General features: G+C 45.4%; 1 long non-coding RNA gene across 1 annotated transcript; it reads right to left on the bottom strand.

The window, feature by feature from the left end:
* Positions 1–17,280: 17,280 nt before the first annotated feature.
* On the bottom strand, positions 17,281–55,788 carry LOC309647234. The gene is made up of 5 exons (XR_014255876.1): positions 55,243–55,788; positions 41,835–41,922; positions 31,225–31,363; positions 29,965–30,090; positions 17,281–23,511 (listed from the first exon to the last, which is right to left on the bottom strand). It is a non-coding gene; the product is annotated as an uncharacterized lncRNA (long non-coding RNA).
* Between the last annotated feature and the right edge of the window lie 16,301 nt (positions 55,789–72,089).

Consider the following 72,089-nt stretch of genomic DNA (forward strand, 5'->3'; position numbering starts at 1 on the left):
CCATTTTCTCTGGAGAGTCTTAGTTACTACCTTTTGCCTACTGAGACTTCAGAATCCTGGAAATCTTGTCTAGTATCATGGGTATGAAAGGAGGGATGTTCCTTCACAGAGTCATCGCAGCATCTAAGCTGAGGCACTGGCGCAATGGTTTTGCACTAGAAACTCTCGTCTGAAGTGCCTGGTGCAGTACCTCCACATGTGGTACCCTACGAGCAAGTGAAACTAGACTAAGCACAAAGGATGAAAAAAGTCTGGTTTCTGGTTTGGATGCGCTCAGATGACTGGTGTCTCCTGGCTCGCTGACAACCCACAGGAGCCGTGTGGCTGACAGGATCTTGGTGCTCCGGCCAGGTGTCAGGCCTGTGCCTCTGAGGTGGGAGAGCTGAGTTCAGGACATTGGTCCACCAGAGACCTCCTGGCTCCACGTAATATCAAATGGTGTCAGCTCCACTTAACGACCAGCAAGCTACAGTGCTGGACACCCTATGCCAAACAACTAGCAAGACAGGAACACAACCCCACCCATTAGCAGTGAGGCTGCCTAAAATCATAATAAGGTCACAGACACCCCAAAACACACCACTGGATGTGGTACTGCCCACCAGAAAGACAAGATCCAGCCTCATCCTCCAGAACACAGGCACCAGTCCCCTCCACCAGGAAGCCTACACAACCCACTAAACCAACCTTAGCCACCGGGGGCAGACACCAAAAACAAGGGGAACTATGAACCTGCAGCCTGCAAAAAGGAGACCTCAAACACAGTAAGTTAAGGAAAATGAGAAGACATAGCAACACACAGCAGATGAAGGAGCAAGGTAAAAACCCACCAGACCAAACAAATGAAGAGGAAAGAGGCAGTCTACCTGAAAAAGAATTCACAGTAATGATAGTAATGATTTCCAAAATCTTGGAAATAGAATGGAGAAAATACAAGAAACGTTTAACAAGGACCTAAAAGAACTAAAGAGCAAACAAACAATGATGAACAACACAATAAATGAAAATAAAAATTCTCTAGAAGTAATCAATAGCAGAATAACTGAGGCAGAAGAAAGGATAAGTGACCTGGAAGATAAAATAGTGGAAATAACTACTGCAGAGCAGAATAAAGAAAAAAGAATGAAAAGAATTGAGGACAGTCTCAGAGACCTCTGGGACAACATTAAACACACTGACACTCGAATTATAGGGGTCCCAGAAGAAGACGAGAAAAAGAAAGGGACTGAGAAAATATTTGAAGAGATTATAGTTGAAAACTTCCCTAATATCGGAAAGGAAATAGTCAAGTCCAGGAAGCACAGAGAGTCCCATACAGGATAAATCCAAGGAGAAACATGCCAAGACACATATTAATCAAACTATCAAAAATTAAATACAAAGAAAAAATATTAAAAGCAGAAAGGGAAAAACAACAAATAACATACAAGGGAATCCCCATATGGTTAACAGCTGATCTTTCAGCAGAAACTCTGCAAGCCAGAAGGGAGTGGCAGGACATATTTAAAGTGATGAAAGGGAAAAACCTACAACCAAGATTACTCTACCCAGCAAGGATCTCATTCAGATTCGATGGAGAAATTAAAACCTTTACAGACAAGCAAAAGCTAAGAGAATTCAGCACCACCAAACCAGCTTTACAACAAATGCTCAAGGAACTTCTCTAGGCAGGAAACACAAGAGAAGGAAAAGATCTACAATAACAAACCCAAAACAATTAAGAAAATGGTAATAGGAAAATACATATCGATAACTACCTTAAATGTAAATAGATTAAATGCTTCAACCAAAAGACATAGACTGGCTGAATGGATACAAAAACAAGACTCGTATATATGCTGTCTACAATAGACCCACTTCAGACCTAGGGACACATACAGACTGAAAGTGAGGGGATGGAAAAAGATATTCCATGCAAATGGAAATCAAAAGAAAGCTGGAGTAGCAATCTTCATATCAGACAAAATGACTTTAAAACAAAGACTATTACAAGAGACAAAGAAGGACACTACATAATGATCAAGGGATCAATCCAAGAAGAAGATATAACAATTGTAAATATATATGCACCCAACACAGGAGCACCTCAATACATAAGGCAAATGCTAACAGCCATGAGAGGAGAAATCGACAGTAACACAACCATAGTATATGGGACTTTAACACCCCACTTTCACCAATGGACAGATCATCCAAAATGAAAATAAATAAGGAAACACAAGCTTTAAATGATACATTAAACAAGATGGACTTAATTGACATTTATAGGACATTCCATCCAAAAACAACAGAATACACTTTCTTCTCAAGTGCTGATGGAACATTCTCCAGGATAGATCATATCTTGGGTCACAAATCAAGCCTTGGTAAATTTAAGAAAATTGAAATCATATCAAGTATCTTTTCCGACCACAACGCTATGAGACTAGATATCAATTACAGGAAAAAATCTGTAAAAAATACAAACACATGGAGGCTAAACAATACACTACTTAATAACCAAGAGATGACTGAAGAAATCAAAGAGGAAATCAAAAAATACCTAGAAACAAATGACAGTGAAAACAGGACAACCCAAAACCTATGGGATGCAGCAAAAGCAGTTCTAAGAGGGAAGTTTATAGCAATACAATCTTACCTCAAGAAACAAGAAACAACTCAAATAAACAACCTAACCTTACACCTAAATCAATTAGAGAAAGAAGAACAAAAAAACCCCAAAGTTAGCAGCAGGGAAGAAATCATAAAGATCAGAACAGAAATAAATGAAAAAGAAATGAAGGAAACTATAGCAAAGATCAATAAAACTAAAAGCTGGTTCTTTGAGAAGATAAACAAAATTGATAAACTATTAGCCAGACTCATCAAGAAAAAAAGGGAGAAGACTCAAATCAATAGAATTAGAAATGAAAAAGGAGAAGTAACAACTGACACTGCAGAAATACAAAGGATATTGAGAGATTACTACAAGCAACTATATGCCAATAAAATGGACAACCTGGAAGAAATGGACAAATTCTTAGAAAAGCACAACTTTCTGAGCTTGAACCAGGAAGAAATAGAAAATATAAACAGACCAATCACAAGCACTGAAACTGAGACTGTGATTAAAAATCTTCCAACAAACAAAAGCCCAGGACCAGATGGCTTCACAGGCGAATGCTATCAAACATTTAGAGAAGAGCTAACACCTATCCTTCTCAAACTCTTCCAAAATATAGCAGAGGGAGGAACACTCCCAAACTCATTCTACGAGGCCACTATCACCCTGATACCAAAACCAGACAAAGATGTCACAAAGACAGAAACCTACAGGCCAATATCACTGATGAACATAGATGCAAAAATCCTCAACAAAATACTAGCAAACAGAACCCAACAGCACATTAAAAGGATCATACACCATGATCAAGTGGGGTTTATGCCAGGAATGCAAGGATTCTTCAATATACACAAATCAATCAATGTGATACACCATATTAACAGATTGAAAGATAAAAGCCATATGGTCATCTCAATAGATGCAGAAAAAGCTTTCGACAAAATTCAACACCCATTTATGATAACCACCCCCCCAGAAAGTAGGAATATAGGGAACTTACTTCAACATAATAAAGGCCATATATGACAAACCCACAGCCAACATCGTTCTCAATGGTGAAAAACTGAAACAATTTCCACTAAGATCAGGAACAAGACAAGGTTGTCCACTCTCACCACTATTATTCAACATAGTTTTGGAAGTTTTAGCCACAGCAATCAGAAGAAAAAGAAATAAAAGGAATCCAAATCAGAAAAGAAGAAGTAAAGCTGTCACTGTTTGCAGATGACATGATACTATACATAGAGAAACCTAAAGACTTTACCAGAAGACTACTAGAGCTAATCAATGAATTTGGTGAAGTAGCAGGATACAAAATTAATGCACAAAAATCTCTTGCATTCCTATACACTAATGATGAAAAATCTGAAAGAGAAATTAAGGAAACACTTCCTTTACCACTGCAACAAACAGAATAAAATACCTAGGAATAAACCTACCTAAGGACACAAAAGACCTGTATGCAGAAAACTATAAGACACTGATGAAAAAAATTAAAGATGATACAAACAGATGGAGAGATATATCATGTTCTTGGATTGGAAAAATCAACATTGTGAAAATGACTCTACTACCCAAAGCAGTCTACAGATTCAGTGCAATCCCTATCAAACTACCAATGGCATTTTTCACAGAACTAGAACAAAAAATTTCACAATTTTCACACAAAACAACCCGAATAGCCAAAGCAATCTTGAGAAAGAAAAACGGAGCTGGAAGTATCAGGCTCCCTGACTTCAGACTATACCACAAAGCTACAGTAATCAAGACAGTATGGTACTGGCACAAAAACAGAAATATAGATCAATGGAATACGATAGAAAGGCCAGAGATAAACCCACGTACATATGGTCACCTTATTTTTCATAAAGGAGGCAAGAATATACAATGGAGAAAAGACAGCCTTTTCAATAAGTGGTGCTGTGAATACTGAACAGCTACATGTAAAAGAATGAAATTAGAACACTCCCTAACACCATACACAAAAATAAACTCAAAATGGATTAGAGACGTAAATGTAAGACTGGACACTATAAAACTCTTAGAGGAAAACATAGGCAGAACACTATGACATAAATCACAGCAAGATCCTTTTTGACCCACCTCCTAGAGAAATGGAAATAAAACCAAAAATAAACAAATGGGACCTAATGAAACTTAAAAGCTTTTGCACAGCAAAGGAAACCATAAACAAGATGAAAAGACAACCCTCAGAATGGGAGAAAATATTTGCAAATGAAGCAACTGACAAAGGATTAATCTCCAAAATTTACAAGCAGCTCATGCAGTGCAATATCAAAAAAACAAACAACCCAATCCAAAAATGGGCAGAAGAGCTAAATAAACATTTCTCCAAAGAAGATATACAGATTGCCAACAAACACATGAAAGAATGCTCAACATCACTGATCATTAGAGAAATGCAAGTCAAAACTACAATGAGGTATCACCTCACAGCAGTCAGAATGGCCATCATCAAAAAATCTACAAACAATAAATGCTGGAGGACTTCCCTGGTGGTGCAGTGGTTAAGAATCCACCTGCCAATGCAGGGGACACGGGTTCAAGCCCTGGTCCGGGAAGATCCCACATGCCGTGGAGCAACTAAGCCTGTGTGTCACAACTACTGAGGCTGTACTCTAGAGCCCGCGAGCTACAATTATTGAGCCTATGTACCACAACTACTGAAGCCCACATGCCCAGAGCCTGTGTTCTGCAACCAGAGAAGCCACTGCAATGAGAAGCCCGCACACCGCAATGAAGAGTAGCCCCTGCTCGCCACAACTAGAGAAAGCCTGTGCACAGCAACGAAGGCCCAACACTGCCAAAAACAAACAAACAAACAAACAAATAAATGCTGGAGAGGGTGTGGAGAAAAGGGAACCCTCTTGTACTGCTGGTGGGAATGTAAATAGACACTATGAAGAACAGTATGCAGGCTCCTTAAAAAACTAAAAATAGAACTACCATATGACCCAGCAATCCCACTACTGGGCATATACCCTGAGAAAACCATAATTCAAAAAGAGTCATGTACCACAATGTTCATTGCAGCTCTATTTACAATAGCCAGGACATGGAAGCAACCTAAGTGTCCATAGACAGATGAATGGATAAAGAAGATGTGGCTCATATATACAATGGAATATTACTCGCCATAAAAAGAAACGGAATTGAGTTATTTGTAGTAAGGTGGATGGACCTAGAGTCTGTCATACAGAGTGAAGTAAGTCAGAAAGAGAAAAATACTGTATGCTAACACATATATATGGAATCTAAAAAATAAAAAAAAAAATGTTCTGAAGAACCTAGGGGCAGGACAGGAATAAAGACGTAGAGACATCAAGCAGACGTAGAGAATGGACTTGAGGACACGGGGAGGGGGAAGGGTAAACTGGGATGAAGTGAGACAGTGGCATGGACTTATATATACTACCAAATGTAAAATAGATAGCTAGTGGGAAGCAGCCACATAGCACAGGGAGGTCCGCTCAGTGATTTGTGACCACCTAGAGGGGTGGGATAGGGAGGGTGGGAGGCAGACACAAGAGGGAGGGGATATGGGGATATATGTATACGTATAGCTGATTCACTTTGTTATAAGCAGAAACTAACACACCATTGTAAAGCAATTATACTCCAATAAAGATGTAAAAAATAAAAATAAAAGGAGGGATGTTCCTTTTCAAAGGCCGAACATCTTCCAGCTTCTTTGTGGATTATAATCGAGATTATAACAGACACCTGAAGCAGGGTAAATAATAGAGAAAGCTATGGTTAATGGTCTCTCTGTCCGGCATGTGGCAACAGCAATTTTAATTGAAATCTTCTGAACGTTGAGAAGATCTTCTAGAAGAAGGGCAAGGGTCATAAATGTTCTCCCTTGGGGTTCTTCAACCCCCAATCCCACCAAGCCTGACTGCAGTGGTGTGCAGTCTTCTCAGAAAATCCTTCATTTCACCCCTGAAGACAAGCACATAGGCCCTTTTGGTTTTAAGTGCTATGTTGCTACCTATAACAGATATAAAACAAATTTAGGGGTGACCTAACTGACCAAAACCAGACTGGACAATGTGATAAAGCTTGCAGAATCTGACATGGTCCTTTTACAGTTTAATGAAGCCTATGAGCTCCTTCTCAGAATAATGTTTTTAAGCTCATAAAATGCAATTTGTCAGATTACAAAGGAAACCATTATACTGATATAGTTATCAAAATATTTAAAAAATTGTAATTTAGCAATATAGTGCACGTTCATGAACACATTCAAAAACAAGATCTAGAGTGGGTCTAATAACTGAAGTAATATTGAAGTTGTGATGAACATAAACATGATTTTGAAATGTGTAATAGTTGCAACTCGGTATAGAAATATCTGTGATTTCTATTAGTGACAAAGTCGCAGGTCCTGCTGATGCTACTGTGGTTTGTTTTCTATACGTAGTTATGGTTAAGAAAATGCTAAGGCTGAAGACTCCTGAACTCTATTCACAAATGTCTTGGGGGCCTGGGGAACCCCAGATTAAGCACCCCTGCTTAACCTGCTTTTAAGAAGGAAAAATGGACCCTGGTACACTTCAATCAAGGGAGGGACGCACTAGTATCTCCACCCACCTCACACTCAGTGAAGATCTGACTGCCCCTCTTAACTAAGTTGCAGTGAAGCAGGAGGATTGAGTCTGAATAGCAGTAAGTGCAATTTGCATCCCAGAGGGCCACCAGACTGGGCAGCCTCACCACCAATCCATTTTTGTTTGGCTCTGAAATGAGCTCTTCCTGGGTGTCTTTCTTTTGGAATGAAGAAACATGGGGCATGGGGAGAAGGGGATGTAAGTAAAGCATGACCTTGAGAGGCAGTTGCAGAGTCTGAAAATCTGGCTGCACTGGCTCTTCTGGGTATTCTTGGAATAGTCACTTTAACCTGCCCAGCCTAGTTTTCTCACCTGTAACATGGGAGTTAAATAACTGATACCCAAGGAAATCAGGGTGTTGGGAAGAGTGTAAGTATGACAGTCTATGTAAAAAATGTTTGGCAAAGACTGAAGCAGTGCTTGTCAAACTCTAATGTGCATAGAATCCCTTGGCGACCTTGCTAAAGGCAGATTCTAATTCTGCAGGTCTGGGGTGGGCACCAAGATTCTGCATTTCTAACAAGCAGCATCCCAGGTGATACCTAAGCTGTTGGTCTGAGGACCACACTTTGAGTAGCAAGTACTCTACAAATGTTCCTTGTTATCACTTAGTGTCACTTTAATATTCCATCTAATTCTCTCACACAAGGAGGATGACAGCTGAAGATAGGGAGGGAGGCACAGCTCATCAAGTGAGGCCAGGCTTCTGCTCAGCAAGATACTCTGGTCCTGCAGCCCCACCTCCCCTCCCTGCCTTCCACTACCAGCCATGGTGAACAATGGCCATGACCAAGTCAAATCATGTTTCAGGCCAGATCAGCACAAACTAACCAATCATGGGAGTGGGAACAAACACCAAATAGGATATTTGTACAAAGAAAGAAGTATATGTAGAAAACGTTTTGCACTTGTAATGCTAAACATCTCCCAAACTTCCCAGAGAATACATGTTGCATCTTTTGGTTTTGCAAGTCAGATCATTCATCCCTGCACAATTCTTCTAAAGCACCCCCTTTCTCATGGTACTCACAGGTGAAGAGCTTTAGATAGCTCCCTATGACCTATTGTATCTACTCTAAGCTTGTCTTAGAATGCCTAAGAATGACCAATACCAGAAGGGTGATAACGGTGCAGCTGAGAATGTGGAAGATGGAACACTAGGGCACGTTGGAGGGAGTGTCAACTGGTACCATCACTCAGAAGAGCAATCTGGCAGCTGTTGAGATTAAGCATGCACATGCCCTATGACCTGTGGACAAATTCTGGAATATATACTCCAAGAAAATTCCCCCACAGGTCCATAAGGATGTTCATCATGGGATTTCTGGGGGTAGCTGGATGTTGGAGACAGCCTAGGTGCTTATCATTAGAGAAAGGGATTATTAGTAAATCTGGCAGACGTACACTTAAAAACTAAATAGCAGTTAAGAAATGTCAACCAGATGTACATAGCAACACTGATGGATCTTAGAAACCTACTGTTGAGGGGAAAACATAGGAAACAGAACAGGATTTATAGCACATTATCATTTCTGTAAAGACACATTCACATAAAAGTAATATGCCTTTTGAAGAAGGTATGCATGCACATCTAAAGATATATTAAATATGAGAGTAGGTACTATGGGGGCAAAAGGAATATAATTAGGGTTTGGAGGTAAAAAGCAAAATAAGAGAACCTTACATGGATTAATGATGAAGTGCTTAAAAAACTGAGTTTTTAATTCAAATTTCTTCACCTGGGGTGAAAAAAAGATAAAAGCAAAACAACCCCCTAAAACTTTCCCCTATAATGGCCTTCACAATCCAGCCCTACGTGACCTATCCCACATGTAACTCCCCATTTCGGGTGCCATCTTCCTCACTGTTGCCTCACCACAGATCATGGACATTCTCTCTTTGACGTCTTTTTGGCTGCAGTCAGCGTCTTCTCATCTTGGTTTCTTGCTACACTCACTTTCAGTAGGTCCCTAGCAGACAGAACCTGGGCTCCAAGGTAATGTGGACATCATTGTCCAAAGGTGCGTTAGAATATGTTAGATCAGGGGTTTGCTTCCCCAGCTTTGGTGACACTACTGATTTGATAGAGAATCTAAGGAAGTCACTTAATTGTGCATGTCTCTCCTGTAGGACATACAACACAGGATGGTCATCTTTAATTCAAGTATTTCTATTCTTCATTAGACTGTGAGCTCATAGAGTGTGGGAACCTTATTTGCCTGTGTCCACTGCCCAAAATTAATCACATAAGAAGCCCCTCTCTAATAATGTTTTAGAAATGGATTCCCCAGCCCCCTAAGCCAAACGGTGGAGCAACCTGGCCTCTAACTCTTTTATATCTAATTCAAAACTTTAACTGGTAGTAGTTTCAAAGTGCTTTGTATTATGGTCCTAGAATATGCCACAAAATTAATACATGATAACAAGGAGAGAGCTGCTCCAGTTCTTGTGTCCAAAGGTATAAAGTACCATCTCTATTTTCCTTCCCTTCAAGAAACGGTGTAACGTATGTTCCAGAAATGATTGGATAAAACTAAAAAGAGAGTTTGGACATAGTTAAAGTGAACTCTTGGGTTCCCACGGTTTGAAAAGGAAAGCAGAATCGTATGAAACACTGGGGTGAAAGCCTTCACAAGAAAGGAGTGGGTATTCATCACTGGAGCCTCGTATCCTTCAGAAAGATGGAAGCTACCTTCTGTGCAGCCAGATCTGGCATGCACATGACCAGAAGGGTCAGGTATTTGCCGGGTTAGTTGTTTATGGGAAAGCCAGCATTTCCGTTTCCCAAGTGGTGAGAACACGAAGCTCCCCGCTGAGGAAGTCGGCAGCATAACAGAGCATCACGGGAATCCTCCAGCCTAGCCGGGACTAGAGCGGCCAGTCCTGATTGGTGCATTCTCCAGGAGGCGGGGTCAGAACTTCTTGCGAGATCTGAGGGCCTGAAGTTGGTGGCCCCGAAGGTGGGGCGGGGAAGTTCTTTGTGGTTTTGATCACTGAGGACACAAGCCCAGCACAAGGGCACGGGCTTCTGGAACAGGTTTTTCTCCTTGTACTGATCACTTTTCTCAAAAGGAAAGAGTAATTTCTAAATTTAATTTTTCACCCCTGCCCTTCTAGGACAGGGTCCAACACTCATTGTTACACACCCAACTAAATGCAGTGAAAAGACCCTCTCACAGCTGAGGGACAAGCAAGCAGGTGGTGAAGTGGATTGGTCCAGGGCCTGGCTTCATGCTCCCATCACCACAGCAGTTGGCAGTTTTCAGTTCCAAGAGACATTTGCTGTCTGCTAGGGCTTGGGGTGGTTAGCTTCTGCTGCCTGCTGCTCCAGGAGAGAATTCAAAACCCGAGCATATGGAGAATATTTAAACTTAAATTTGGGTGTATGGCATTGGTTCCCTGGTACATTCGGCTTTGAAATTCACCATCTGTTCAGCATAAGAAGGCCGGGTGGACTAAGTGCCCGCTGTTCTGTGGTTTCGTACACCTTCCGAATCACCCCCGCACTGTCCCCAGCCCTCCCACCCTCTTCCGCCCATTGGAGGTCACACAGCCTCACCTTTTCAGGCAGTGGGCTTTAATAATTGTTGGGATATGGCAACACTAGGATTAACTGTGAGGAAAAAGTGGACAGATAGGAAGGACTGTAGTGGAAAGTGATATAGGTCCCTTTGTAGGAGCAAAAATTAGGAAAGATCAGAGATTCTCTTGCATGTTAGAATCACCTGGGGAGCTCTTCAAAATGCCCAGTTCAGCTGCACCCAGGACCAATTAAGTCAGCAACTCTGGAGGTGGGACCGAGACATCAGTAGGATCAGGGAGTATCAGTTTTTGAAGATCCTCAGGTGATTCCAGGAGACTTGGGTCTTGGTTCCAATCAAGCCACTAATCTCCAGTGTTGTCTAGGGAAAATCACTTATCCACTTTCTCTTCAGTTTTCTTACCTATTAAATGAGAGGATTGCTTCCAAGTGTATTTGACCAAAAGCAACACAAGTTTGATCCCCAGGGACCATTTTCTAAAATGGTTTTCTAGCTCTGAAATTCTAAGAGTGCATTCAAGTGGCAATCAAAAGTCACGGTGAGGTTTGAACTCTGAAGTGTCTTGAAGTATCTGATCTGAATGTTGCTGTCTACTTCAAACTCATCGCACAAACTCTTCCAGCAAAAGTCTGGTAAAAGAACCCGGGTAACTTTCTAGGGCCTCCTCTAGTAAAGGAAATGTCATTCTCCTTCTATTTCACAAGATTTTGAAGAAAGGACAGTGGATCTGTTTGTCTCGCATTGCTACTTAGCTAGAGAATTAGGCAACAGTTGAGAAAGGTCGCTGGTGCTTGCTCACGCTCCCTCTCTTTCTCTTCCCACATCTGAGGATAATTACTACCAGGCAAGAACATTTAATATGAATTCACTTAGAGAATCACAGTTTTGTAATCAGTGGGGAGAAAAGTTTGATTGGAACTTCATATTGAAAAATGAAACTAAATGATATTAAAATATGTTTTCTTAGGTTTAATAAGTCTAGGTTATCACTGCAAATGTGCACTAACTCTTTTTTTTACAAGCATCATTCTTTTTTTTAATTAATAAATTAATTAATTTGGTTGTGCCAGGTCTTAGTTGAGGCAGGCAGGCTCCTTAGTTGTGGCATGCATGTGGGATCTAGTTCCCTGACCAGGGATCGAACCCAGGCCCCCTGCATTGGGAGTGCGGAGTCTTAACCCCTGTGCTACCAGGGAAGTCCCAAACGTGCACTAATTCTTAGAGAATGAATTATATGTTATTTTTCTCAGCATACATTTTCTGACAAAATTATAAATGATAACATCTTTCACTTTACTCGGACTTTTAAAGCCCTATCACAGAAGAAGTAGGGGGCAGTAGTATTAGCTGAGAAGTGATGTTTTAGTAGGGACCAATTTTATAACTTTATAAGAATATTTTCACTGCTTAACTTCCTAACTTCAAGGAATTAGAGTAATTATAAATACACGTATAAATACTTATGCCATATGTCCCCATCTATATGCAAAAGAGGTAAATGTGCACTGTAAACTGTATGCTAGGTAACGCAAGTTACTGTATTCTGTATTTGAATATGGCATTACAGATAGTTACTATCTCCTGTGATTGGAGAAGTGGGTATATTAACCAAGTTTTAGTTTCTAAACCCCAAAACCTATCTCCTCCTACTCTACTATGGGCAATATACCACAGTCAATTTTTATAGATTCCTAGTTATTTCAGTAGCCATCTAATGACTGTGTCCTCAGAAAGAAATTGACCAGCGAACTTTTATGCATTGTAAATAATCTATTAATAATCTCGAACACTTACTGAGCTAAGGCTCTGTTCCAAGCACATCCCCATATTGTCTCAGTATTTACAGCAGCCCTGTGACCGACGTGAATAACACCATCTCCATTTTGTAAATAAGTTCACATGCATGCTCTATTTTGTTAACTACCCATTGAAATAATGTTTTCTGTAACAAGTCTTCCCATGTGGAAATCCTTTCTCCTTAGTCCTGTCTGAAAAGCATTTCCCTGGCCCTGGACAGGGAGTAACTCTGTGTATATAACTTTCTAGCCCCAACATTCATCACAGAATCCTAGACCTGAGTTGGATCTCCTTTGACATCAGCTCAAACCCTTCCCAGCATCCTGACAGGTGACCCCTCCACCCCCTGATTCAATGGTTCCAGTGTTCAGCTGCTCACCACCTCCTGGGGCACTTCATTTTTATTTTTATTTTAAAATAATTATAATTGTTCAAAAGTTTTTTCCTCATACCATGTGGATACTTCTTCCTATAGCTTCCACCCCACTAATCCCAGTTCTGCCATTGTGGAGTTCCACCCCAACCAAATCTAATTCCTTTTCTGTGTGGATGCCATTCATATATTTGAAGCCCCTTATCACCTGAACTGTGAGGAGAATCTTCCTGCTGTGTGTTTACACATCTTAATCACTTTTTCAGCAGGCTGTAAACCTTGAACCAGAGCTTTTCCTGGAATTGAGCATCAATTAGTAAAGTAAATCAGGACCAATTAAATAAAGGTTAAACACAGGCCAGTAAATCACTTATAAAAGTGTTTGCATAATCCTCCAAAACAAAGGGTATTTTTTCCCCCAGACAACTGTGTAAAGGAGGCCTAAACCCACTAACAAGAATGTGATAAAGAGTTTCAGACATTACATGAAATTTCTAAAAATCTTGTATTTGTATTTGTATGGAAATATGTATGGAAATATGTTAATATAAAGGTTTCAGACATTATATGAAATTTCTAAAAATCTTATATGTAAAAAAAAAAAAAAAGTGATAAAGAAAGGTCACAAGGGGGAATTCCCTGGCTGTCCAGCAGGTTCGAGGGCGCAGGTTCAATCCTTGGTTGGGGAACTAAGATCCCGCAAACCACAAGGGGGAAAAAAAAAGGTCACAAGGTTGTCAATCCACTTCCAGGGCCTGATCCAGGCATCCTTCCTACCACTGCTTACAGCTTGAGATCCTCCCGGGGCTATGCTTCTGAATTGGTTCATTTTGACAACTGACCTCTTTTTAAAGCAGAGGTTCTCTATGAGATGGCCCTTGCGTTTCAGTAGCCACCTTCTGGCCAACTCCTGCCTTTTAGGAGTGTAAGAAGCTGGATGCAGTTGAAGCAGCAGCCTCATTTCATCTCCCTGGGCAAAGATGAGGGAGGCAGGTGGACAGTGTTAGAAGGGAGGAGGTAATCTTCCAGTTACCTTGTTTTTTTGTTGTTGTTTTTTTTGCCACACCACGTGGCTTGCAGGATCCTAGTTCCCCCGACCAGGGATTGAATGCACACGCTCGGCAGTAAAACTGCGGAGTCCTAACCTCTGGACCACCAGGGAATTCCCATCAATTCCCTTGTTTTTTAAGTTGAAGGATGCTTCTGAGTTTGGGAGTTCCAGGGTTTTCTTTGCCCAGCTGATTCCTCATCATTATCTGGGGGAAGGAATCGGCCTGAAAGAGCAACGTGAAGCATGGCGCCCTCTTCTAGTGAAGGGAATCGAGGCCTGCTGAGGTTGCCCCTGTGGGCCCACAGCTTCAGACCTTCCCACAGTCACATGTCCCATCCCCCTGTGGGACACATCTAAACTTCCCAGGTACGCCAGCTGTGGGAGCAGGGCGGGAGTTTCAGTTCTGCAAGCTGAAAAGAGTTCTGGAGTCGGATGGTGATGATGGTTGCACAATGTTATGAATGTACTAATACCACTGACATGGTCAAGATGGTAAATTTTATGTCATGTGTATGTTACAACAATACAAACTTGGGGGTATGTGGGAGGGCTGTGGCCACTCCCGGAGGCTGAGCCCACCAAGTGCTCTCGAGAAGCTGGGGTCTGGTCTCCTGATCAGAGCGATGGTCCCCAGGCCGGGTGCTCATGAACTGCACTGCGGAGTTTCAGATACAGATTCCTGAGCCCCGCCATAAAGACCCTGATTTGGCACCTCTAGGGTAGGGCCTGGGAGTCAGTATTTTCCAAACACGCCTGAGATGGTTTTGATAATCAACCAAGTGTGGGATCTGCTGGGCTGGATAGTTAGGGAGCCTCTGTTATTAACCTCAGCGAATTCCAGGCACCTGCTTTTTTTGGACTTAGACTCAACTATAAAGGTGCACAACACACTGGGGCATGTCTCTGGGCCTTTCAGGCTGTTGCTTGCCATTCAGTCATTTGACGAATGTATATTAAGTGCCCACCCTGTGCCGGGAACGGGGGTATGTCAGAAGAGGCAGGGTCTCAGCTCTCACAGAGCACGTCGTCCAGCAGAGATCAATTAGACCCCCTCACCCCTGCCCCTGACCCTTCCCCTTCCAGCAGCCTTCACTCCCTTGCATTTTTTATTTCCCAGCCTGCTCATCTTACTAGATCAAGTTTTATAAATTCCTTCAGAGCTCGATCTGTGTCCAATTCATTTCTAGGCTGTCATTTTCTCCTGGACCCGCCTCTACCCCCAGTGCCCACACCTAGTGTTATGGTTTGCACTCAGTAAATGTCTGTTAAAGAGATTCATTCACTCACCCAGCAAATATTTACAGAGTGCCTACTATGCGCTAGGCATAACTGTAGGTTTCAGGGCTATGAGGAGGGTGAGCTGGCGAGATATCTAGGACGCAGAATTTAAGCAGGAGCTCCCTCTAGGAGCAGCAAGGGCAGGGCTGTCCCCTGAGAGTGAGCGCCTCCTTAAATTTTGTGCCCTAGGTGCCTCGCTTGTCTCACCCTAGTCCCAGCCCTGCTAGGTGCTGGGGATACAGCCATGAACAAAACAGACAGAGATCAACGCACCTAAGTAAATTCTCCTTTCTCCCAGGGTCTTTGTGGGGCTCTGCGTGTTGCCTGTCCTTAAGTCTCTTTCATTTGTGTGCCATCTGCCTTCCCACCTAGACTGTGAAGTCTTATTCTGGTCTGCCCCTTCCTCTTCCCACCCCACCTCCACAAGCATTCTGCCTAGACAATGTTTTCCAGAATCTTGTCCTTGACCATCTGCATGGGACTTCCTCGTGGCACCATTTAAAATGCAGTTTCCCAGTCTCACCTTTTGAGTCAGGTTCTTTGAGGGTGAAAACTCGGGATTCTGCATCAAGGTCCCTGGGTTGTCAAGGCAGGTTTAACGTGTGAGGATCCCCAGCCCACCGATTTGTTCAGTCAGTACTGCTGACTAATACTAGGAGGAGAAGACAGGGGAAAGGGGCATTTTGAAGGTGCTTCAGTTTCTTTGTGATTCTGTTCACAAAGTCAGAAGACACAGGTGTGGGAAAGGGAGGGTCTGGAGAGGTACATGCTGGCCTTGACTCTGACCCTATGGAGCTCTGCAGGGAGATCTCTCAGCTCAGCCTTGCACCTTAGCTGGGCCACTCCAGGCCCTGCCCCATCATCCCTGGAGACTTAACGGGTTGCCTGCCTTACCTCCCCAAGGAGCTAGAGGCTGGTATTTCCCGTAGCTTTGGGTCAAAAGTTTCCATGGAGCCAGTGGAAGCGGTGTGTATGTAGGTGGCTGGGGGGAGAGTCTGAGAGCCCCAGGGCAAATAATGAACGTGGGAGGGTCTGTAAATCTGGTCTTCCCTGACCTCTAAGGCAGGTACCCACCATTTTCTCTTGCTTCACATAGTGCCCTGCACAGATGCCCACACACTTTGGGCTGTCAGGTGCATACTGTTTAATGGTAATCATCTGAATGAAATAAATCCATTGTGTGAGTTACCAGTAAACCCAGTTTACAGGGTGGAGCATACGTCAGCTTTCCCAATCCATCAACACCTTGGCAGGATCAGAGTGAGATTCCTCTGCCGATCCACCACACCCAGCTCCCTCAAAGAGTTCAGGAGTAGATCTCATCTGCTTTTGAAAGGGTTCAGGCATGCAGATGGAGGACCTATCAAAGTCCAGCTGAGGAGGGACTTTGGGGTAGTGTCAACATCTGGATCACGGTCCCAGGGTCCCTAAATGGTAGGTTATTGAGGGCTTTCAACAGCAGGCCATTAGAGTTGAAATGATTAATAACCTATTTATTTGCTTGTAAGGTTGGTGACAGTGGTTTTCAAGCTTTATGTGCATCAGTATCACCTATAGAGCTTGCTAAAACAGGTGCCCAGATGCGACCTCGGAATCTTGAGAGTTGGAGCTTGGGAATTTGTCTTTCAACACCTCCCCAAGCAATTCTGCTACACACACATCTCAGAACCTCAGGTGTTTTGAACTAAGGACTCTGCAGTGTTTGTGTCTTCATTCTGCACACCCCTCCCCACCCTTTCCTTCAAGCGTGGTGGTTTGTACCCTGGCAACTTGGCTAAAATAAAACTACCTCTCCCAGCTCCCCTTCCCCGTAACCCTGAGTTAGAGTTGGACAAAGGAGGAGCTCGTAAAAGATCTGGAAGACGACCGTGAGGTGGCGGCCATTACTCTCGGAAGGCGGTCAGGGTTAAGTTCGGTGACGGGCAGACACAGAGGTGCCAGGTCCCACTTGTCCTCGCTCTCATCCACTCCACATCCAGCTCCTCCTGACAGCAGCCCCAGACCCTCCCTCAGATGCGTGGTGGCAGATCCCTGGAGGAGGGACCCACACAGGGCAGAGTCTCCCTGCAAAACCTCCCTGAAGGCTTTTTTTGCGGTTCCTCCGCAGTGGCGGGGTCTACTTAGCTTATCCGACTGGGTGCTTGGTGGCTCCTTCTCTGACCCTCCAGTCCCTTCCAGGTCTTCACCTCCCCAGCTCCTCCCACGGGGAAGTCAGGTCTCACTCCTATAACAAATCCCTTACCTCAGAACTCACAGGGGCTTCTGCTCCCCCTGGCTGAACCCTGATGGACCAGTCAAGAAACACTTCCCATGTCCAAAATAAAGCAACACCTGGGAATTGGCCTTCCATTTAGATCCAAGAAATGTCCATGGGCTATTAAGATGTGTCGACATCAGTTACAAGGTAACTCAGTTAGTCCTACCATCCATGATCACAGGGTAATTGAAAAAGATGATTCCCCAGATTCTCTGCTGGCAAATAACAGCACCTTGGGCAAGTTAGAAAAAGGTGCTTCCTTTGGGAAGCATTAGTAAAAATCACCCCTTCCTTCCTCCTGCTTTCCCTTTTAATCTGGGTGCCCTTGTGCAGGCCACAACCTGCATAACTGGATATATATAGCTGCCCTGGGTACCTATTCTGTCCATTAATGCCAAGGGGCCCTGATTCCAGCCTCTAATTGCTTTCCTAGTATCATCAAGCATAGACAGGTCACAAAAGTCTCACCAAAATGTTTCAGGGAAGAATAGAACTTCCTTGGTCCTTGTACACTGTCCCCAGTGCCACGGGCAGCCATCCTTCCCTGATCATTCATGTCAACAAGCTCTAGCAAGATTACCACAGCCCTCACTATACGGTAGTGTTACTATTTGTTTGATATCTGTCTCACCCACCAGACAGTGAACTCCCTGAGGACAGGGGCTCTGATCTGGTTGCCTTTGGATCCCCAGTGACCAGTATAGTACCTGGCACAGAAAAGCATGCAATAAATGTTTGTGGAATGAGTTAATGGATCAAGCAGAACTAAAGGAAAACCCCTGTTTTCCTCAACTCCTCAGACTTCTGATATCAGGCGGGTAGGATTTTCTATACCCGACAACTCTCCAATTATCAGTGCACACCAACTGGGTACCTTATAATTTAACTCAATTCTAACACTAACTGCCTGGAGCTAGCACAGACCTCACAGGTTATAGGCTCGGTCCCATAAGATTGACCCCCACTTCAGATGCCAGCCCCAAGTCCCAAGTTGTCCCCTGTATTGCTGGCCAACCAGCTATGAATCAGGGGCTCCCATGACCCTCTCCTCAGCTTCGAATATTTGTTAGAATGGCTCATAGAACCTACCTATATTTACTGGTTTACTGTAAAGGATGTAATAAAGGATACAGGTGAACAGCCAGATGAAGTGGTACATAGGTTGAGGTCTGGACGGTCCCAAGTGCAGGAGCTTTTGCCCCCATGGAGTTGGAGTGCAACACCCTCCCAGCACATGGATGTGTTCACCAACCCGGAAGATCTTTTATGGAAACTACATCATGTAGGCATGATCCATTATCACCTCATCTCCAGTCCCTCTCCCCTCCCCAGAGGAATGGTGGGGGAGGGACTGAAAACTCCAAGCTTCTAATCGTGACTTGGGCTTTCTAGTGAACAGCCCCCATCCTGAGCCATCCAGGAGCCCACCAAGAGCCACCTCATTAGAACAAACGATGCTCCTGTCACCCAAGAAATTCCTTGGGATTTAGGAGCTCTGTGTCAGGAACTGGGGGCAGAGACCAAGTATATAGTTCTTTTTAGGTCACTAGAGGTCACATCTGGTTCTGGAGCTGAGTCTTTCCTATCAGGCTATGTCCTTGTTTGAAAGGGTCAGGAGCCAGGGACCAGATCTTTGCCTCCCTTATAGAGTATGTGATTCACACACCGAGAGGCCAGATACTGGGCACCATGGACCCTTCTGGTCTGAGGTCTTCACTGGTACTTGGTCAATCTTGGCTGATCACAAGCTATATCCAGGTTAGTAAATATGTGACATAAGGGCCCCCAATCCATTCTCCAGTGCCCATGATCACTAATCTATTTTGGCCCTCAAGTCTTCTCAAGACAACACCCTGGATAGTTACTGCCAACTGATCAGGGTTGCTACACTAGATGGAAGCCATGTCTTGCCTTGGGCAGCCTCTGAGCGCTGTCTTACTGCCATCTGGGCCATCAGAGGCATCCATATTTTTGTTTGCAGGAAGGCCTTTGCCAAAGAACACCAGCAAGTAAAGTAGAAACTGAGTCCTAAATAAATGGCCCCAACTTTATCCAACATAAGTAACCATTAAACCAGCCACAAATAACCATTTTTTTCAATCAAATGTAAAAGGCAAAAAGATGGCTTTGTTTGTCTGATGTGGTGCAACTTTAAAATGGGGGTTAGAAACTAAAAATAGAGTTACTGTATGATCCAGCGACCCCACTCCTGAGCATATATCTGGAGAAAACTCTAATTTGAAAAGATACATGCATCCCAATGTTCACAGCAGCACTATTTACAATAGCTAAGACTTGGAAGCAACCTAAATGTCCATCAACAGAGGAATGGATAAAGAAGATGTGGTATATATATACACAATGGAATGTTACTCAGCCATTAAAAAGAATGAAATAATGCCATTTGCAGCAACATGGATGGACCTAGAGATTATCATACTAAGTGAAGTAATTCAGACAGAGAAAGGCAAATATCATGATACCACTTATGTGTGGAATCGTTAAAAATGATACAAATGAACATATTTACAGAACAGAAATAGACTCACAGACATAGAAAACTAACTTATGGTTGGTTACGAAAGGGGAAAGGGTGGGGAGGGAAAAATTAGTAGTATGGGATTAAAATATACACACTATGGGACTTCCCTGGTGGTCCCGTGGTAAAGAGTCTGCCTTACAATGCAGGGGACGCAGATTCGATCCCTGGTCAGGGAACTAAGATCCCACATGCCATGGGGCAACTAAGCTCGCACACCACAGCTAGAGAGAGAAGCCGGCGCACCGCAACGAAAGATCCTGCGTGCCTCAACAAAGATCCCGCGTGCCGCAACTAAGACCCGACACAGCCAAAAATAAATAAATTAAATAAATAGTAAAATAAATCTTATAAAAAATATATACACACTACTATATATAAAATAGATAAACAAAGACCTACTGTATAGCACAGGGCGCTATACTCAATATTTTGTAATAACCTATAATGGAAAGCAATCACTTTGCTGTATACCTGAAATTCACAACATTGTAAACCAACTATATTTCAATTAAAATTTAAGAAAAATTAAAAAACCAAATGGGTGTTTGATATGGACCCAAATGCCTGGGGACAAGTCTGCCCCCACTGGGGTCTGTTTCATTGCAGAGACTTCTCTCCCTGCCCCAACACACAGTCTGGTTCATCTTGAATCCAGCAGGGCCATTAGGGGTCTCTGAATCCTGCACATCTCCTGGCTCTGCAGTTGCCTCGCTTTAGTTGCAGAGCTTGGCATTTGGTAGGAGTGAATCTGCTGTCAGGCGTGGAGGGGAGGGGAGGGGAGGGGCAGGCTCTGTGGAGCAATGGAAGGAGGATGGGAGGGAGGCAACCATTTGGCTTCCTGCTCCAGTTCTGCCACTTAGTAACCATGTGACCTGGGACAAGTCAACAGTCTGAGCCTCTATTTCCTCATGTGTGAAGGACGTGGCGGGAAGAGTAATTATTAGTTGCTTATAGGTATCTCATTGGGATATTGAGAACATCAAATTAAATTGAATGGCTGATGTGAAAGTGCTTTAAGTAAGGTAGGAGAAGGTTCTGTTCTGTTCACTGCTTTATAGCACAGAGTCTGGCCCATAGCCTCGTGAGGTAGTCAGTAAAATGTTTGTTGAATAAATAAATGTAAACACAAAAATCTTTCCCCTCTGTGGGGTAGAGAGGGGAATGATGTCAGAAGCGCACGGTGAGCTTCAGAGATGGTTGTGATAGTCTATGTCTACGGCTGCATGGAGGTTACATGCTTCATTGGTACTCTGTGTGCTTGCATGTTAAATATTCTTCTGTATGTGTTCAACATCTCATTAAAGCACTTAAAAAATATAATGCAAAAAAGAAAAAAGTAGAGAGGAAAACATGCGGTAAAGTACCTTGCCAAGAGAAGATAGTATTGTAACTCCTGATATTGCTTCCACGCAAGCAGTGAAACTGTTCTGAGTGACCTCACTCAATTCATCAAGGTCCATGTTTGGGCCAAGCATTGCTGAAAGCAGAGGAATTTATAGAAAGAAAGTTATATCAGAAACCAAGACTTGATGGGATCTACTTTTTAATGAGAAAGTATGTAGGCTGATTTTTTTTGTTTGAAGTCACTGCCTTTCACTTATATGCGGGTCACACTTGAGCCTAGTCAAGGTAAAGTACGAGTAAGCTGTCGTGTCTTGGCTTGTGCAGTAGCCTCTGCCTTGCTTCACCTTGCTGGTTCATACTTGTCGTTCAAGACCTACCCCAGGTGTCATCTTTTCTGGGAAGTTCCTCTGAGCTGCCACAATGGCATCCTGCCACCTTAGCTCATCTGTGGCAGTGGTTCTCAATAGGGCTGATTTTGTTCCTCAGGGGACATTTGGCCCTGTTTAGAGATATGTTATTGTCAAGGCTGGATGGGGGTGGGGTGGAGGGTATACCACTGGCATATGGTGGGTAGAGGCTAAGGATGCTGCCGTGCATCCTACAACACACAGAACAGTCACCCCCACGACAAAGGGTTCCCTGATCCAAAGTGTCCATAATGCCGCTGCTGAGAAACCCTGCTTGATGGAGTGAAATTTTCCTTCTGTCTCACTGAGACCCGAGCTCATCCTGGGCAGGGCCCTTGCTGATTCAGCCTTTTATCCCCAACACCAGCGCACTGCTTAGAAACATACACACACACACACACACATTTACTTTCCTATTCATTTTGTTCCCCTACTCTGTGTAAGGTGCAGTACTAGCTGGAGATGCTCTCAAGGAGTTTTGTAATCAAGTGGAGGACAAGGTCATGTAAATACCGAATCATTCCCAAGACAGATCGAAAACAGGGTCGTAATAGAGGAACACGTAAAGTGCTTTGGGAGAACGGATTACTAGGTTGAACCAAATGAAGTTGCTGACATTCTACCTTTTTGACTAGAAAAACAGCAATGTTATACGGCTCACTCACAAGTGTGGTTTACCCTAAATACTTTGGACAGAGTTGGGGGCGATGAGCAGACTTCACAGGGAAGGAGAGACGCAGGAAGCACGTGTTTCACAGCCTGCCTCCTCTGCGGCATGAGAGAAGGACCCTATTTTTTTACTTCGTATTTGTGCCCACTTTTACTTCTTTGTATCACCCCCCCCCCCGCCACGTCACACTTCCTGGAAGAATGCCTTACAGTTAGAAGGCACTGGTAATTTTTTTGTTGACTAGAGTTCAGGTAAACTATTTGTACTTCAAGTTTGTTTTATCACTGTCCTTGCACTTTAGTCCCAGGGAACTGAAGAACAGTGTTATAGAGGCACAAAATAATGTAGTGCTTTCCTGGTGGCAATAGGTACAAGAAGACAGTCCCCCAGTACCATCCCAAGTCACAGCCTGTCAGAAGAGCCATAATGGAAACTGCCAGGAGCTAAAAGCCCAGAAGCATGGCTGGTGGCCATCTGTGCTATCATGTGACCCTGGTGTGTCAGGCAGCCCCACATGCACCTGACCCACGAGCCTTGGCCACTTAACCTCGTGCTCTGGAGCAGGTAGTGGAGGATAAACATTTCAAAGTTGGACTCAGAACTTGGCAGGGTCCAGCTGTCAACCACACGCAAGCCAGAGAACTCTGGAAAATTGAAATGTTTATAAGGTCAAACTTTGGTAAGTCTGATAAAGTCTGGTTGCAGGTATCCATCTAGTCTCTTGAAAGAATTGCCCGGAAGCTCATTGCTGAATGGTTGGATGTTACCAGTGGTGAACAGTCTCTGCTTGTGGATGGAATCTGGCAGCTCAGACAACACCCCACAGCTCCTGATGCGAGTCTGGGCAGGAGCTAGGAGGCTTGCAGCCAAGAAGATAAACCCAGGACAGCCCTGTAGGCTATCCAACCATCTGGCAGGTGGACTTACTCAGGGCCACTGGTGACCCCTGCCACGACCAGACACCAGTAGCAAGACAGCCTGGGATTCTGTGCTTGTCCTTTCCTTTCCATGGGGCTCCTAGAGAGAGAAGTGGCTCTTATACTTCTAGATGCAACAGTGACCCCGAGTTCATTTGTCCATGTGGATCTCAGTCGATGCTTGAATTCTGTCCTAACTAAACCTTGTTGTCAGAGCCGTGGATTAAATACTGATTCTGGCCTAAATAAAGCAACCTCTAGGGACTTCCCTGGTGGTGCAGTGGCTAAGAATCCTCCTGCCAATGCAGGGAACAGGGGTTCGAGCCCTGGTCCGGGAAGATCTCACATGCCGCGGAGCAACTAAGCCCGTGCACCACAGCTACTGAGCCTACGCTCTAGAGCCCGCGAGCCACAACTACTGCGCCCACGTGCCACAACTACTAAAGCCTGTGCGCCTAGAGCCTGTGCTCTGCAACAAGAGAAGCCACCGCAATGAAAAGCCCGCCTGCCGCAATGATGAGTAGCCCCCGCTCACCGCAACTAGAGAAAGCCTGCACGCAGCGATGAAGACCCAACGCAGCCAAAAATAAATAAATAAAATAAATTAAATAAATAAATAAATAAATAAAGCAACCTCTAGGTGTGGAGGATTGTTTTAAGTAAAAGAAGAATTCAGGGACAGGGGAGGGATAAATTGGGAGATTGGTATTGACATATACACATAAAATATATAACTATATATATATTATATATATCTATATAAAATAGATATATCTAATAAATAGATATACATAAAATAGATAACTAATAAGAACCTACTGTATAGCACAGGGAACTCTACTCAATACTCTGTAATGACCTATATGGGAAAAGAATCTAAAAAGGAGTGAATATGTGTATATGTGTAACTGATTCACTTTGCTGTACAGTAGAAACTAACACAACGTTGTAAATCAACTATACTCCAATAAAAATTAGTGTTAAACAAAGAGAAGAATTCAGACCATGGATATAGCATTTCTTTTTCTTTTTTAAAAAAATTTTATTTATTTATTTTTATTTTTGGCTGCGTTGGGTCTTCGCTGATGCGCGCAGGCTTTCTCCAGTTGTGGCGAGCGGGGGCTACTCTTTGTTGCGGTGCGCGGGCTTCTCATTGCCGTGTCTTCTCTTGTTGCGGAGACCAGGTTCTAGGTGCATGGGCTTCATTAGTTGCGGCACGCGGGCTCAGTAGTTGTGGCTCACAGGGTCTAAGCACAGGCTCAGTAGTTGTGGTGCACGGGCTTAGTTGCTCCACGGCATGTGGGATCTTCCTGGACCAGGGCTCGAACCCGTGTCCCCTGCACTGGCAGGCGGATTCTTAACCACTGCGCCACCAACGAAGCCCCGGATATAGCATTTCTTGAGCTGGTTTCACAAAGATATATTTTTTGTTTTAACACTGGTCCGTGGGGAAAAGGTTTGTGGAAATTTGAGAAGGGGATGTTGATGGACTCAGATGCTTTGGAGCTTATCTATGAGACTTGGTGAGGCAATAGGGCTTCCACCATTCTCCCTCAGGGAAAAGGTTACTCAACTTTTGAAGCCCCACAGATTTTGAGCCTTTGTTATTGAAATCGCACTGTCCTTAGATTTTAAAGGACAGTGAGATTTGGGACTGTACCTTCTCAAAGGTACCCACTCTCTAATTCCTCCTGTGGAGTTTGCTCTTGACAGAGCGTGACACCATTTGTTTGTGATGAGATTCAATTTATGTAAAATTGAATTAAACCACTAAAAAGAAAGACTTCATTTTGCTTCCTGATTTTGGAGGGAGAGAAATATTCTTCTTTGGTATAACCATTATAAATCTTAACATCACCGAAATGAAGCTTTATTTCTAGACACTGCATGTAAAAGCCACCAATGTTTCAGGGACAGAGGCCATATTTGATTTCTCTCTTTCCCTGCCCTTCTAGACAGGAAGATACATGTCTGTTGAATGACCGTGTGCTCCCAACATCACTTCTACATTTCATCTTTTTAAAGTACTGTTATAATAATATGGGTGAAACATATGGAGTCCAACCCACGGTTTGATAAGTGAAATTTAACATCCTTAATGTTTTATAAGGTTATCTAGTCTGAGCAATGTCTCACAGGTAAAAATAAACCTTTTTTTTTTTAAAAAAAGTCTTCCTAATTCATCTATACTAGAGGCTCCTGGGAATCCTATATGATCATGTCCACAGTTTGCTGCACTTAGTATTTAAAGCATTTTCTCAAAGGTTTCAGGGGTAACTGCAGGGTGTGCTGGAGGTGGCTCAGACCCCTCTCAAGGGCAACTGGGCATCTCTTCCCAACTCTGCACTAAGTGACCTCATGTTGGCAGCTTGAGATCAGCCCTGGAGGAGTATTTACACCAGGGAAATTGGAAAATCCAACAAATAAAAGCTTTTTTTCCCCCGAACACCTGCCACTCCACTGAATAATTGTTCAAATATAAAACTGTAGGCTATGTTCTCGCTGTCATGATATTTTTTAAAACTAGTTTTTTCATTGAAAAAAGAAATATATGCATGTGTGTGTTAAAGTACAGTAGAAATCTTTGTTAAAAAGAAACCTACAAGTATAATGGTTTAAATAAGATAGATATTTGTTTTTCTCTCAGGTAAAAGTCCAGAAGTAGGATGCCCAGCGCTGGTAAGGCAGCTCTCTTATCCTCAATATATTGATTCTGTCTCTGGGTCTAAGGTGGATGCTCCAGCTCCTACCATCATGTCTGCATCCCAGTGGTCCAGACAGGGGAAAAGGCAAGGGCAACCTTTATCCATTCCTTTTAAGGGCATAGCCCAGAATCTGTACATGTCCCTTGTGCCCTCAATCCACTGGCTAGAACTTAGTCCTTATTCCACTAGGCAATACCTAGTACCAGGGAGACTGGGTAATGTAATCTCTAGTTGGGTTCCCACATACCCAGCTAAAACTCAGGGTTTCTATAGTTAAGGGAAGAAGGGGAGAATGGATATTGGTGGCTAGCTAGCAATCGCAATCACTACAGTGTTAAAAATTAAAGTGACTTGAAAGGACAGACCATGAAAGTTGGTATCCCTCCCTCCCATTCTAGCTTCCAGACTTCCTCCCTAGAGGGAGTTTCAGAAGTTCTATGCAAATGATAGCACATGCATATATGTTCTCTCTTAGAAGGCCATCTTTCCCCAAAGATTAAAGAGTGGACTCAGGTGTCACAGTGGCCTGGGATTTAATCCTAATTCCACAGCTAACTCTCTGTGTGAACTTGGGCAATATACTTCACCTCTGTCCTACAGTTTCTCCATGTATAATATGGAAATAATAATAGTTCCTACCTGTCTGGGTTCTTGTGAGAACCAAACGTGATCATATAGTTGGTGCTTTGATCAGTTCTTGGCACATAGTCTGCACTAAGATACAGCTGTTGCTATAATTCTATTTGTGTCAATTAATAACATGGAATGTTTATTTATTTTAAAATAACAGCATTGATTTTGTTCCTCTCAATTTTATGGTCTCCTTGGCACTTTTGCTCAATAGAGAAGATTGGATGGGATCTGGAGTTAGAAGACCTGCATTTGAACCCCAGATCTATTGGGTCTGATTAGTATTTGAATTAATCATTTAAACTCTCCAAGCCTGATTTTCTAATTTTTAAAATAGGAAAAATAATATGTACCTCCCGGGGTTGCTATGAGGATCAAATAAGACCCTGTATGTGGAAGTGGTTCATGACTATTATATTAAACACTGCGTACATGTCACTGCTGTTCCATAACAGGTGTGAGAATCATCCAGTTGGGAAGGGTTCAGAGGTCATTTGGTCCGTTAGCTGTATGGTCAAGACGGTAGGATGGTCCTCTCAGAGCACCTGCTCAGCTCACCCGCAGAGGCAGGTTGCTAGTACCATTTGCAGAGATGCCTCAACAATACCTATTGAATTGGTTCTTTTCTGTGTCCCTCCACTGCCACCTCCCCAGGCCAGACCAAGTGAACACTATTTCTCACCAGGACCACTGCGATGGCCTCTCAAATGGTCTCCCTTCTCTAGATTCTGCCCCTGAATTAGTCCATTCTGCAGACAACTGTCAGGGTCATCCTTTAAAAAACAAATCCAAAGGTCTGATAGTGAGTGACTCCTCTGCTTGAGAACACTGAATGGACTTCCATTTTCATAATATGGTGGGAGAGGCTCTGGAATTACCCTCCGTGTACAAGACATACTCTAAAAATCTTAAAGACCCGGCAGGATACTGAATTGTCAGAAAAGCCCAAATCCAAGTACAACTGGAAACCCAGAGAGATAAATGGAGCATGGGAGCCACTTTTTTCTGAGGAGATGTTCCGTCACTGGTAAACTCTGTAACACACATTATTATCTAGGAATGATATTCAAAACGACATCAACAAAATCAAGCCTCGGCCAGATCTGGCCTGCAGACTGCAGGGAGGTTGGGGGGAAGATGTGATGTGGCTGGTGTTCCCTAAAGGCCCTAAGTTTGTGTGTTGATAGTGACTCTCAGAGACAGGTCCAAACCCCTGGCCCTATGCCTACTTCTTAAGGAGGCTTCTGCTGAACAGGTGAGAGAATTACAGAGTTATTTGCCTTCTAAGTGTCTTTGAACTCTCAGGCTTCCTTTTCCCTTCCACAGTTTCTGAGTCACTTCTCTGATTTTAGGTCAGGTGCCCAATACCTAACAGCTCATAATTCCTCTTCACTTTTCAGAAAGTGCAAATCTAGTAGAGCACATTTTTCGGCAGCCTGGGCTCACCAGGGGCTGGATGGTAGCAGAGATGCAGGATATCCAGCTAGGCAGCACTATGTTGACGGAAAGGCTCTGGGCTCTTAAAGTGGAAGTATCAGTGTTTCAGTCTCCCTGTATCTCAGCTTAATAGAGGTGTTCCTGGATGAAATGGAAGGACAAAAATCCAAGAAGGAAACAGGGAAGGTCTCGGATGCACATGGTACATTTTAGACCTTAAGAGCATGGACTTCAGGATAAGAACGGTCTGAGACTGAATCCTGGCTCTGCCACTTTATAACTGTGTGACCTTTGCCAAATTATTTAAGCTCCAATTCCTACATCTGTAAAGTAAGGATTATACCAGGTTGAACAATATGAAATTGCTTTCGTGTGAGTCAAGCAGTCAAATATTGTCAGTTTCAACCTAATGTGGTACCTACCTCCCAGGGTTGCTGAGGATAAAATGAGATCATTTGTGAAAAGGGCACAGCACAATTTTTAAGGAATATTCGACCGAAGGAAGTAGGTAAGCAAGCTAGGAATGATAAGTGCAAAGTCTCTGAAGGAGGAATGTGCTTGAGAGTATTCCTGGAAGAACAGAGCAACCAGTAGGGCTAGAGCCCATGAGGGAGAGGGAAGGGGTTGGAGGTGGTCCAGGGATGTGGCCTGGCATTGGCTCACACAGGGCCCTGGGAGCCGTCATGAGGGGTTTGTGTGTGTGTGTGTGTGTGTGTGTGTGTGTGTGTGTGTGTGTGTGTGTGTGTGTGTGTGTGTGTGAATCTTAATGATGGAATCAAGAGCTAATACTTATTGTGAATTCGGTTCTGGACATTTTTGTGGTACAAAGTAAGTGCTCAATAAACAGAAGTCAAAGAAGCTGAAGGTGTAGATGGCATGTAGGTGAATGAGACAAGGAAAAGAAGCAGCAGTAACTCCTAGGCTGGCAGCACAAATGGGGACTTTCTGGGGGAAAGAGCAGCATATTGTGCCCCCAGGAGCTGTAAATTAGGACCCTTGGGCCCATAGATACAGAGTTCTTTGCTCTGGACCCAGGATGAAGAGGTGCATCCTGGTGCTTGGCTCATCACACCCTGAGAACAGGCCAGGAAGTTGACCATAGGTGATGTAAAGGCAGTAAATTAGCAGAGTAATTTAGCATAGTTAAGTTAAGCAGGGCTCTGGACTCAGCTCTACCAGTTACTAGTTATGTGACACTGGCAAGTTACTTAACTACTCTGAGCCTTAGTTTCCTCTTCTGTAAAATGGGGGTGATGGTATTACCTACCCCACAGAGTTGCATGAAGATTAAATGAGATAATGCAAGCAAAGCACAGAGTAAGCCCTCAGTAAATTATTATTATTCCTGGGCCAAATGTATGGGATACTGGTAAAGCATTTCCAAAGATGTTTCAAGCCCATTAACCACTACGTATTGTTAGGGACTTGTGTGAGGACACTAATTCTATGTCAGAAGAAACCTGACAAGCACGTCTAAGGCTCAGGAAATCCTGGTTAGGAAACAGAAAGCCTTGAGGACATGCTTCAAATCAAGTGTTGGGATTAGGGGAGAGAAAAGCGATGTGAGAAGTGCGCGTATAGATATAGACTGTTTTGCAAAATAGGATTTAGTTTTTTGGACCATGAGTTAATAAAGAAGAACCAATATCTTCTGGCTTGAGACAGAACATAAGGGGCAGGGCGTGTGGTGTGTACAGAAACATCCTGTGTGCCATGCCCCGTGCACGCCCTCATTTAAACCCCGAAGTAGCCCTGCAGCTGAGCGTTAAGTGTCCACTTACCCCATAAGGAAACTCAGGCTCAAAGAGGCAGAGTTGAGACTTGAAATCAGTCTGACTGAAGCCAACATTCCCGCTTTTAAGATGCAACCACGGCAGACGGTACGTGAGGTTTTCAGGACATCATCACTGGGAAGAGAATCAGAATAATACTTATGGCCTAATATTTATATGAATAATAAAGAGATCTCAAATATAATCTCTATGAGTTAAGATTCTTTTAGTTATAAGAAAGAAAAATCAATTAGAGCCAGCTTATAAATAAATAAATAGATAAATAGATAGATAAAATAATATTATTTTTGGAGGGGGAGGATCCCAGGGAATGTTGACCAACCAAATCTCAGAAGGAACAGAAATTGGGGATCCAAGTAGCAGGAGTTTATTATGGACTTTCTAGAGAACTGCCCCCTGCAGAACTCAGCTACAGCAACCCCTAGGACCTGGGTCTCTTCATTCAAAATTCTGAAATTTCTAAGAAAGAGAACCTGACTTGCCCAGCTCAGGCCAGGTTCCTATGCCCCCAGCTGGGTCTAGGGGCAGGACCTAAAACACAAACATGGCTGCTGAGGGCCCACCCCATGCATCAGGGCTGCCTCAGAAGAAAGGGGTTCAAGGGTGGGGGGTTGAGCAGGCACCCACACCTCCCCCAGAGGGATCCAAGGTACTGTAGGTTTCAGCAAGATTCAAAAATGGGATCAGGCAATGGAAGAATAAATCTTAATTTTTTATCAAAAATAAGTTAGTTATTTTTGAGTTATAATAAATTTCATTATATGAACTCAGTAATTCAGATATAGAACAGGTCATCCAAGGTGATGTCATCTAAGATCAAACTGTGGATCTAGGTGGTAATTCAGGGAGTCCAGGTAGTAGTTGTGTGGTGTGGGGTTAACTGTTCTGGTGACTCTACCTGTAGTTGGTGGGAGGAAACCCATGTCTGGGGACACCACCTGAAATTTTACTTTCTAACTTTGAAAGGTATGATGGAAGTTACATTACAGGAAACTTAGAAAGAGGAGGAAAATATTGCCCATAATCCCACTACCTTAGTTCCATCATTCTCTTGTCACTTTAGTTGCCATCACAATGTTCATACAACTTTTTAATCTGCTTTTTTCATTGTCACGAGCATTTTTAAGTGCTCATAGTCTTCACAACCATGATCTTTAATAGCAACATAACAAGAAAGTACTTTGTATAAAATAAACAGACCTGGCGTGAAGGGAGGTAAAGTAGACATTTTTGCAAGAAAATACTGACCTATATGAAAAAATTCCTAAATCTGGTGCCAGCTGCCAACCAACCTGCTAAGGATCACCTATTCCTGAATTCTTTATGGCCATGATCTTCCTGTCTGTCCTACTGTGGGATTTCAGATCTGTTGCTTCCAGGCAGGAGTCTGCAAAGCAGAGAATGCAAAGTTAGTGGGGCAGGTACGAGATGTTTAGTCCATGCTGATGGTCTGGACATCTAGAGGGGTGGTCCTCAGCTGAGGGCAGTTTCCTCCACCCACCTACCCACCCAGCGGACATTTGGCAACGTTTGGAGACATTTTTGTTGCCACAACTGGGGACAGAGGAGAAATGTTGCTAGCATCTAGTAGGTAGAGGCCAGAGACGCTACTAAACATCCTACAATGCACAGGACAGTTCCCACAACAAAGAATTATCCCAGCCAAATATGAGTAGTTACCAAGGTTGAGAAACTCTGATCTAGATTGCACTGCAATTTCTTTTAAAATGTTAATGAACTCCATATTTACATTATCTGCCCTTGTTTGATTTGGGAAGATTCTGGGATTTTTGCTGAAGGTGATGGGAATGAATGGATTGAATGGGTTTGCAAGATACTTGAAATAAAGCATGTGGCAGGAGAATGCAGAGGCTAAGCGTAAAGACTCTGGAGTTTGGAAGAATCAAGTTGAAATCCTGGCTCACCAAGTAAGCCCTCTAGGGCCTGCAAATGGGGTGATAAAACTTGCCTCCTGGTGCTGAAATGGGGAGGAAATTAACATGTCTGAAGCACTTAGCAGGGCCTCACATGCAGTGAGTACACGAGAAATGGGGGGAGGGGCGGTGGTGGTGATTACTGTGCCCAAGCTCAGGTTCACAGTGTTTACCACTTCTCCAGCATCGACATTGCAGCTGCATTTCGTACATTCTTACTTTAGGAAAAATAGATTTTAAACACATTTTTATGATCTCGTCTGTGGAGACCCAGGCAATGTATACAAGATACATGATCTACATGAATTTTACAGGAAGAACTGCTTAGGTGAGGGTTGTCTAATTGAAATCTCTAATATATTTCCCCTGGTGTTTTGGTTATTTTCTTTCGAATAATTTATTAATTTTCTTGTTAATTTGGAAAATACTTGTTTTCTGACATTCTTTGTTAAGCTCTTTTGATCTACTGAGAATTTAAGAGTGGGCCAAGCTGAGATAAAGTTATTGGGTAGCTAAACAAAATTACTGTCCACAGAGGCAATTCAAGTCCCCCATGCGGTGTAAGAATCTCTCTCGTCCCCATCCTGAGCTAAGTGTCTGGTTATCAGAAAGCAGTCATAGGAGACCCCAGTGTGCACTGGGGATCTGTAACCACTCTATTATCTACAGCTTGTTTTTGTGTGTCTGAGAACATCGGAGGAGCATTAAACACCGTGAGGAGCATGAAAGGCATCCTGGGCTTCCTGGGGTGGTCACAGAGTGAGTCCCAGTACAGGGAGGAGTGAGGAGGAGGAGGAAGGAAGAGGGGGGAGGGGGAGGAGGAGGAAGGAAGAGGGGGGAGGGGGAGGAGGAGGAGGAGGGAAGAGGGTCTGCCCGGGACAGCCCAGGACAGGGGCCGGTGCTGGAGGCTGAAATGGGCCCAGTGAATAGGCAGGGGTGGAGCCTCAGGAGAAGAAAAAGGAGAAGGGATCCACAGTGTGAGAAATGCTCCAGGCGAAGAACGTCCCGGTTCTGATCAGCAGGGCGATTGTGGGGAAGCCACGTGTGGGCAGATGGTCCTGGGTGGGCCTGGACTGAGATGGCCTCTGATAAACAAATATGAGGCCTGAGAGAAAGAGGATCCGGAAAGAGCCACAAAGGCGGGGAATAAAACCAGAAAGAGTGTTTGATAGTAACCAAGAGAAATAGGAGTTTCATGAAGAACAGATCCAGTCACATTAAGACAGAGCCTAACCGTGTCCTTGGGATGCTGGAAACGGCGGTGATGTCTGTGGTGGGAGCCGTTCCCGCGCTGGTGTGGTTGGGAACCAGGTGGAGTGGGCTGAGGTCAGATGCAGGGAGTAGTCAAGAGAGCATGTCAACTGCTCTTTCAGACGTTTGGCTCTGAATGGGGTTCAAGGCCACTTGCGGGAAGCTGGATGCGGGATCAAGTGGGTTACGTTTCCTGTGTTGTTGAGTGTGGTGGTGCACTGGTGGAAAGAAGCCGGGACATGACCGGGAATAAAGGTTCAGGAAAGAGAGTGGAGAGAGATGGAACAGTTCTAGGTGCCCAGTTCTGGAGATGGGGAGGGAAGGAGTGAAGACAATGCAGCCTGTTCATCACACAGAGGCTGACGGCCCAGTGACCTCTGCTTCCCCCAGGAAGTAGCGAGAGTGGTCGTCTGCTAAGGGAGATGGGGCCGGGATAGGCTGGATTGTGGAGGGGAGTGGGGCAGGACACACAGGGGTGACGAAGCAGTGGGGAGGCCCACACATGTGCAGCAGCACCAGTTGCCCTATTTGGGGGTTCTCTCCAGCAGTGAGACTGCTGTGGATACCCCACTTGACTCGACGAGTCAGATTCCTCCTTCCCAGCATCACCAGGTCCTGGCCCTTCCTATCTACCTGCTGCCCCTTCAGGAACCGGCACCAGGCTGAGCAGGGTGTGTGTGTGTGTGTGTGTGTGTGTGTGTGTGTGTCTCTTATAAAAGCCCTGTCAACACTTCACTGCCTGAAATGAGTTCAGTCTCATGTGAAAGTTCTCATCATGTTGATTCAAACCCTGCTTCCCAGATAGCCTATGTCTTGGGGTCTCAGTAACTTCTACAAACTCTTCTAATTCTATGTTCCAAAGTCAGACCAATCTAGGCTTGAATCCTGTTTCTGCCCTCACTAACTATATCCTTGAGAAGAGTTTTACCTAACTGTTCTCTACCTCAATTTTTTCAACTGTACAATCAGAATAATAATACCATCTTAGGGGGTTGTTGAAGGATTGAATGAGAAGGCATGTAAAGCATTTGGCACAGTGTCTGGCATATGGTGTGAGCTGAATAAATGATCGCCATAATAACAAAATATTAGTGACAGTGCTTAATGTTAATCTTATCAATGTTAATAATAATTATAATCACGGTTCATCAAATATATAAGGCAGCTATGTTTCCACTAAACTCTTTTTCTCCAGCTTAAAGATCCTCAGTTCTTTTAACATTTTCTCCTGGGGCAAGGTTCAAACAGCAGCTCTGTCGGGGGTAGTGAGTCCCGTGTCCCTGGAGGAATTCAAGCAGAACGTGAAGCGTAACTCGGTGGTGATGTTGTAGAGGGCCTTGAACTTCTGACCGAGGCTTAAGCTGAAAAACCCTAGGGGTCCATTCCACCCTGTGTCCTTCCAACCTTCTGACTTAAAATACAAGGTCAGAAAGTGTACAATAAATGCTTCTCTGTGTCATAATCATTGTCGTGTTATGTATGTTTGTCATTGTTATCGTATATTAAAATTTATCACTTTTAACAGTTGTCATTGTTATCATCGTCAAGGCCAGGGTTTTAATAAAAATGTCCATCTTCTAAAGTCTAAAATTATTGGAGAGGGTCTGATTAATTCAGAAAACATCAACAGCATCGTGCTAGATTCCTAAGGCTGTGAAAATGTGTAAAGTGTTACTTTTCTTGATAAAAATAATAGCAACACTTACATGGTGCTTATTCTTTAAGTTCTGCCCGTTTCACATGTACTCATTACTTTGATCCTCATAAAACGTTATGAGGAAGGTATTGCTGTTATCCTCATTTGACAGAGGGGAAACTGACACTCAAGAGGTTAAGTGACATGGCCAAGGCCGCAGGCTGGTGAGTGTGGGCGCTGCACTAGAGCCAGGGTGACCTGGTTTCAGATCCTTTCTTGACCACTAAGCCATACAGCCTCTCTGCTGAGGATGGAAACCACAAACATTTCACCTTGAGTTTTTGCACCATTTCCCAGAAGAACTCCAGCCCCTTAAACTCATTTCTTAGTTGAAAAGGAGTCTTTGAAATCACTTTGGCCCGCATTTTACAGATGAGGGCCCTGAGACCCCGGCAAATCTGGGGACTTCGCCTGAGTCCAGGTCTTTATTCCCAGCACAGGAGCTTTTCTGCCCAACACGCTTTTTGTCCCCATCACTTCTCTTCAAGGGGGTGAGGCCCGGGCCCCAAGTGGTACTCAGGGCCCTTCTCTGGCCTTGATGGATGCTGGCAGAGAAGATCAAGGGCACAGTTGCCTCGTCACAGAGACTGGCGTTTCCGGGCCACAGTCAACAGGCCTTGCCTGCGCCTTTAAAGAAGAATCAACCCAGTCCCTGTTAGTCCAATAGAAGCCCCACTAACTGGACACCTTAACTCAAAAACTAGGCCTTTCCAGGTCAGACCCAGGGGGCTTTCTCCTGATCTGCCCCACCTCCATCTGTTTGTGCCGAGATGAAATAAATAACTTCACCACCAGGGAGGTGTTAGGAGCCAATTGGGAATTCTTTAATCTGAGATAGGACTTGACTGGGAACAACTCGGGATGACTAATTATGGCTTTGAGGGGAATTCGCTTAGTGGCTGCCGCATTGCATGAAGGATTCTTCCCATGTAAACTGGGCCATCTCACAGCTCTGAGGCTGATCATTTAATTAGCTCCATAGATAGTCAGATGTTATGGAAGCCAGTGCAGCACGTCAAATAGACAGTTTTACAATGGTCGTGCGGGGAGGCTTCACGGTCCATGTTCATGGGTAGCTGACGTCTTGTGCTGTTGCGAGGCTGCAGCCGAATCTGGGCTCCCCAGGGCTGCCACCAGAAAATCCTCTTAGAATCTCACCAGGTACCTGTTTTCCCTTTGATTGAAACTCGGAAAACTCTTTGTTAAGCTCTCAAGATTTTAAAAATTAAAATTTTATTCATTTGATACTTTTTCTGGAATTTTAAAAACAGACACAAATGTAGAAAGAAGGGTATGAACCCCATTGACTCAACACTCAGCTTGAACCATTCATTGTCCCCCTGTCTTTTCATTGAGCCATCCCCAATCAAACAATTTTATTTATTTGTTTGTTCATTTTTTGTTGTTGTTGTTTATTTATTTATCGCTGTGTTGGGTCTTCGTTTCTGTGCAGGGGCTTTCTCTAATTGCGGCAAGTGGGGGCCACTCTTCATCGCCGTGCGCGGGCCTCTCGCCATCGCGGGCCTCTCTTGTTGCGGAGCACAGGCTCCAGACGCACAGGCTCAGTAATTGTGGCTCACGGGCCTATTTGCTCCGCGGCATGTGGGATCTTCCCAGACCAGGGCTCGAACCCGTGTCCCCTGCATTGGCAGGCAGATTCTCAACCACTGCGCCACCAGGGAAGCCCCTGTTTGTTCATTTTTGCTGGAATATTTTAAAGTGAATTCTAGATGACATATCATTTCACTTGTAAATACTTCAGGATTTATCTCTAAGCAATAAGTACTTTAATAAAAACATTACTTGATGCTGTTATCACACCTAACATTACCAAGAACTCCTTAATATCATTTAATATCCTGCTGCTAAGATATAACAACAATATATTTGGATTCACTTGTTGTCTAATTGGTTCAATTTTCCCCAACTGTCTTTAAAAATGCCTTTTTACAGTTGGTTTATTTGAAGAGAATCCAAACAAGTTCCAAACTCTGCATTTTTTAAATCTCTATAAATCTCTAACAATTCCCCTCCCAACCCCACTCCCTTTTTCATGCCATTTATTTGTTCAAAACCCGAGCCATTTGTCCTATAGAGTTTCCCTTGCTCTGAGTTTGGATGATTGCACCTTTATGCTGTCATCTAACATTTTCTGTTTCCTTATAAAATGGAATCTAGAGACGTGATTGGAGTCAGGTTCAATTTTTTATTTTCATTTTTTTGCAAGAATTCTTCATAGGTAGTTCTGGGCTCTCCCTATTGTGTCACCTCTGGAGGCACCTAGGGACTGGTAGACTCAGTCTTAGTGAAATTCACATTGATCAGGGGCTTCCGGTGACATTGGCCTGATCCATCCATTATAAAGTCTCCATCATCAACCAAAATCTGTTCTTTTATTAGGTGTGGCTCAGTCAACCAGACTTATTAACCTTTAAAGAATAAACTCAGTTTCTGTTAGTTGTGATTTTCCAACTGTAGCACCAGATTTCTTTTCTTTATAATTCTGTGTATCATTCTGAATGCTCTGTGATCCTGTCCAGAACAGTTTTCCCTCAGGAGAGCAGCTCTGACCTCCCGAGTTCTCTGGCCCTGGTGAGCTGGGATCGCCATTTGGGGAGTCTCACTCTACATCGAAACGAACTCCAGGGCCCCACCACGAACCCTAAAGTAATTCAACTAGCAAATCAGCAGTTTTGATTGTTTGATTTCCTTTTCCCTTCTCTTCTTCCCCCTCTTGGTGGTTTTAGATGGATGAGGCAAAGTATTCTCACGGAAATCCGAATACTTCAGTTTCTCACGTCTTGACCCCGTAGGTCGTGTTGACATTTGTTAAGCACGTCCAAGTGCCTGCTTCTTGCAAAACATGTTCTTTGTCTGATCTTGCTCGATCCCCATGACATCCTTGTGATGTCGGGTATTCTCTCTAGCCCCACTTTTCAGATGGAAAGCTGAGATTCTGAGAGATTCAGACTTAGAGCCCCTGCTCCTAGCCACCATGTCACAACGTCTCCTAAAGATATGCTGGGAACTCTGTCAGGTTTTGTTCACCTGTTTTCCAAGAATATCCACTCTTGGTCATAGGGTCCAATCTGGAGGTCAGCAGGGCCGTGGAGCCAATGAGTCAGGCAGAGCGGCCAGTAGTTAGCATGCACTTAATAATGAAAATTTGTTGACTGAATTACTTAGTCGTTCTGATCCTTAATTCGTTTGTTTTTAAAAATGGAGATTAAAAAAAGACTTTTGCAGGGCCATTATAAGAGTCAATAAGATGCTAGTACAGTAGCTGGTGCAAAGTAGGTACTTGGTAACTAAAAATTATCATCATATGAATAATCAAAAAACCCAGATAATCCCAAATATCCTTATATTTAGCTTTGGGAGTGCCTTATCTGACTTAGGCAAAGTTTTACTTTCCTAATTATATTTTGTCTAGGCTAGTGACACTGAAAGCCCGGTCAGTCCGTGGAACACTAGTCCCTTGAGATGGTTAATCATGGTTCTGGCCAAAGAGCCTCATAAATAAATCGTGGAGCCCCTTTTCCAAGTAATACTCTTTGAAGTCCAACAAAATTATTTTCTGTAGACCACCTTTGGGGAATGCTGGTGTAGGCAAGTTTTAAAGCTGGTTTGCATCACCTCACTTCTCCTCTGAGGAATGTGATATGCTCAGTCACAAGCAGGGGAGGCCCTAGGAAATAGCCCTGATGAAAGTTTGCCATCCGCAATCTATAAAGTAGGTAAGAGAGACAGCTGAGTGTTTATAGCAAAGGATGAAAAAAGGTGAGTACGTTTATAGCACATGGATCCAGGCTAGACCTCCTAATGTTCTAGGGCTGTCTGGTTTTAATTATTTCCATTTATCTATTTGGAATTGACTTTTTCTCTGTTGGGTGCCTGAGTTTCTGGCTTCCATCCATGAGATATGAGCTAAAAACATCGAGAATAGCATAAAGGCAAACAATGATCTGCTCCTGAAGAAGGCTGCTTCTGCAGAGTTGCTGCTTTGCCACTTTTTCCCCTCTCTCTTAAGGATCTTCTTGCTGACATGATTCTTTGTTATGTAAAAAACATCAACAAAAATTAGATAAGTGATAATTACTTGATATGAGGGAGCAGCCATTAATCATAAAAAATTATTTTTTTGCTATATCAGGGTAACATCTGTATTATTATTTACATACTATTTTTCTTTAAATCATCTCACTTTTTTTTAACATAAATAAATATATTTAAATGGAAGTTCATAGTACTTTATAAAAGCCAGTATCACTCATCATTAAGAAGGAAATTTTAAAATTACAACAAAAGCAAAATAGCTTGTTAAATTTAAAACATGAAAAGGATTAAAGAAAACAATGAAAAGCAAGTAACACTCTAATAAATTTTCAAAAATGCATACCTAGAAGTCAAGAGATATTTATTAAATTTGTTAGATAAATGTAAGTTCTATAGTTTGGAAAGGGTAAAAGAGACCAGCTTAGCACTAGTTATCAAAATGACAATTGCACATACCCTTTGACCCCATCATTCTCCTCCTAGAGGTTGATTCTTCAGACGCACTCACATACTTACCAAATAATGAGGGTACAAAGCTGTTCATTACAGTATTATTTGTGTTGCAAAAATTGAAAACAACTAAAAGATTGAAGACCCCCTAAATCAGGTTTCCTTGTCTGCTAAGCCACTTGCAGTGTGGGGAAAATAAATAAATAATTAAAGCCTTCTTATTAAGTCTTTTAAGTGTCTCTTCCTAACATATTTTCAGATGAGTTAATACTAAGTCTTTTAGGCAACAGAAAAAAATTCGAGTCTTGGCCCTGTGGTGCCAGATTTGCCTTCACTGCAACTCCTTGGTCTGGATTGTGGAACTCACACACCTGCCTCATAACAGTATATATAGGTGTTTAGATGAGCACATAGATTAATTTGTAAAGCCAGGCCCATCCAGGTATAATATCTCACAAAGGGAAAGTGAAAAAATGAAGTACCTCTTATAACTTAAATGAACAAGCAAAAACTTTTCTAATCAAAAGACAACGAGCTTTCATTTAAAACAGTAGCTCTTCGTAGTAATTGCCCATTTCTTCACAAGCCAAGAAAAAAGGTCAGGTATTCAATTGCCTGCTTGTGACATGATTGACAATTTTATCGGCTTTATTAAGTACTTGTCTTAAATTTTCATACATATTCTGGAAGGTAATGGTATCCTTGTATCAGTGAGGAGCTATAGCTTTGGTGCATCTACCTGACTACGTAGACAGGTCTTCTGATAGTACCAACCAGAGCTCCACCCCATTCCCCGTCCATCCCAAATCCTCGCTTCTGGTCTATGCCATGAGGGTCAGTGAGTTGTCCATACCAGTTGGCCAAGGTTAGCAGCATAAAATATCTTCATAGACTTCTTTACTCAGCTCATAGGTTGTCGTACTGACAACCCTAAAATAACACCAGAATTCAGAATCTCACTGGGTTCACCAATTTACATTGACTCCTTTCACTTCATTGTGCTAACAAAAATGGCTGCTTTATATCAGCTGCCATTTCTGTCATTTACGTTACTGGACAGAGGTATCTTGTCAATCACTATGCTTACTTTGCTCTGATCATTATTTGTTACTTTTTTTTTTTTTTGGCATCAGGACTGACAATTTGTCAATAAACTTAGCAGTTCCAGGTTTTGTAATTAAATACAATTATATACATTTGGTTTCCACAGATTTCACATTTTAATCCCCTGATACACTGTGTTCTGCTCCTAACGTCAGACTATTTTGAAAGCTTTTATATAGTGTTCTGTGTACATTTCAAAATGATGCTTGATGTTGGATAAATTTATGCCAGAATTTAGGAGCATCTCTAAAATATGTGACATGTGATGGCATCGATTCACTTTCATTGTCAGTCCGGTGGCAATCCAGATTTCAAATTATTGCCTCTGTGTCTGTGTGTGTTTTATTCTGTTTTGTTGTCATTTGCCTGGTTTGCATCTGATACCTTTGCAACACTAACAGGCAGTTCATGAGATTTATTCATTTGGTTATTACACTTGTCCAAAGACAAATACCTTTTAAAATCACAATCCCCAGGAAAGCTCCCATTTCCAACACAATTTTCACCTGTGTGCAACCACTGATCCACAATGGATTCAAATGAACTTTTTAAAAAATCAGATCAGAATCTCAACTCCAGCGCACAATTATATATTCTTATACAATGCAAACTAAAAGACTGTCAACTTCCAAAAGAGATGTTTTGATTTATTACTGAAAAGAACACACTACAGGGCTTCCCTGGTGGCGCAGTGGTTGAGAATCTGCCTGCCAATGCAGGGGACACGGGTTCGAGCCCTGGTCTGGGAAGATCCCACATGCCGCAGAGCAACTAGGTCGGTGAGCCACAACTACTGAGCCTGCGCGTCTGGAGCCTGTGCTCCGCAACAAGAGAGGCCGCAATAGTGAGAGGCCCGCGCACTGCGATGAAGAGTGGCCCCCGCTTGCCGCAACTACAGAAAGCCCTCGCACAGAAACAAAGACCCAACACACACAAAAATAAATAAATAAATAAATAAATAAATAATAAATAAAGGAGTTCCTTTAAAAAAAAAAAAAAAGAACACACTACAATACATACAGGAATTCAGTGTTTGAGAATCCACTGTAACAAATGGCTCTATTTTTTTCCATAGCACTTATAACTTTCTAACATATTATTTTCTTGTTTATTATAGATTTTTTTTGTGGTCACTCATCTCTTCCCCCACAGGAATAAAAGCTCCATGAGGTAGGGATTTTTGTCTGTTTAGATTTATAGCTATATCCCCAGCATGCAAAACACTGCCTGGCATGTAGCAGGTGCTTAATCAGTACTTGTAGAATGAGGGCATGAATGAACCAGCAGTGCAAGCATAAGGTGGGTTCCTGAATGAACCCTGTGACCAGCAGCACAGAGACAGCATCAAGGACCCAGACTCTTTTTACCTCTCAGCTATGCCATCCTCAGTGAGAGCTCTCTCCCGGGCTGGTTCCTTTGTGGTCACAGAGACAGCTGGAATTATCTTGTTCACAGCTATGAGGAGAGAGAAAGTATTTGATTGGGTCAACTTGGGTCTGTGCCCTTAGTCAGGGTTGGGAGGGTGATGATATACAGATGGAGAATGGCTAAAACTCATCTGGACCCACTCTTTCTCTGACAGCCAAGTTGAGGGGTTAGAGTCTGCATCTCCTGAACATGTAGTGGGCCAGGCAGAGACTGCTGAACACCTGAAGTGAAGAAGCGAGGGTGGAGAATGGGAGAGAGATAGGAAACCAACGCTGTCTATCACAGCACTATTGATTTTTACAATATCTAATAGTTCAGAGGGTAAAAAGGAAATAGGAATTTTTGTCTTTTTCCTCCATCCCAATAGCCAGAAGCAACCTTGCAATGGTGTTTTACTGAGCACCTATTAAGGGCAGGGTATCAGTGAGAGACAACACCCAAGAACTGCCAAGCCTTGGGAACTTGGTGGCTGAGACCCAAGAAATGGGGAAGAAAGATGATGCTGAGTTTTTTAAAGCTGGTATTGGTGTAAAGAGGTGTCAGAATTGTTTCTAGACAGGGTGAGTCTAAGGTGGGAGCCAAGGGTAGGTATCCAATAAGCGAGTCATTCATCATTCAATAAATAATTAGTAAAGACCTACTATGTGCCAGGCAATGCTCTAGGCACTGGGATGCAGCAATGAGCAAACCCTGCCCTCTTGGAACTGACCTTTTACTGGCTAGAGATAGATAATTAACAGAACATTAATAAAATATGAGTATAGCAGACAGTGATATGTACTATGGAGAAAAATAAAGCAGGGAAGAGGTTGGATGTATTGACTGGGGAGGAGACGGCTGCAAGTTTCAATAGCGTAACTAAGAAAGGCCTCCCTGAAGAGGTAACATGTGGACAAAATTTGGAGATGAGGGAGCAAGCCCACAGATACTGGGGAAGGGGCTCAGTTTAAAAAATTTTAAATGTCAGATACTTGCAGAACATCTAAGAGCTTATTCCTATAATGAAGTAGAAATAATAATACATATATAAAATAGACTTGGGACTTCCCTCGTGGTGCAGTGGTTAAGAATCCGCCTGCCAGTGCAGGCGACATGGGTTTAAGACCTGGTCCTGGAAGATCCCACATGCCGCGGAGCAACTAAGCCCATGCACCACAACTACTGAGCCCACGCGCCACAACTACTGAAGCCCGCACGCCTAGAGCCCGTGTTCTGCAACAAGAGAAGCCACCGCAGTGAGAAGCCCACACACCGTGACGAAGAGTAGCCCCTGCTCACCACAACTAGAGAAAGCCCGCACACAGAAACAAAGACTCAACGCAGCCAAAAATAAATTTAATTAATTAATTAATTAATTAAAAAAATAAAATAGACTCACATTCAATCCAGAGTAGGAAACAGTGGGTTACCCTTCTAAAACCTGGATCCAACCAGAGGAGCTGACCCCTGAAGGGCGGGAGAAAGAAAAAAAAAAAAAAAACTAACAAGGATTGGAGAATTCTTGAACAAAATCTTCTCTCATTACTCCATTAAATTTGAGTTTTGAAATAAACTTCTGTAAGAGAATGTTACTATGTTCTACAAATTTGGGGCCTTAAATTTGGTTTCTAACACTGGGTAAAGTAAACCTTCCCTACCAGCCCAGTTTTGGTGGGGGAGAGGAGACGATGAAAATATAAAATGAAAAATATTGGGACTTCCCCGGTGGTCCAGTGGTTAAGACTCCGCGCTTCCAATGCAGGGGGCGTGGGTTCGATCCCTGGTCAGGGAACTAAGATCCCACACGCCACCCGGCATGGCCAAAAAAAAAAAAGAAAAGAAAAGAATATAAGAGGTATACACATACACACAAAATATTGGGGAAAGGCTTCCTGCCCAAGGAATCACCAAGAGGTGACATTTGATTTGGGTGAGAAAGATGGGGGGAGACTGTCCCAGGCCAAGGAAAGAGCATTTCTGGGGAGCAGGGAGAAGGGCAATGGGGATCCAGTGTTGAGGGGACAGAGAGACCATAGGATAAAGGGCTTACGTGCACTTCTCTCTCCAGAGATGAAATAGATTGTCTTTGCTTTGGGAATCAGTAACACTGATGAACATCTCCATCTTGGACAACTACATTGGACAATTATCAGGGGAGCATTTCTCCTGAGCAAAGCACACGCTTGGGACCCATTGTTCTGCCAGAGGTTCAGGGAAGAGACCACAGCTGGAGATGGAGGTTGGCAAGTCAATGGTGTGGAGAGCCATGATAAAGGGGGGAAATGTAGGGTGAAAAAAGAAAGAGCAGGCCTGGAGCAGACCCACGTGGGCTATGAGGAAGAGCTGGTGCTCTTGAGAGAGGCATGAACCAGGCTTGCTTCAGTTGGCCTCAGGAAGATGGCGGCCCCTTGAGGCATTTGCTCCTGAGGACAACTCCCTTCTCTAGAACTCTCTTCTCTGATCTCCTCCCCAGTCTATGAAACCACAGTCTCTTCTCCCCTTCCCATCCCATTCCTGAACTTTCCTTGATGGAAGCTCTTCCTTGGCTTGATTATTGGATATTGACATTGTGGCCCTCTTCTTTCATACTGCAGCTACACTTTCCCCAGGAGGCTCCATCCAAGCCTATGGTTTCCATCTAGACTCTTCCTGCTTTGGAAGGCAGAATGCGTGAAAGGAGGGAGGAAGGCAGAGGGGAAGGCAGGAAGAAAGAAAGGAGTGAAGGGACTTCCCTGGCGGTCCGTGGCTAAGACTGCGCTCCCAATGCAAGGGGCCCGGGCTCCATCCCTGGTCAGGGAACTAGATCTCACATACCACAACTAAAAGATCCCGCACGCCCCAACAAAGATCCGCATGCCGCAACTAAGACCTGGTGCCGTCAAATAAATCAATAAATGTTAAAAAAAAAAAAAAGAAAGGAGTGAAAAAATTTCTGGAAAGCACTGCCACCCAAGATACTGCTTCATTAGTATCAGTCTTGTTTTACTGTTTTCAAACTTTATAGGGACTTGATCTTTGATTTCTAAAACTCAATGCAATATTGGCATCATAATAACATTTACTAATCAGGGCTCAACATATCTATAGCATTTCATTTCTTAACGAAAAAGTGTACAAGAAAATGCACACATTGAGCATGGCGGTGTCTTGGTCTACTTTGCTGCTTCTCGCAAACCACCCCCGCCCCTCCATCTACCCAGGAAAGGGGAGACCCTACCCCCCTCACTGGTCGAGGAGTCCGCAGGGGTCAAACCTATTCAGTCCATGCCTTCTCCCTAGATGCCAGCATTCCCTGCCCAGATGGCCCCAAACCAACTCCAGGGCCCGTGCAGGGGCTCTTCTCTGGGCCAATCCTCTGGAAGCCCTTGTGGAGCTCAGGCCCCGGGGTGGCTGAGCAGCGCTCTTTGCGGGGGTGTGCGTGCAGCTGGGGCTGGGCCCTGGGCCCTGGGCGCCTGTCTGCATCCTGAGAGCCCCTCTGGGTGCGCTGCGGAGCAGGTAGTTGGGGCCAGGGGTGAGGAGGCAGCCCTGCCCACACCCCACGTTCCAGGGCAGAACTCCAAGAGGTCTGAGAGTTCTGAATTTGATCCTGACCTTCCAGGGCATTAGGCAGTCGTTCGTCAAGGTAGGTAGACAAACCCTATTCTATTTAACATTTTGTGGGTTTAATCATTTGTAGATCCTTGACATGCAGAATAAGGGCCTCTACTTGTACTCTTGCCCTGGACCCTGCAAATGTTCGAGGCCCACCCGACACTAAGAGAGGAAAGTCACTTTTGCGATACCAGTGAGTAGACACCTTAGAGAGAAGAGATAAAAAGGAGGAGGTACAAATACAGTTTGTGTAACGGAAGCGCTTCCGCAGCCCATCAGAAGCATCGGGAGGAATTTTTGCTAGGCGATACCATAAACTAGTAAATACCGTTTCTGGCACTTCCTCCACTGCAGCCTTTCTCTCCTATGGTCTCAGTGGTGTCAGATGTAAAACGGGCTGGCCTCACATCAGATTCCAAGAAGTTCAAGGAAGTACAAGCCTTCTTGACTTAAGAAAATAATCTGACAAAACGGTTCTTTAATTTATTAGAAGATATTAAAATGTTTATAAACATATTCTTTGATATGAACATTATATTTCATTGATACATAGTGTGGGTGTTTGGTTACAACAGTGAGTGAAATCTGTTCCAAAAAATCTGGAAGCTTTTTGTTTTGTACTTCTGAGAAAGAGCTTCTGGGGCCGTGTTCCAGGTTCTGTGTTGACGTGGGTTTAAACCGTCACCTGTAAGGTCAACTGGCTTTGAAAGCTTTACCTCCAGCCCTGGCCTCTCTCCTGAGGGGAGCGCCATGTATCCACCTGCCCAGCCAACTCCTCCATCTAGCTCCCCACACTCAACATGGAGTGGCCTGTGTTCATTTCCTGTGGCTGACATAACAAATTACCGCATACTTGGTGGCTTAAAACAGCAGAAATTTTGTCTCTCACAGCTGTGGAGGCCAGAAATCTGAAGTCAATGTGTCAGCAAGGCCATGCTCCCTCTGAAGGCTCTAGGGGAGAATCCTTCCTCGCCTCTTCCAGCTTCTGGTAGCCCCAGGTGTTCCTTGGCTTGTGGCTACAATGAATCCAATCTGGGTATCCATCTTCACTGAGCCTTCTTGCCTCCCTTCAGTGTCTCTGCACCTCAAATCTCTTTCTGCCTTTCTCCTAGAATGCCTGTCATAGGACTTAGTGCCCACCCTAAATCCAGGATGGTCTCATCTCAAGATCCTTGACTTAATTACGTCTGCAAAGACCCTTCTTCCAAATAAGGTCACCTTCACGGTTCCAGGGATTAGAACTTGGACATATCATTCGTCCAAGTGGACAAACCACTATTCAGCATACTACATAATCCATTGCGTTTCATCAAAACCAGTTCCTGGGACTTCCCTGGCAGTCCAGTGGTTAAGAATCTGCCTTCCAATACAGGGGACGCGGGTTCAATCCCTGGTTGGGGAACTAAGATCCCACATGTTGCGGGGCAACTACTAAGCCCACGTGCTCTGGAGCCCACACACCACAACTAGAGAGAAGCCTGCATGCCGCAAAAAAGAGCCCATGCGCAGCAACTAAGACCCGACACAGCCTAATTAATTAATTAATTAATTTAAAAACAAAAAACCCCAGTTCCTTCTGCCGTCTCTGTCTGGGGGAGGAGTGGTACCCACGTTCCCAAAGTGGACGTGGGAAGTCATCCCTGACCCATTCCCTCCTTTTCCCTCCCATCCAGACAGTCACCAAGGGCTGTCAATCAACTCCTCATAGCTCTGGAATCCATCCTCTCCCCTTTGGTTTCCACTGCCACCCTCACTGGCCTTCTTTCTGTTTTTCAAACTCCCACCTCAGGGACTTTGCTTGAACTCTTGCCTCTCTGGAAGGCTCTGTCCCTCAAGCTTCACAGGCAGGTTGGCTCTTTTCACAGAGCATTGAGGTCAAGTATCATCACTTCTGAGAGGGCTTCCCCTCCTGATCTGCCTCAAATAGCCTCCCAGTGACTCCATCACATCGCACGGCTTTATTCTTCCCAAACTCCTTTGAACCATATTGTTTATCTGTAGATTTGTTCTTTTCTGTCTCCCTCACCACACACACACACACACACACACACACACACACACACACACACACACTAAACTACTTGAGGCCAGAGAGCCTTGTCTATGTGTTCAAGTCTGTATCCCTAGTCTTGAGACTACTGCCTGACATGGAATGTTTAATAAAAAGCTACTGAATAAATGATTGATGCTTCAGTGCTTGCCTTTATCTCCTTTGTCTGTTCAAACAACCACGTGACCTTTTAACTGTCTCAGGTCAAATCTGATCACACTTCTCCTGGACTTAAAGATCATTCACCATTTCCCACAGGATTGTTCTGGGTCCTTGGCTTGGCATTCAAGGCCCCCAGTGAGCTTGCCAGTGTACCCCAAACACTTCCACAAACTTGCCCTCCAGTCACACTTAAGGACCGTTTCATGGCTCTGGTGCTGTGCCTTTGCACCCAATGTCCCCTCTCTGGTGTCATCCTCTTCTTTCAGCTTGGGGTCTGACTCTGATTCTTCACTCAAAACCCAGTTCCTGTGTCACCGACTCCACGAAGGCTTTTTTGACTTTTCCCCTCTGCCATCCTGGTACCATGTTTTTACTGTTGCATTTTCACACGATTATATCACTTGCTTTCTTCGCTCCTTCTCTGTTTGGCCTGACTTCCTGAGGATAACCGCCAGGGCTCGTGTCCAGCACTAGCACTGTGATTGCTCTGGACCAGCATCCCTTTCTACTTCCTCCGACCCTGCAGCCCTCCTGCTGCCGTCTCAGCTCTGGGACCTCATTCTGCATGCTCCTGGGAGCTTCATCAGGCTGCTGTTTGCCTTTGGAATGCCTCCTGGCATTGCCCTTGGGGCACCTTGTTTTCTAGAATTGCTTGTCTGGCTTCTGACTCACCGAGATGGCCTTAATCCCCTGTATTTATGTGGACTCAGGTTCCATGGTTTCCAGGTCCTTGCCAGCTCCCCTTGACCTGCTGCCAGTGACTACTCTTCACTTAGTTGGAGCAATAGATGCTGAACCAGGGCCATAGGGTGTCCCAAAGCCAGGAAGATGGGTTTCAAAGAATGCAGAGAAGTGCAGCAAAGTAAGTTGCAAGAAGTGTCAATTTAGCAATCATGACTTCACTAGTGATCTCCGGAGGAAAGATGTTCAGAGTCGTGATGGGAGAGGCCAGATCACAGGAGGCCAGCAGGAGACTGGGTGTGAAGACGTGGAAGCAGAGGGGCGGGTACTCTTCAGCTATGTGAGCGTACAAGGAGAGAGAGGGGTGGTGTCTGAAACCGTTCAGGCTGCTCTAACAAAACACCACAGACTGGGTGGCTTATAGACAACAGAAATTTATTTCTTAGCGTTCTGGAGGTTGGAAGTCCGAGATCAGGATGCCAGCATCATCTGGTTCTGATGAGAACTCTCTTCTGGGTTGTAGACTGCTGACTTCTCATTGTGTTCTCGCGTGGCAGAGAGCAGAGAGAGGAAGCAAGTGCTCCTATGACTCTTACAAGGTCACTAATCCCATTCAGGAGGGCTCTACCCTCATGACCTCATCTAATCCTAATTAGCTCTCAAAGACACACCTCCTAATGCCATCACATCTGGCGACAGTGAATCTTGGGGGGACAACATTCAGTCCACAACAGATGGAATGGCTGCTTAAGGGGTAGCAAGGTTGAGAGAATTTTGCAGTTGATGTTACTAGAGTGCCTCGAGCACCATAGCAGACTCTACTCATATTCTCAAGGGGATCCCCTTACCATTTCTGGCATGCCCTCTGCCAGTACCTGTGTCACTGTTAAAGGTGAAGGTTTCTCAACCGCAGCTCTATTGACATTTTGGGCCAGAAAATTCTTTGTTAGGCTTGGGGTGGAGGGCTGGAGAGGAGGAGGGTATCTCTTCTGTGTATTGTGATGTTTGGCAGTATCCTTGGCTTCTATCCACTGGATGCTATTAGCACCTCCACAACCAGTGTGACAATCAAAAATGTCTCCAGACATTGCCAAGTGTCCCCTGGCGGGACAATATCACCCCCCGTTGAGAATCACTGGTTTAAAGGTGTGGGAACCCACTTTGGCAAACACACGGCTGAGGGGGAGTGCCTGGGAAGTAACAACCCCTCACCCTGCGTAGCCCTTGACCGATGCCTGACATATGGGGCATGAATGCCCCAGCTCCCTCACCCCTTCGCAGGCACGTGTTCTGTAATGTTTTCCAGTTTGCCCTGCGGGATTCAGCTCCAGTGCTCACTGTGGTACTTGGCTTGCCATTGCTTTTGGTGACTTTCTTTTCCCGTATCACTCCTTCCCTACCCCACCCCCTTCACCTATCCAGTCCCTCCCACCTCAGGGTCTGCTTCTAGGGGGATCCACACTAAGACAAGAATGACTGAAAGTGGAGAAGTGGTATCAGGAAAGAGAAAGAGATGAATAAGGAGACAAATGGAGCAAGGGAATGTACTGCATCGAGAATATAAGGAAAGAATAAGGAAAGAATGATTCTCTGAGTTCTATGGAAAGGAAGAGAAAACGTGAAGGAGAGGGAGTTTGTGTCAGGGAGGAAGTTGGATCAGGGAGCAGTTTCTGTATGGCTTCAAATTCTCCAGTAAAACAAAAGGTCAGGTCAGCCGCTAATGGTGAGGAAAAGGAGTGTAGAACTTTCCACTCTGTTTCAAAAAAAGTTACTGTTCTTGGGACTTCCCTGGTGGCACAGTGGATAAGAATCCACCGGCCAATGCAGGGGACACGGATTCAATCCCTGGTCCGGGAAGATCCCACATGCCGCGGAGCAACTAAGCCCGTGCGCCACAACTACTGAGCCTGTGCTCTAGAGCCCGTGAGCCACAACTACTGAGCCCGCATGCCACAACTACTGAAGCCTGCACACCTAGAGCCCATGCTCCCCAATAAGAGAAGCCACTGCAAGGAGAAGCCCATGCACCACAACGAAGAGTAGCCCCTGCTCGCCACAACTAGAGAAAGCCCATGCAGCAATGAAGACCCAATGCAGCCAAAAATAAGTAAAATTAAATCTTTAAAAAAAAAAAGAAGAAGATGTTACTGTTCTTCACGATGTAATAGGGCATGGTTAACTAAAAGGTTCCAAGTTCAAGTACTCTGGGGAAATTTGCATACTATTTGGTGCTTCATAATGTTTATCAGTGATTAAAAGTTCTGATAGGGGCTTCCCTGGTGGTGCAGTGGTTGAGAATCTGCCTGCCAATGCAGGGGACACGGGTTCAAGCCCTGGTCTGGGAGGATCCCACATGCCGCGGAGCAACTAGGCCCGTGAGCCACAATTACTGAGCCTGCGCGTCTGGAGCCTGTGCTCCGCAACAAGAGAGGCCACGATAGTGAGAGGCCCGCGCACCGCGATGAAGAGTGGCCCCCGCTTGCCGCAATTGGAGGAAGCCCTCGCACAGAAACGAAGACCCAACACAGCCGTAAATAAATAAATAAAAATAAAACTTATGAAAAAAAAAAGTTCTGATAAACTGGTTTTTTTAAATTGATTAATTAATTAATTTATTTGACTGCGTCGGGTCTTAGTTGCGGCATGCGGGATCTTTCATTGCGGCGCGCGGGCTCTTCATTGAGGCACGCGGGCTCTTCATTGAGGCGCGCGGACTCTCTAGTTGTGGCGCGCGGGCTTAGTTGCCCCATGGTGTGTGGGATCTTAGTTCCCCAATCAGGGATCAAACCCACGTCTCCTGCATTGGAAGGCAGATTCTTAATCATTGGACCACCGGTGCAGTCCCCTGATAAACTGTTCAACATGAGACCAGTTTAACACTTTTTGGAAATTTCAACTTTATTGAGGTATAATAGACATATAAAATTGTAAGATGTTTGAAGTGTACATCGTGGTGATTTGATATAACTTTTTGTTTAACCTAGCATTTCACAAATTTATTGGGGAACACTTTCCTTCCTTAACGTCCTCCAAAACAAAACACAGAAAACCCCATTCATATCTCAAAGGACACATTTAATCTCTGGGACACATTCTGGGAACCACTGTGTGAGGGCCCCAAGAGGAGGCTATTTGTGAGCCAGCCTAAAGGGGGTGGGGGTCAGCTAAGGACAGATGAGTTTGTTCGTGTGCAGAATTAACACAATCTCCTGTTTTTGTTTTGTTTTATCCATCGATATTAACTGACCTAGAGCAAAGAGCCCCTAGAAATGCAGTCAGCTGCCAAGAGGGTGGAAGGTGACAGGGACAAGGGAGCTGGGTGTTAGTGACACGGTGTTGAAATTGCTGGCCTGGGGAGCTGAGACCTGACCCGGGTTCTCTTTTCACTCACCATCTTCTCCAGAGGACGGTGCCAAGGCCTCTGGGGACAGGGGGAAGGGGTGGACGATTCTGTGTGAGGCGTCACAAAGGAAGGGACCACAAAGCTGAGTCTTAATGAGTAAACAGGTAGGTAGTTTGCTAGGTAGGTAAGAAGGGAAAGGACATTCCAGGCAAATGGCATAAAGGTGCAAAGTTGTGGAGGGGTAAAAGAAGGTGGCAGCTTCTAGAACTGTTGAGAAATTCAGTGGCAAGAGCCAAGGAAATATGGGGAGAACAGAGAAAGGTGGGTAGGGTGTCACAGGGTACAAACTATAGAGGGTGTTTTCAAATGTGGTAGGGAAAAAAGAGCATGGATAAAAGTTTTGTGCATTCATCATTTTTGATGTTTCCAAAGAGTTTATTATTACTTTCTAGATAATCTTCCTTTCTTGATTTGTATTTCCTCTTTAACTCAAGTTGTTTAGGATAAATTTTAAAAATATATTTCCAGGTGGTAGTGACTTTTTATCTTCTGCTGGTTATTAAATTCTAGTTTTACTGTATTACAATCAGAAGATTGTTTGTACTCTGCTTTTTGAAATCTATTAAGGTTTTCTTTATTTCCTAAAATATGGTCAATTTTGGTGAATTTTCCTCAGGCTCTTCTATTATCTATCTTTAGAGGAAAAAACCCAATATAAATTAGTTCTACCTTATTATTTATGTTATTTAGTTCTTTTACATGCTCTGTGTGTGTGTGTGTGTGTGTGTTTGTGTGTGTTTGTGTATCCACATCTACTTATTCTCTTATGGACCAAGAGTCTTGAATTAAATTCTATCTCCAATGACTTTCTAACTATTTCTCTTTCAAGTTCCTGTAAAGAAGTTCTTAATCTTGGGAATACTGTGATCACATTAGTAATTTAGAAAAGGAAACTTGGGCAGCAATGTGGAGGAGGGTTTTGGGTGGAGATTGGAGGTGGCAGACTAGGAGTCCAGGCAGAGGTCATGGAGAAAGAAAAGGAGGTGACATACTGGCACAGAGAATCACCTGGACACGTGGGCATGCAGGAGGTGGAGAAGCCCGGAGGACCCAGGATTCAGGGAGTCTCCAACTGCTGCTTGAAAATGATGCTAGTATCCAGGCTTGAAGGTGGGATAGGTGAGTAGGGTGTCCTCACAATGTATTGTAACAAGTTGTTGCTTATTTGACTTATCTCTGTCTTCCCAGTAAGGGCAGGACTATGTCTGCTTGCTGTCTATTGTCTCCTCTGAGCCTGGCACAAGTGGCTCCTGGCACACAATGCAGGTTGCAAGATGGAATTTAATAAATGAATGAAACATTGTCACTGAGGTGGCTGTGAGGCCACCAGGGGAGGTGTCCAGTGGGTGGGTGGGCATGCAGATCAGAGAGGGGTCATGGCAGTAAGTCCTGGGTGAGAGAGCATGCTCGCTGAAACAGGGGCTGGTGCAGGGTGGTGACAAGAGAAAGGGGTCAGGGTGGAATTGTGGTGGGGTCAGGGGGCTGCCCTTTCTGCAAGGGACCCAAGTCTGCCTTAGGCCATGGTGCCCATGCACTGGGAATTAAGAGATCTGGGAATCTCTCCTTCTGTCAGAGGATTTTAGTTGTCCGTCCATTCAAAGATTCGACCCACCTCTGTCTGTTGTCTGTTCTATCCACATCACTTCATTGACTATTTCCCCACTTCTTCATCAACTCTTCTCCAGGTTATTTTTTTCTCTCCCTGTATTCTCCTGTCTCCTCTTGGATTCTTCATCCTCCAGTTCAGAAGACAGAGGGTCTGGGCTGTCCCCTGGCCCCTCACTGATCACCTGCAGGGTTTCAAGGCACTGCTCACCTCTCTGTGTCTCTGATCCATCATCTGCAGTGTATAATAAGACCTACCTTCCCCTGTCATACTACCTTTACACAGGCCTCTATTTCTATAGAAATAAACTGCTGTTTAATAGCAGTAAAGACTTTCGCCATCTTAAGCCAAAATTCTGTGGCGATTCATATGACACTGCTTCTAAATGCTGTCAGCTCTTCAGAATTATTTGGGTGGCTGGGTGGGCTCTTATAGGACAAAGCAGGCGTGGCCTCAGAAGGACGCCTCTAGCACCGGGAGCACGCACTAACCCCCTCTGCCTTCCCAGCACTCCACCTGGAATGCCGTGGAGCTTGACAAACATTTGCTGCATAAATGAAAGGCGCTGTTCTCTATCGCATTAATATTCATTAAATGATAAAGTGTAAGAGATGAAGAGAATTCTTACAGACATAGTCTTTCCATGGGTTGGGAGTGAAAGGAGCATCCTCAATCAGAGGCTCAGCGCCCAGAGGGCTACGTGGCCTGGGGTCTGGAGGGGGCAGCTGGAAAGGGCGTTCCTCTCTGGTCAAGGAGGGGAGCCCAGACTCCAGGAATGGGCCTATGGGTTTCCAGGAAGGACCCTCAGGAGAACCCTCCCTAGGAAGAGACTTCCAGTAACCACACCGACGGGATTAAGGAACCTCTCCCCTTGAGGAACCTGGATGCAGCTGGGCTTGACTGTAACTGGCGAAAAGTAACCTACAAACTTGGGAGTTGTAGCATGTTATGAACACCTTTTAAAATGAAGAAGGAGCTGCCTTCGTGGCTGTTGAGAGCATTTATGGATCAGCTGGGGGCGATGGACAGAACAGATTTTTGGGGTGAGGACACCCAAGCCCCGGGAAAGTACTCCAGGGAGCAGAGCTTCCTCACTGTGGTCTGGACTCCTCTGTGGGCATCAGTTTGCTGTGAGCCTCCTGACTCATGTGTAGAGATCATGCATGTGTAGGTGTGTGCATTTGGGGTGGGGGGGAGGTGAAGAGTCTATGGCCAAGGAAAGACCCAGGCACCACTGACCATGCTCTGCCACAGCCGAACGAGTCTGCAAGATGATGCTGTCCCCTTCATCAGTTCCGTGCCCAGAAACCCACCTTCTTGGGACAATTTTTCCCACCATTTCTTAAATCTCCCACTTTATTTCTTCAAGGCTCTTTCCTGGGAATTTCCTGGCGGTCCAGTAGTTAGGACTCTGCACTTCCACTGCAGAGGGGGCTCGGGTTCGATCCCTGGTCGGAGAACTAAGATCCCAAATGTCATGCGGCGCAGCCAGAGAAAAAGGCTCTTTCTCATTTTTCTGGACTCTAGTACTTTCTGGCTCCCCAGGGACCTCGATCCATCAGCAATCTTCTTGATTGCCTGTCAGTTTCTCTATCCATTGGCTTCCTCCCTGTTGGGTCTGACATGCTCGAATCCCTTCCCTGTGGAGTGCGGCTGGGAGGGGAGTTCTTCTCTTCCGTTCCCTATAGTTGTCTCTTTCTTCCCTTCCCAGACACGCTTCTGGAAAGACTTGTGAACATTTGTTATCTCTACTTGTCTCTTATTCAGATTTCAGCCTGATCCAATCTGTTTTCCATCTTTTTTCCCCAGAAACCTCTCTCCAAGGTCATCAGTTTGCCAAATCCAATTCCAACGGAACCCACTTTCCAAACTTACCTTCCTTGTCCTCTTTGCAGTATTTCACATCGACATTTCCTCCTCCTTGACCCTCTAAGGAGGGTGAATACATAATTCATCTTCCAAACTGGGCCACTGTTTAAAGTGAAAAAGGGCACTCATTAATTATTATGCCAGGCTGTCCTAAACCAAGACTCCCCCAGGCAAACTCAGACTTATGGTCTCCCTTCCTCCAAAACCTCCCTCTCCCTTCTCTGGCTGCTCATCCTCAAGCTCCGTTATGGGATCCTTTTCCTCCATCCTCTCCTTAAATGTGCCCCGGGCACTCCTCCGTTCTCATGCTACCATCTCCCTGTATGATGTTATCCTCCCGTGGCTCAATCCCTAACTGTCTACAGTATCTTGATTTCTATACTCCACATACAAACCCAACTGCTGAATAGAAGTCTCTACCTGATTGTCCTAGAGGCAACTCCACATCTATATCTAAAACCATATTCATTATCTTTAAGCCCAAACATGCTCCCTTCCTGTGGATGAATGGTAGATGGAGGAATATGAAGGAAGCGGTGATTAAGAACATAGCTTCTGGGGCTTCCCTGGTGGCGCAGTGGTTGAGAATCTGCCTGCCAATGCAGGGGACACGGGTTCGAGCCCTGGTCTGGGAAGATCCCACATGCCGCGGAGTGACTAGGCCCGTGAGCCACAATTGCTGAGCCTGCGCGTCTGGAGTTCCGCAACAAGAGAGGCCGCGATAGTGAGAGGCCCGCGCACCGCGATGAAGAGTGGCCCCCACTTGCTGCAACTAGAGAAAGCCCTCGCACAGAAACGAAGACCCAACACAGCCATAAATAAATAAATATTAAAAAAAAAAGAACATAGCTTCTGCAACCTAAGTGTCCACTGACAGATGAATGGATAGAGAAGATGTGGTATAGATACACCGTGGAATATTACTCAGCCATAAAGAAGAATGAAATAATGCCATTTGCAGTAACATGGATGGAACCAGAGATTATCATACTAAGTGAAGTAAGTCAGAGAAAGACAAATACCATATGATATCACTTATTTGTGGAATCTAAAAAAGGATACAAATGAACTTATTTATAAAACAGAAACAGACTCACAGACATAGAAAACAATCCTACGGTTACCAAAGGGGAAGGGGAGGGAGGGATAAATTAGTTTGGGATTAGCAGATACATACTACTATATATAAAATAGATAAACAACAAGAACCTACTGTATAGCACAGGGAACTGTATTCAATAACTTATAATAACCTATAAAGGAAAAGAATCTGAAAAAGTATATATATATTTATGTATATGTATAAATGAATCACTTCGCGGTACACCTGAAACTAACACAACATTGTAAATCAACTATACTTCAATAAAAAAAAAAAGAACATAGCTTCTGGAGTTATGACCACCTGGGTCCAAAGCCACATCCTAATCTTGCATATTAGGGTATTTATTTAACCTCTCCAAGCCTCAGTTTCTTCACCTGTAAAATAGAGACAAAATCGCCTACGTCATGGGTTGAGACAAATAATGACAATGAGACAATAATGACAATGACAGATATTTAGAGGGCACCATATGAGCCAGGCACTTCTATGTGGCTCACAGGTATCATTTCATTTCATCCTCATGACAGCTCAGTGAGGCAAGTGCCATTATTATGCCTATTTTACGGATGAGGAACCAGAGGCCTGGAAAGTTTAAGTGACTTTCTCTGCGTCAGTGGCTGAATTGGAGTTCAAATTCAGCAAGTCTGGCTCTAGAGACATTTTCTCAATCACCTTGGTGTTCTGTGTGTACCAAGTGCTTGGAACAGTATCCAACAAGTAATAAGTGCTTGGCAAATTATTTCCACCCTCCATCCAGTCCAGCAAGCTGTCTACCCAGGAGGAGGCCTGTTTTCCTCATCCTTCCTCACTCTATATCTGTCAGGTCCTGTCAACTATACCTTAAAATGCTATGCGTTTTCCCAGAGTTTACTTATTTATTATTCTTTTTTTAAAATTTCTTTTATTGAAGTAGAGTTGATTTACAATGTTGTGTTAGTTTCTGCTGTATAGCAAAGTGATTCAGATATATATATATATATTATTTTTCTTATTTAATTATTATTCTATATTCCTAGTTCATTGTTCAAGATGTCTTGATATTTGAGAAGTCAACTACCAGAGTACCAGGTATGAATGGAAAGGCCCAGATGTCTGCCTAGTTTGAGGTTTTCCTTCCAAACCTCCATTCTGCTTGCTTTCTTAGAACCTTGCTGCATTGCCACGAAAACAAGCCTGGGCCTGCCTGCTGGAGGATGAGAGACTCTATGGACCAGAGATGAGCCATCCCAGCTGAGGCCACCCTGACCAACCAGTGCCCAGCCAAACCAGGAGCTGACCACAGACCCAAGACCAGAGGAGCCGCCTAGCTGAGCCCAGACCAAACTGCTGACCTGAAGAAAGGTACGCTAAATAAACGGTTTTTGTTTTCGACTGCTAAATTTTGTAATAGTTTGTTATGCAGGAAAAGCTAACTGGTATACTTAGGTACTGTATTAGTCGGCGCAGGCTGCCATAACAAGATGCCGCAGACCAGGTGACTTGAATAACAGAAATTTATTTTCTCATAGCTCTAGAGGCTAGAGGTCCAAGATCAAGGTGCCAGCAGAGTTAGTTTCTGGTGAGACCTCTCTTCCTGGCTTACAGATGGCACTTTCTCGCTGTGTCCTCATGTGACCTTTTCTCTGTGTGAGCCTAGAAAGAGAGATCTCTGGTGTCTCTTCCTCTTTGTATAAGGATATCAGTCCTATCAGATTAGGGCCCCCGAACTTATAACCTCATTTAATCTTAATTACCTCCTTAGAGTCCCTGTCTCCATATACAGTAGCATTGGGGATTAGGGCTTCAACATATGAATTTGGGGGCACACAATTCAGCTCACAGCAGGTACCAACCATCAAGTGGAAGTAGAAGCCATGAGAGCTGCTAAGATCACCTGAAAGGAATGCGAGGGCAGAGGAGATCCATGAACCAAGGACAGACTCAGGGTCCCCACAGCCTTCCTGGGGCCAGCGGCGGATGAGAAGCCCCGGAGACAGAGAGGGGAAGGCAGAGGAAGTACAAGGAGAACCAAGGGAGTGATAAGGAAGCACAGAAGCCAAGCCACCCACCGTTTCACAAAGGAGGACATGATTAACAAAGTCAAGGGCAGGAGGCAGAGGTCAGGGGCTGAGACGTGCCCACTGGTCTTAGCCAGGTCCTTGGTGACCCCGACAAATGTCAGAACTATGGTAGAGCCAGAAGCCACGTCCCTGAGGAACAGAAGGGAGATAAGGAAAGGAACAAGCTGATAAAGGATGCTTCTGAGAAGTTTGGATGAGAAGGGACGAGAGAAATCAAGAACATAGTATCAAGAAGAGATTTTTTTAGGACAGGAGAGACAGGAGTCTCTTTATAGGCTGAGAGGAATGAGCTAGAAACAGGGAGAGGTTCATAATGATGGAACAAGGTTTGGAGGAGGCAGAGAGGGAGGTGACAATGACTAGCCTTTGTTAGCATTTGCCTGTGCCAAGCTCTCTGTGTGGCCTATCTCATTTAATCCTTCCATCAACTCTGTGAGGTAAAGGCAAGCATCATCCCATTTCACTGATGAGGAACTGAGGCACTGAGGAGATTAAGAAATCTGCTCAAGATCACATAGCCAGTAAGGGATGTAAATGGGATTGGAACCCTGGCAGCCTGACTCTATAGGCTGGGGGATTTGACCTGGATTTTGGCCTGCTTCTAAAATTAACAGGAAAGCAGTGGGGTGGCAGTAGCAGAATTGGTAGGGAGCGAGAATTTGATGGAAACCATGTGATCCCAGTGGCTTCAATTTTTTTTCCAGTAGTAGGAGACAAGAAGCTAAGCATTAGACTTGGGGTCGGAAGGGAGCACGGGGAGAGTGACGAAGACCCAGAATAGTAAGTGGTTGAGACCCAGGACTGCTACACGTGCTGGCAGGTGGCACCGAGATGGGAGTCTGAGTCCGTAGCGGTGCCAGGGCTGTGGTGGTGGCCTTTTCCCAGCAGTGCTCAGGAGCCAGGAGCAGGCAGGTGGGGCACCCTGGCACCTGCTCCGGGCTGGGAGGCTTGCCAAGGGGGTGTCACCAAAGGACAGGAAAAAAGGCAATGGGTATTGGTGAGAATCCGTCGTTCCTGACCTCGCTGTATTTGAAGGTACAGAAGGTCTGAGCCCCATCCCACAGCAGTTACACCTGAATCTCTGAGCAGGGGCCTGGCCTGCTGTGTGTTCATGGTCCCCAGTGAGGATCTGATTCCAGTCTAGCCTGGAGTTCAAGCGAGTCTGAGAGGGTAGGAAGTAAGAGGGGCTGATAGGGTATAAAAAGTAGAGGGAGGGAGCGAGGGGTGACGGGGCAGGGTGCCAAGGAAGGTGAAAACGGAGGTGTGAGTGCTGGCAGGGGTGGAAGGACGCCTCAGGGTCTGCACTGTCCTGCTGGGAGGGCTTGAGGGGCTGGGAGAGGATGAATGGTGGGAGGTTTTCACACCCTCATCCACACCCACATTCCTGGGCCAAAACTGAATGGAAGTGTCTCAGAACTTTCCCTTTGTCCTTAGAATAGAGACCACTGAGGGGCTAAAATAGGGGAGGCCTCAGGAGCTGCCTAAATGGAATTTTCTCTCCATGTGACCCCAGCACAGCCAAGAAGACCCACACAGGGGTGCCATCAGGAGTGGGTCATCTGTAGGATGTGAAGTATCTTCCACGGCTGAGGGACTGACTCTTCAGGGAAAGGAATCTTGGGGAATGGCCTAGGATGACCAGAAATGGGGGAAATTTTATCCAGCCCGTGTTTATTGAGCTCCTAATATGTGCCAGGCGCTATCTGAACAGGACAGGTAATGTGATCTTGTGTGGCATGTCCCACAGCACATTCTCCAGGATGGTAACAGTGTCCTGTTTGTAAAAAGGGGTGGGGTTCCCAGGTGCAAATAAGTTTGGGAAACACTGGGTTAGAGAGAGTTAAACAGATTTACTCGCTGCAGGACTTTTCAGAGCCTTTAATCTGTCAATATGCTCCGAGACATTCCACAAAGTGGAGCTGAATCTAGAGTACTTCCCTGGCATGCTTGACCACAGGTTTCTCTCATTCCTGGCAGACCTACGGGAACAAATGATCCACGGAATATGCCTTGAGAAGTGTAACATGGTAGCAAAGTTCAGCTTTGAAGTCACAAGACCTGGCTTGCTCCGCCCTGCGGCCTTAGGCAAGTTGCTCAAGTCCATTTTCATTGTGTCCATTTTCCCATCTGCAAACAAGAGCTCAGTCATAATGTCTCCCTTGTGCAGTTGTTGTCAGGGTTAACTAATGCCTGTGAAGCCTTGAGTGCTGTGCCTGGCACCCAGAAGCCACTCACTGAAGGACACCAGCCTGGTTTGAGAGATCCTTATGTCTGCTCTAAAATTCTATAACTCGTTGGCCTAAAAATCCCTAATGGGGGGCCAGGGGTCAGAGCTTCTGTCTCCTACGGAGTTACGTGGACACAAGACTCAAATGCCTGTCGAAGCCTGTGATGGGACCGGGAAAAGAGCAGTCCTGGGGGATGGGGGTGGGAGGGGGGAGGGAGGGAGTGGAGGACAGGGGAGGGGAGGTACTTCTGCTTCCATTCCCACCAGCAAGAGGAGGCACTAGGAATCTGCGGTTGGTGGGCTGGTTTGGCTTCTTGGAGAGGGTGGCGACAGGGAGGGGAATGGCCAACCAGCCACCCCTGCCCCTCAAGGCCCCAGGATTGCGAGACGGTCCGAGTAGGCCGGGCAGGTGCGGAGCAGCTGCAGGACTTGGCCCGGGGCCCAACCTTGTCCTTCCCGGAGGTGGCCGCTGGCAGGAAGAGGTTACCAGAAAAGCTCAGCAGCCGCCGTTTCAGGCTGACGTCAGCACCTTGGGAGGACGTCGGGTTTGGGGGATTTCTAGCCCCAAGGGTGTCTGGGAAAAGGATGCTTCCTCTCCCAAGGGCTCTGTACCATTTCTTTAGGGCCCGAGAGAAGTGGGAACAGATGGTGGTGCCTAGGAGGAAGGGAGTTTGAACTGGGAGACATTGACTAAGGACCAGGTCCCCACCCTGGGACCAGGGGCACCGCTCTGGCACTGCACTCTCCCCTCTGGCCCCTAGAAACCAGCCCCCATGGCTTTCCCCACACAGGAAATATCCTTCCGTACGCTTGACTGTCTACCTTCACAGTTAGCATGTTTCCTTTCATTCTCTGAACCCAGGGCTTGGGGGAGGGGAGAAGATGGCTGCCCACAGACACCTGCGAGGTACTGTGATCCCCATTTTACAAGACTCAGAGGTCAAGCATCCTGCCCAAGGTCAACCGCTGCCCTGGAATTTGAACCCACATTCATTCACCGCCAAGGCTCTAACTAGGAGGGAAGTGCAGGATCCCCAGTTTAAACTTCTGGTTTATTGGGGGGAAAAACGCCATACGTATAAATCAGTAGAACATCTCTTATGGAAGGAATGCTAATCCTGCTTTTTGTCTTTCTTAAGGGAAAAAAATCACAGAGCCCCAGTGTGCGAAGCTTTGTTGGCTGCCTCTGACGAGGACCTAACTGTTTTTCCAGAAGGGCATCCCATCACCACCATACAACTCAGACAGCTCCGCCCTCCCCCAGCTTCTGGGCTGCCCCCCAGCTCTCCCCTAGTCTCCTTTTCTAGCCAGGGTGGGACCTCCAGGGCTCATGGCCTCGGGCCCAAGGCTCGCCTTGCCTCGCCTTGCCTCGCCTCCTTTCCTGGCAGCTGCTAGAGATCGCTGCAGTTTTGGCCTAGTAAAACCTTTTTTTGCCTCCCCAAGGGAGAGTTTTGATTGGCTTCAGCTGGGATGACCTAATCCTCTCTAGAATTTGGGGATGTTCCCATTTTCCATGGCTCCACCTTCATCCAAGGAGTTCCCTTCTGGCCATCTTTTCTCTGAAGGCCACCCCACCCCAACCTGCCTGAGTTTTGGAATCCCCCAGACTCCCTTGGGAAGGCCAGTGTGTGCCCAGGAGTCTTGTTCTCTTTCCACAGCAGTGTTCCTGGGCAATCTTGGCTGCCCCCCAGCTTTGGCCAACCCCTCCTGCATGTTCCCTCCACCCTCAGAGTCTGCCCCTCCCCTCCACGGGCCTCTGCACCAAGATTCACAGGACACTGCATTATTTAAAATAATCACATCACTGTTTATCAGCTCTTCTTTGACCTTGTCTCACTTAATCTTCATAATAATCCCATGATATAAGGATTGTTATCCCCAGTTGACAGATGAAGAAACAAGAGTCTTAGAGAGTTGGTGTAACCTGCTCACGATGAGCAGCTCCTATGGATGGAGTCTGGTTCCAGACCCAGGTGTGTCTGGCTCCAAAGCCACCACATGGTATTTGCTGCATTGAGAAATGCTGCTGGCTGTACCCACATGTGCGGTCCTGCCAGCCACAGTGCTGGCTCTCCTGGAAGGATCAACAACAAATCCCATTAGCTCTACCTTCCAAATATCTCCGGAATCTGACCACTTCTACTGCAGCCCCTTGACTGAGCCAGCACTGTCTTCCACCTGGATTTACTGAAACAGTCTAGGAGGTCTCCTGCTTCTGCCCTCTCTCCACACAGCAGCTCGAGTGGTCCTTTAAATCAGCCCATCTGATCCTCTCTCTACTGTGCTCAGAGCCCTCCATGGCTCCCATCTCACCCAGAGTCAAAGCCAAAGTCCCTACATTGGCCCAAGAGGCCCTCCACACCCGCAGTCCTGTTGTCCTCCCTCCCACCTCCCACTGTGATCTCTGATTTCACTTCTTACTGTTCTCTCACTCTGACCCAGTTACACTGGTCTCCTTGCTAGTCCTTGAAAACACACAGCAAGCTCCTGCCTCAGGGTCTTTGCACTTGCTGTCCCTGCTGTCTGAAAGGCTCTTCCCCCAATAGCTTCATGACTCAGTCCCTTATCTCCTTCAGGTTTTGCTCAAATGTCACCTTTTCAGTGAGTCTTTCCCTGTTCCCTTTATTCCTTCCATCCTGCTCCCAAACCCTCTCCACTCCCTTTTTTCCCTCCCCATAGTACTATCACCGAGTGATAGTATTTTACTGTTTTATTAGGTAATCGTCTGCTCCCCCTGGTAGAATGCAAGCTTCATGAGGATAAAGATTTTTCTGTTTTTTTTTTTTTTTTGTCTTTTTCACTGCTGTATTTCTGGAGTCTAGAATAGTACTTTGCACATAGCAGATGCTCAATAAATCTTTGTGGGAGGGAGGGAGGAAGATGTTGGTCAGCTAATTTCAGATGGTGCCAAACAGAAGGGAGTGAGTGTGTGGGCAGGCCTGTGAGCATCCTGGCCAGGCCTTGGGAAAGCTGAAGTTTGGGGCCCCTTCCAGAAAGAAGTGGCCTTTGACCTCTTATGCCTCTTCTGTGGCTTCAGGACCAAGTGTTGACTTGAGTCTCTGGAGAAGCCAGTCCGGGTGGGTTCCTGGGAGGCAGACTCTGAGCTGAGTGTAGAGTGGAGGAGGGCTGTGAGAGGACTCTTAGGAACAACACTGAGGAAAGGAGGGTAGGGGTGGATGTCAAGCTGCAGTTTAGGCCCAAGGACAACCTCGGCTGAGCCCACGGAGCACTTTGGAGCTGAAGTGGCCCCTCAGAACTGCCCACATGAGGCTGAACTGCGGGCCTTGACATCCCGGCCTCAAGCCTCACTGGCTGGGGGCCGGCCCTTGGGTGGGGTGCAGTGAGGCACCCTCCCACAGCTGGGGTAGCAAGTCCTTTTTCGGGGGTTCTCGGCCACACTACCACAAGACCCTCGGTGGGTCTGCCTTATCCAGTGACAGCCTGATCCACCCGTGGGGTCCCTGAGACCCAGGAAGGGATGAACTGGATCCTGGGGTTACCCAGGTCAGGTTCAACACACTCGTTCAGAGATGACCAGCTCCCAGTGAGAGAACCAAGACAAAGCCTGACTAATTTAGAATCATACAAATGGCACTTTTTAAATTTAAAAAAAAGGGGGGGGACCATGAAGGTGCAGGACTCAAATCACAATGAACTGTTGAGCATTTTGCCGACCTTCCCTCCTCCAGCATCTCCTCCCACGTCTCTGTGGCATCTGCAGGTCTCTCCCCCTTGGCACACGGAACGATGGGTGTCAGATGTCGCTGTGAGAACCAGAAAGTAAGGGATCTCACGCTCATTAGTACGAAAACAGAGGTGCCCTTTTTCTTCTCTGGAGGAAGGGTTGTACGGGTCAGCGGGGCACTGGCCCAGGAACTTGTGGTTCCTGCAAAAGTGGTCAGTGAAGATGGGAACATTCCTTTGTCAGAGCAAACGTCTGTCAACATCTGCATGGAGAAAAGACTTGAGCTATGAGTATATCCCTCCAGAGGAAAGCATAGAAAATAAGAGATTATATTTAGGAAATCTTCTGACGTGGTAGGTGGGCTCCAGCCTCTGTGGTCGCCAATCTCCTTGTCACAGATATGTTCTACAGGAGAGAGCCAGGTGGCCAGGAAGAGCCAGATAGGAGACAGGATAGGGTTTGGTTAAGAGCTGGTATCAGATTGTCTAGGTTTTGAATATTGGCTCCATCACTTACCAGAAGTGATATCTTTATGTTATAGACTGAATCGTTGAAGTCCCCAAAGTTCCTCCCAAAATATTTGAAGTCCTGACCCCCAGTACCTCAGAATGTGGCCTTATTTGTAAAGAGTCTTCATAGAGATAATCAAGTTAAAATGAGCTCATTAGAGTGGGCCCTACTCTGACTGCTGTCCTTAAAAAAGGGAAAATTTGGAGACACAGACACACACATGGAGAATGGCATGTAAAGATGAAGGGAGAGATTGGGGCGAGGTATATCTACAAGCTGAAGAATGCCAAAGGTTGCCAGCAACCACAAGACGCGAGGAGAAAGGCATGCATGGAATAGATTCTTCCTCCTGGTCCCTAGAACCAACCCTAGGGACCAACCAACGCTAGGGCTGTTGTGATTTTGGACTTCTAGCCTCCAGAACTGTGAGGCAATAAATTTCTGTTGTTTTAGGCACCCAGTTTGCAGCACTTTGTTGTTGCAGCCCTAGCAAACTAATACACTGGTAAGTTTCTTAAGTTCACTGAGCCTCTGGCTTCTCATCTGTAAAATGGGGGCGATATTATTTACTTCACAGAGTTGGGTCAATTAAATGAAATTAAACCATCTCTGTAGTAATTTCAGGCACAGAGTATGTGCTTTCTCAGGTCAGTGGTGGTGGCTCTTAGAGGTTGGAGAAGCACATAGCAGAGGTCTTTTCCATCCTGCACGCACTTTAATTCTGTGATCCACAGATGGAGTTTGATGAGTTCCTGCACCTCAATCCCCACCCATCTGTTTCTCACCACTGTTGTCCCAGATGAAGAGAACCGTCCAACAGCAGTTTTGTATTCTGAGGGCTGTCAGTTAAAGTTACAGCTGTTCAGCAGTCCATGCGGAGGGAAGGATGGGGAGGGCTGTCTTCAGAGCCTGCAGCAGCCTTCCTGGAGCCTGTGTTAACCCTGACCCTGAATCCCTGCCTAGTAGCTTTTAAACACACATGTGGAGGAAGAAGAGGATGCTGCGTCAGCCCTTCCAGATATATAAAACAATTTTCAGTCAAAGAGACGGCGTCATTATCATCAGCAACAGACACCTAAATCCTATGCCTCATCCTCAACTACCCCAGCATGGAGCTCCAAGAGTGATTTTGAACATCCTGGTTTGCTTCAGAGAAAAGGAAGGCATGAAGATCAAGCATCGTGCCCTTCTGAAGTCAAAGGTGAACAAAACTATTGTCAATTAGATGTGTACTATTTACTGTAGCCAAACTACTATGCCTTGGTATGTTATAAAAGTTGTGCGTGCGTTTTAATATGCAATACGTACACTTAAAAGTTCATTGCAGCTCCTTATATAATCAATGTGATATGTATATTTTGTAGGGCTTGGAAATTAATTTTACTTCTTTGAATGATTGGTGAGATTTACAGTTACTATGGCATTGGTCTTATGGTATATGCTTCGCTGTATCTATGATTCATTTGTTCAAGAACTTCCAATTGTAACAGTATTCCTTTGGGAAGATTTTCTACTTCCCCTTGACACCCTAGAGTTCATCTTTTTTTTCCTCTTTGCTTCTACAGTTTGTGTTGTTAATTTTGTATTTTAACAAAAACATCTACCACAATAAAAGCTTTCACTGGGGAGTGCGGTGGGGTGAGGAGATTGTAAGAGGGAGGCGTGCTTATTTTCTAAATTTTGGAAAAGACAGCAGAGTATGAAAAAGAAAATAAAACCTCCCAGAATCAACACCTCTTAGAGTATTTCTTTCTTGTCTTTTTTCTACATCTGAGCATGAGTAAGTAGCACATGTGTAAGAGAAACAGGTGGGACTAGAGTGCTGTGCTGTGGCAAAACTGGGACATGCCTAGGCTTGTGTAGGGAAACGGTGAGGCAGCCTGCCAGGAGCTGATGCTGCAGAGGGAGTGAGGAACCTTCTGCGGGAGAGTAAATCCCAGGGGGAAGCCCGTCAGGCAGTGAGAGAGCTTTGTTATTGGAAAGGGGATGCACCTGAGCTCAGAACCTGTGGAATCTGGTCTGAGGGGTGTGTGTGTGTGTGTGTGTGTGTGTGTGTGTGTGTGTGTGTGTGTGTGTGTGTGTGTGTGTGTGTGTGTGTGTGTGTGTGTGTGTGTGTGTGCGTGCGCGCGCGCGCGTGTGTGTGCGCGCGTGTGTGTGTGTGTGTGTGTAGACAGATGGTCCTAAGCAGCCACGTCAGACACTGCAGAGCCATTTCACGCTGTAAGACAGGGGCTCAGCCAGCCCAGGTTTATGACTCCCTGGCGGAGTGTGACACTGACGGGGAGAGGAGTGTCCTGCGAGGTCACCCCTGGTCCAGGACCTGCTTCACCATCTGCCATGGGTGCCCTGCAGGGGTGGAGTCCACAGGGCACGGGCCGGAGCAGGGAAGAGGAGGAAAACAACCATGGAAATCACGTGTTAGGGGCAATGCCTGGACTTAGGCATGAGCCCACGTGAGACACCATGGGAAACTTCTAGCAACACCTGGGGAGACCTTGCAGAGGCAGATGGGAGCCAGAACATGTGAAACTCAGGGGCCTTTTACTGTGATGCGTTGCTTCATGACTCTAGCAAGACAGTGAGACCCCTGAGAGCAGAACGCTGTCACATTTAAGTTTAGCCCCCTTCACCTAGCTCATGGCCTGGCATATTCGTAAGTGCTCAGTATACTATATTTGTGCTGACTAAATACAATCTCTTTTTTGATAATCTGATTTATGACATAGTTTCCAGAAACATATTATGATAAAAAATGGGACTTCCTGGACAGAAAAATGAAGTCAGAGATGCTGATCACAAATTTGGCCTCAAGGAATCTTGGCACTCCCTTCCCTTGAATTCCATGGGTCTCTGCAATTCATAATGTCCCAAAACATCAGGGATTAGAAAGTAGCCAGAGTTCTCCATCAACACTTCATTATTTAACCGGAATCACGGAGAGAAGAAGAGAGCACAGACCCTCCCGAGTCACCTCCTCAGATGCATGCAGCCTGAGGACATGGCCTTTGTTTTACTGGTGAATTGGAGGATATTCACTGGGTGCCCCGCACTGGGCTGGGTATCCTGGGGCCTCCTAGAGAAACAGAGATCCCAGTCCTCGACCTCGGGGAGTTTCTCACCAGTTAGAGAGATGAACTGGTTAAATACCTCTGCGCTAGAGAGCCGTTCAAGGCAGCATGCAATCAGGAAGCTACAGGTATAGATGATGTGGTGGGGGGGATCTGGGAAGGCAGAGACCCTGAGGGGTCAGAGGAAGAAGAGGGCTTTGTGGAGAAGGTGGGAGAACAAGTGGGCACATCGGCAGTGTCGAGAAGGAAGGCTAGAGAAGTCAGCAAGCTGGGTGCCAATCCAGCCCTACCCTTTTCTAGCTGTGTGACCTTAGGCTAGTTAGTTTGCCTCTCTAAGCCTTGGCTTCTGTAAAATAGTTCCTACCTCACAAGGTTGTTGAAGAGTAAACAGAGGCGATATGCATGAGTGCCAGGCTCATAACAAGCACTCAAAAAATGTCAGCTGTTGTTGTTATCTGGAGGGGCCCGTAGGATTTGGAGAGATGGGGAGGTTGAGGAGCCTGGTCGAGCTTTGGGAGTAGTTCAGTTCAATTGAACTAGTGTTTATTAAGTACCTACTATGTGCCAGGCACTGTGCTTGGCTCAAGGCGGTGGAGACAGGGGCCCTGCCCTCAAGAGTGCAGACAGGCAAGTGGGGCTATGAGCAATAAACAGGCAATTACAACAAAGCAGGGAATGTGCACCATGCTCTAGGCTCACGGAAGAGGCCAAGGCTGCAGGTAGCCCGAGATCCCTTTCCTGGGAGGTGCATCTCAGCTGAGATCTGGGTATGAGCAGGAAATAGCCAGTGGGTAGGAGGGGTGGAGGGGAGAGGAAGGGGAGTGTCTCAGGCAGAAGGAAGAACCTTTCACCATCTGGAGAACCCAGTCCATTCAAGCCTTCATTCAAGCCATTGTAAGTCAATTCTGCTTGTCTGGATCCAGTGAGATGGGGAGGGAGTGGGAACTGGTCGTAAGAGCTCCTCTGAGGACAACGGGGAGCCCCGAAAGAGAGTGCCGTAAACTCATCTGTGCTTTCAAAGGTCACCCCAATGCCCGATGGGAGGGGGCAAGGCCAGAGGAGACAGACCATGACATTTTGTGATCATCCAGGTGAGAGACTGGGGTGGCCTCAACTAGGGTGGTGGGAATGGTGTCAAAGGGACAGATTCCAGAATTCCTGAAGAGCCTAAGTGACAGGAGCCAGTCCTTGTCCTCAGGGATCTTACACGTTCACTGCGTTTCCATTAGGTATGTGAAAGACACCTATAGATCATGCGAGACGGGTAGCAATGGAGCAAGGGGTGCTGCAGGAGTGCAGAGGAGGGGGCTCAGCAAAGGCTGTCGGGGGGCCAGGCCACAGGTAGAGGCTCCTGCTGGGGGTATTAGTGGTGGCCTGGGAGCCATGGGGCACGGCATGGATTTCCACTGTCCTCAGGATCCCAGGAGGGTCATATTTGATGATACAGCTTGTATGGATCTTCTTGGGGCCCTGAGACAGAAGGAAGCAGCAGAGCGGAGTGTAGGAGAAAGCAGCCGTCTGCAGAGTTGGTTGCAATGGGAGGGAGCTGGAGCCCAGAAAGGTATATGTGCTGGTCTGGGCCCAGAGGAGGAAGAGGAGGAGGAGTGAGTAAGAGAAACTTTGCAGGAAGTGACTTGGCGATGGACGGAAGCAATCCTTCGCAGCTCAGGGGGCCGATTGCAGCAGTGACCCTATCAAGACTGGGTGGCTGGAACCAGAGCAATCTGGCGCCCAGTGCAATGAGGTCATTTTAATGGCTACCCTTCCTGAGTGGCTGTGCAGCCAGGCCCCAAGCCAGGCGACAGGCAGACGTCATGAAGCCACTTCATCCTCACCATCACCACTGCCCATGCTGTTGACCCCCATTTTACAGATGAGGCTAAGAAACTGACCCAGGTGCACAAGTGATGTGAAACATTAAGCCAACAGGTCTTGAGAGCTGACTGCGTGAGTTAGGGGTAACTATGAACCGTGAATGTGTGTAGACGACGTGGGACAGTGCTTGGGCCAGAGTGAGCACATTCCAAGTGTTTCCTGTTATTCTCACATGCCAGACACAGTGTCAGGCCCTGGAGATACTGTGGTTAACAACACCTGCCCCCATGGACTCTAGCGTCCTTTGAGGGAGACTGACATGAAACAAAGAAGATGCAAGTAAACATAGAATGCAAACCACAGTAAGGGCCAGGAAGGAAAATGGACTCCAAGTTACAAAGCCCCCGGTCTGACCCCACGGCCCAGAACCCTGGACCACAAAGGATCAAGGCGTCAGAGATTGGGGCTGGGTTCTCCAGCTGGCTCCAAGGCAGCACAAGCCATGGTGGCACCTCCAGGCCGGGGTTTCCTCACTGGAAGAAGCAGAGGCAGGCTAGAGCAGTGGCTTTCAAACTATGTCTTAGCTGAGGAACCTCTTATTCAAACATCATCTTAAGAACTTCCCTGGTGGCACAGTGGTTAAGAATCCACCTGCCAATTCAGGGGACACGGGTTTGAGCCCTGGTCCGGGAAGATCCCACACGCCATGGAGCAACTAAACCCGTGCGCCACAGCTACCGAGCCCACGTGCCGCAACTACTGAAGCTCGCATACCTAGAGCCCGTGCTCCACAACAAGAGAAGCCACTGCAAGGAGAAGCCCACGCACCACAACGAAGAGTAGCCCCTGCTCGCTGCAACTAGAGAAAGCCCGCGCGCGGCAACGAAGACCCAACGCAGCCAGAAATAAATAAATAAATAAATAAATTTTAAAAAACAAGCAAACATCATCTTAAGCAGAAGCCAAGTCCAATGTGCAAACAAATACAAGGTCAGCTGCTCTGATTGAGGGCAGAACTGCCCTGCCCCACCTTGGCCCTCTTTCCCTCCAGATCCTCAGCAGCTCCAGAGGAGTCTCACAGAATTCCCAGGGCTCCACGGAGCCCAGTTGGAAAACCACAGGACCATAATCATGCTTGACATTAAACAGGCACTTACTAAGTAAGAGGTACACTCAACACGTATGCAATCTCATTTAATCCTCTCGACAAACCTGTGAAGTCATCATTTTACCAGTGAGGAATCTGAGGCTTAGAGGGGTTAACAATATGAATCAATCAATCGGAGCTGCTTGAAGTGGCTGCTTGTTGATCATGGTCTGGCTCTTGCCCAGCTGTCCAGCCTCATGGCTCCCACCCCTGAACCCCCATACACACCCACCCATACACATTTTCTTTTTTTAGATCAGAGGTACCCACTTCTCATCCCTGGCCTTCGCACACGCTTTCCCGTTCTTCTCCTATGGTGTTAGTTCCCTAGTGCTGTTGTATCAAATTATCACAAACTAGTGACTTAAAGCAACACAAATTTATTATCTTACGGTTCTGGGGTTAGAAGTCCAAAATGGGTCGGCAAGGCTTCCTTCCTTCTAGAGGCTCTAGGGTAGAATCCATTGCCTTTCCTTTTCCAGCTTCTAGAGGCTTCCTTGGCTCATGGCCCCCTTCCAGCAATGCCATCACTCCCACCTCTGCTTTTATTGTCATATCTTCTTTGGCCCTCTGCCTCTTTCTTATAAGGACACCTGTGATTACATTGGGTCCACTCAGATAATCCAGAAGAATCTCCCATCTCAAGATCCTTAACCGGGGGGAATTCCCTGGTGGTCCAGTGGTTAGGACTGCAGGCTTTCACTTCCGGGGCCTGGGTTCAATCCCTGGTTGGGGAACTAAGATCCCGCAAGCCGTGCAGCACGGCCAAAAAAAAAAAAATCCTTAACTGAATCACATCTTTTTTGCCATGTAAGGTAACATATTCATAGATTCTGGGGATCAGAATGTGGACATCTTCGGGGCCATTATTCAGCCCGTCACACCTCGTAACCCCACTCATCCTTCCGATCTGAGCTTAAAGGTCATGTCCTCAAGGAAGCCGTCGCTGACCTCCCTGATAAGACTGTCTTGTGCTGGGCTCTCATAGCACCCTGGACCTCTCCCTCACATTGTCACAGTCACAGTTTAGCATTTGTTTGGATATTATTTGATTAACGCCATGACTCTAACTAAACATCACGAGTGTGTGGAGTCACTTTGTGTTTCCGTTTGTATTTTCAGCAGTCTGGCACACAGACTGGGGCTCAATTAACATTTGCGACATAAATCGATGAACAAATAAATGAACTTGCCTGAGATCGAAGCAGCAAGTAGCAGAGGCAGGATTTGAACTTG

Source organism: Balaenoptera physalus, assembly GCF_965194825.1.
Source record: "Balaenoptera physalus genome assembly, chromosome: 17".
NCBI lineage: Eukaryota > Metazoa > Chordata > Mammalia > Artiodactyla > Balaenopteridae > Balaenoptera > Balaenoptera physalus.